Genomic DNA, 60948 nt, shown 5'->3' with positions numbered 1-60948 from the left:
TGTCAGTCTTTCTCTATTTCTAGTAAACCTTTGGACAACGTGTCAAACTGTCAACAGCAGCAGTACCAAAGGTGCTTGGAGTCCAAGTCCCTTCCTCAAAGTTATGTAAGACATGTTACCAACTGACTCTTGATCAACCGACCGGCAAAATCCATGGTAAAGCTGAAAGGAGTGGCTTCATAGAAGCAGCATTCAGCTTATGTGCATCACAAATCTGGAACAAACTCCCAGAAAACTGCAAAACAGCTGAAACACTGAGTTCCTTTGAAATTTAGACTAAAACCCCCACCTGTTTAGAGTTGCGTTTGAACCGCAATAAATGAAATGTTCACCAACATATTTGATGTGTATTGGTGATTTTGATTATGTCATTCATCAAAATGTAATATTTATCAGTTGTTGACTGCCTGGTGTTTTTGATGACTTTGTATTTTTTTGTTTTTATGATGAACAGCCTTGTTACTAAAATGTGATATCCAAGTAAACTTTGATGGATTGATAGCTTTCTAGCTTATAATCACTTTAAGGACTTATAATTTCTTTTTGACAAGCTCACAGTGATATATCTATAACAGCAATTGGAACTATTGTCAATGATAATTTCACAGAACTTCACTACAAACGTCTTTGACACAAAGCTGGTGTACAAAGATCACTTTTGCTTCCAAACTACTTAAATGGTTGAGAGCTTTACTTAAGGCGATCCATGGACGATTGATCTTAAAGAAAGTTTTTTCCAAATTGTGTTCATGTTAAAAATAAAAAGAGAAACGGTCGCTCCGGATTGCAGCTTTCAAATAACTTTTCAATCCTCAAGATTTCTTTTGTTTTCATTTGGACCACATTCACATTTCTCATTCCATTGCATTCTGAAGACGTTTGATAAAGTCTGACATTGAAGTTGAGGCAAGCGTAGGCGATGATTCAGTGACTCGATGTTCTCCGTTAAGTGTCGCCTCCAGATGGCCTGAAAGTGACACCGCACACACATGTAAGGTGCGCACATACATACAAATTGCTAACTCGCCCCTGAGGCTCGTTTTAACCGTGTGTCACGCAGGGATCAAAAGCATTGAGAAAACAGTAACCGTGAAATGCCAAAAAAAAAAAAAAAGGAGGGAGAGACGTAATTAATAAGGACGATCACTGAGTACACCCTGAAAGGACTGGAAGTTCAGACATCCAGACACTTAAACAGACCAAATGTTAAGCTGCGTCCTGTTTTCATTTCGCTGTCACAGCTTTACACGATGAGTTTGTTTACCGTCCAGAGGAAATCCCTCCGGCTTCACTGGAACGTCGGATGTTTCTCGTTTATTTCCAGAAAGTGGACGGATTCTCGAAACCGAGCTGGGGTTCCAACTAACACGAGACAAGATTGAACTCAAAATTCAGGGTTACTTGAGCTAATTAGAGGTGAGTGGATGCAGCGCGGGGAGGGAGAAGGTACAGACATTATTATTCTGTATCACAGTACATACTGATCTCAATTTGAGCTGGTTATGATGAAGAAAAACTGGACTTTTAACTACTTCCATTCACTGCTGCTTAGTTCCATATTATTGGTGGCCAAAGCGGGTAGAAATTAAAATGCTTGCAAGCCACAAAACCTTGACTTTTTTCAATGAAAATGAAAAAATTATTTAACTGTGGATTTGTTTTTCCTTTGACCGATCATTGCATCATCTTAAAATGTAAAGATGATGCAATGATCTCAACTTCCTGTGACGGCGTTGCCGAGTCTCTTGAATTTGAAATCTCTCCCCTCTGGCCACACTTTGGACACATCTGATTTGTATACATCACTGCCGCACGCGCTAATGTTTCGATGGCATAGTTCTTCACAGCAAATGGATTTCCAAACGTCTCGGTCAGACGCTGGTCAGAACTGGAGCAAAAACTGTATTTATCAGACCACGGCAGGAAGTTTAGCTTTCATTCGTCATCTCAGGTTTTGTCTGAGAGACAGATGACTTCTGTTTGTGTTTGGGATTGAAACTTTGTCTTACTGTGAATTAGTTTTAATATTCTAACGAATCAATCACCAGCAGGAGCTCCCTCTGTTCCTGTGCGTTCGGTAAGAACAAACTGAAGAAATGGGCCTTTCTTCACTGTGTGGGAGAACCGTTTCTCATTCGTAGGAGCGCTCTGACCTTTCTGAGCTGGAAAAGCCATATAAATACTAAATGACAGAGCTAATTGTTTCACCCCAGAGTCCATTCTGTCTCTCCCGTTCCTCTTTCTGCCGACCGGTCCCTTCCATCATTTCTTCTAATTTCTCTCAATTATCGTCTCCTTCTGCTCGCTCGCTCTCTCTCTCTCGTCGGGATGCGTTTGTGTGCGCGAGCGCACGCGTGTGTGTGTGGCTGACCTTCCTGAACTGTATGGCCATTTATGGAGATTAGATAAAGTTGCCTGACTCATTGGCATGCATTAAGCAGAGCACAACACTCATTTAGGCGCGCGCACACACAAACAGAGCGGCACAAGGAGACCATCTTAAATCAAGGATATAGGAGCAAATTAGAGGTAAAAGCTCACTTGGTTTTTCTTCTTTTGTGAGACATCATCTGTTTTTCAAAAAGCCATATTCCGCGTCCTTTTCCCTCCCTCTAATGGATTTTTGATTTTTCCCTAGCATGCAACACAATTAGCTCGTCTTTCTTTTTATTAATGACACATTTACTCTTTTCTTTTGCCTCGCGCTTGTTTATTCTTAGTCTAAATTGAGGACAGAAGAGGTCTTAACGTGCATTTTGTGCGACCATGTTTTGCATAGGCCATTTTGCTATTTTTGTTTTAGAAGTGTTTATGTAGAAAATCATAATAAAAAAATAAATAATAGAGAATCAAGGGGAAAATGGTTTTTAACCAACACATTTCTGATTTCTAACAACTTTGCCGGGCTGCGGCGTCGTTCTTATTCTCATGCTTTAACCATAAAAGCATTTAAAGTTACAGTCGCGTCAATAAATGAAGGTAATATAGGAAATGTTTGGTTCCTCATGCCATCCTTGATAAAAAATTTAAAAAAAATGCCTCTAAATAAATTCGTTATCTGTCTCATCAACACAATCCTACACAGGGAGTTTTAGACTTTAGATTTATTCCTTGGTGAAATGTTTCCAAATCAAAGCAATATTATTATTTGTTTTACAATCAAAAGAGCCATAATGAAAAATCAACATACATGAAATATTTCATGTTTTATGCTTCACTTCTCTTAAGCGGAGGAACATTTAATTATGATTCTAATGGAGTATAAATCCGTCCTATAGGGGCATTTTAAGATGGGAAAGACAACAGAACATGCGGTTCAACTACAGTAGATCTGTGTTGCCCAGGCAACCTGTCCAGGATGTTACCTCACCAAGCTTCTTCTCCGTTTGTGTATCACTTCATAAATTCTTTGAAATGCTTAAAACAACTTTTTTAGAGCAGAAAATACTCGTTGCTGTGACCCTCTACAGCCAAATCGGAGCAGAAATGATCCATCGGACAGAAAATTCACCTTTTTCCTCGTCAGTCTGAATCTGAAGCGTATTAAGTCTTCGTCTCTCACGTTAAAAGTTTTCATCGAGTTAATTGGAGGATTTTTAGTTAATTAAATTTTTATGGAAACCCACATATAGACAAAATAAATGATGTGTTGTTTATGGAAAAAAAAAATAATCTAATATCAACTAATTTGCTGAGCTTTGTACCAAGATTGGTTTTGCTTTCCATTTTATTTAGCTTCAGGTTTTAGTTCACTTTAGTTCAGCCCTTCATATTATTTGAGGTATTTAGTGTAATCAGAACTGTCTTATTGCTGTCCTTATTTTCAGTCCTTTATAGTGTTTCTAGGTTTATTCGTTAGGTTCTGTCCTTGTTTGTCTGAGTCCATGTCAAGCCTTCTTTAATAGAAGTTTAATTCTATTTTATCCTTCTAAGTTATTTCTTATTTCAGCCTCCCTGCAGTGTTTCTAGTAATGTTTATTTCTTAATTTCATCACCCAAGGTTCAGTTATTCTTCCATGTCCGAGTCTAAGTATGTATTCTAGCTAGGTTATTTCTTTAGTCCTTCTAGCTCCCCTCATGGTGTCACTAGTTCTTATTTTGTCTCTTTAGGTTCAGTTAGTCTTTCTGTAGTAATTCTAGTTAGGTTATTTCTTTGTTTAGATCTTCTAGTTTCTCTAGCTCTATGTTCTTTAGTTTCTATTGTTGTTAGATCAGCCTTGTTCCTATTTAGGTTCGGTTATGGTTTCCCTCATCTCTTTCTCTCCTAGTTCATCAGGTTTTCTTTACTCTTAGTGTCTTTTGTATTAGTATTTTTCAGTTCCCCGTTTCCTCCCTTTTGCGTTCCCAGCAGATCTCCTTAGTTTCCCAGTGCCACCTTCTCCTCAGCTCCTGTGTCAAATACTCACACCTGCAATCACTCCTCTTATCTAGCGAGGCCATTGTTCCATTTACTACCTCCCAGTATTTAAGCTCCTCTATCCCAGTCACAACTCGCCAGTTCGTCTCGGCACCCATGGTTTCCTCCCTGGATTACCTGAACAGCTGCTGTTATGTCATTGTTAAAATTATTCCGAATCTCCACTGTTTAAAGCTGATTTGGGGCGGCATCGCGCTGGTTTTGAGGCGTGACTGGAGTTACTGAGTTAAAAAGGGGCGTGTGCGTCGGCGCGCGGCGACGCAACCGGAGAGGGAGACGCGCACCGTCAGATCTGTGCAGCGGGAGATTTGACTTGATTGAATGTTTAAAACAAGTTTTTAAAAAAAAAACCAAAGAAAAGAGATAAAACAGCAATCAAAGTTCGGTCCCAGCGCCGCAGATCGTGCACCCAGGAAACGCCTCCCGGTGCGAGAGGAGGAAAGTCTCTCCCGGTGAGATCTGGACTTTACTTTTCTTTTGGGGATTTTTGGTGGTACCACTCTTTTTTTCTTAACTTTTTTTTGGGGGGGGTGGGTTACGTTTTGGATTTTTCATTTTGGTTTGGGACTTTGGATTAAAACGGAGAAATACGTCCAGGACTTTGTTTTGTTTTTTGAGCATATGGAACTCCTTTGCGGCCATTATTCTCTTTAAAAAAGAACGGGAAATTTTGGACATTTAATTATTTAGGGTGTTTGCTGATATAAACTGAGTGATTTAAAATCTAACCTATAATTATTTTTTGAGGGATTTTTGGTTTCTGATCTATTTATCAAAATAACTACTATTGTGGTTTTTTTTTTAAATAAATCATTGTTGCTAAAAATCAACAAATTTCATATTGAGTGGTTGGATATTTGTTTTCTTATCAAATGAAATGGTGTAACATATTTTTTTCACCTGATTCCTGTGACATCTACACAACCTTGTTCTTATTTGTCAAGTCAGATCGAATGTGAATGTATTACCGACATTTTTAAAAAGCACACACATCAATAGGCAATTTGGAGCGACAAAAATGATTAAGGAGTTAAAATTTAAAAAAAAAAAGTGGAAAAACTCTGAAGTGCTAAATTTAATGTTTCTTTTAAATCCAAGTAAAAACTGAATACAACAGGATAGGACAAACTTTATCCTCATAGCTGGTGTGCAAAGAGCAAAAACTTCCCACCTGCACTTCTGTGCATCATCTTTTGGATTTAATTAATATTTACTTTCACATGAACAAGTGTCTGCTGTCGTTTATCACATTAGAGAACCACGACTATTCAAAGAGCTTTACATGATAAAAACATAAGAGTGCATTGCAATGACTTAATGAAAAGTTTTTTAGAAAGTTGAAATAAATGTTCCAGTTAATGAAAAATAAAAGCAGCTCTTAACAAGTGGGCTTTAGTTTTGATTTAAAGGAACTCATTGTTTCGGCTGTTTTGCGGTTTTCCGGGAGTTTGTTCCAGATTTGTGCCGCATAGAAGCTGAATGTTCCACCTCCGTGTTTTCAGAACCAGAAGCTGCGGCTGACTGTATAACATTCCTCTTTAGATCTGTGTATCATCTGCATAATTATTGTTTGTTGTAATTTAATCTGACCTAATAATGACGGGGCCCCAACTTGGAACTTTGGAGAATGCTACATGTGATTTTAGTCAACTCCAATTAAAACTATGGACACAAAGAGGTTCCTGTCCTTTAAATAAGACTCAAATCAGTCAAGAACCCAACCAGAAGTTCTCCGGTCACTCCAGTGGTATACTACGGTCAATAATCCTGAGATCCAATAATACCAGTACCAAACCAAACTGAAAGACAATAAGGCAGGTGGTCATTGTTAAGAAGTTATTTCACTACTGAGACACAGCTATGTCGTGTGATGGCACTTTTTGGATTTTGAAGACTTTCTTTAGCATCTTGAGATCTGCTTTTAGGTTGACTTTGCTTAGACCAACATGTTTGTTGTAGTTTAACACTTGGAGATTCATTTCCGACAGGGGAATGGAAGATTTCTTTTAAGACTTCAAGTCCTCTTTAAGGGTTCATTCACACCAGCCCTGTTCAGTCCGCTTTAATCCAACACCAGTCTGTTTGCCTAGAAAGTTTGGTTTGTTTGAGGAGGTGTGAATGCTAATCGAACTCTGATGTGGACCGAAAAGCGAACTCTGGTCCAGCTACAAACCTCGGTCTTGGTACGGTTGAAGTGAACTCTGGTGTGGTTCGAATATGTGAAAGCCAAGCGGACCAGAGACCGCTCCAAAAGCAGGAAGTGGACCGCAGCGCAGGGCATTAGGGGTAAATACAACCAAAACAAACATGGTTCCTATTGAGAATTTCCTGCATAGCGCTTGCGGGAGCCATGGCTCTTCTGTGACCTCCTGGATGAGTCAGTGAGATTCTCTTGAAGTGATTTTGGTGGACCAGCTACTTTCTAGGAAGGTCCCATATTTTTGCATTCGTAGAGTTCTGTATGTGGTTTGGTGAAATTCTCAAAGCCTTACAACTATCCTCTTGTCAAATCTGTATTTACTTAGAAGTAATTAAACACACACCACTGTACACACTTACCTGCGCATACACATACTTCCTCCAAGGTGAAATCTTTTCATTAAAGAAGACAAACAAGATGAAAAACACACCGAGTTCAATGCATTCTGTATGTCTTTTATTAATAGAATTTAATTAACAACTATTGATAAGCTTTGGTTGTCTTAAGGACGTGTTTGTTTGCTATGGATATATGTGGGTGGGTGGTTGTCTGTGTATCTTAAGGACCTGCTCATTATGCAGTGATCTTCTTGATTTGTGAACCATGAAGAGGAAACACACACACACACTTGCAGAGTGTGAGCTACAAACAGAGCATGTTGACAGATTAGATGAGAGTTTTTAATCATTTTAATTAAGCCTAATTGTTATTTGTTGAATATGTGGCATTTATGAAGTTCACAAGGATATCCAAGCAGATGACTGAATACTAATTAAAGTAGCAGAAAGTGTGTTTAAGGCAAGAAACTGATAAGAAGCAGAGGAGAGTCGCATTTTAAGGCATTCATGAGAAAACGATGCACAATGACTGGCTTTGTGGGGACATTAAAATAATACACGCCCGTTCTGAAGATGCATCTTTACATTGTGAGTTTTGAAGAGGTTCAAGTAAGTTTGGTTGCAGGAAATGAAGCTGAGAGTCAAAGTGCAAAAAAAAAAATAAACCTAGTTCTGATTAGGAAAGCTTCACTGCCTCTTCACATGCAGCTTTCATGTTTTTGAGGGGTTTTTTTATGTTTAGCCTGGTTCAAGTCAGCAGACAGCAGCTGATTGAGATCCAGATCTGGGCTCTTACTAGGCCCAAAACTACTCGGTTGGATTTGGGCTAAAATATTAGTTCATAAGTCCATGACTTATGGAAAAAGCTTGTCCTGATATCAATACATTTATTTTATTGCAGTACTGCAGGCCTGCATGTTCATATATCTGTTGCAGTATTACCCAACACAGAAATATGAAAGAGAAGAAACAACTTCACGCTGACTAACTTCAAACTTTTATTCCAACTGCCATGTTTTCCAGCTTTATTCAGCATAAGTAGCGGTTACCTGGCTACAGTAATTAGCTGCTCTGCGCTAATACTCGCTAATTTTGCAGTACTGAATAACAAGACATTTGCATCTTCATCGCCATCATGCAAATCCAACTAGAAGCTGACAGTAAGGAGTTCTGCTGCCCAGTAACTTACCTGTAATTGTAGCTCTTAAAGAGACAGCGTCATGTTTTCTCGGATTCCAGCTATTGGGCTGCAACTCAAAACGCAAACTCCTCCAGTTCATCCCTGAACTGAAAAGTAGAACACCATGTAGTGTGCTAGCATTGCTACTTGCTCTTAATATGCTTAATTTGACACACTGACTGGGGTTTTATTAGGTGAAGATGTTAAGCAGAAGCAGCCATTGGCTTGATTTGTAGATCACATTTAATTGGTCGTTAATAAAAAGTTTACTTGAATACCTGACTTTTTGAAAGAGAAAGCAGCTGCAGACAACATACAATGTTAAATGTTGGACAAAAAAAAGAATATTAATAAATATATATATAATTGTAGTTTGATCTCTAAAATGTTCCACTGACATTTTTCTTGAAAACAGAAACCGACTACTGATAAATTTCAGCACTGCTTTAATTATCGGTAACATAATACATATTTAAAAGCACTTGGTCAGGAAGGCATGTTGGTCCATGTGGTATTTATAGATGAATTGAGGATTGAATACATTAGGAAGTACTGCGAAGAGTTGTGTGGTGAATCAGCAGGACTGGCTTGGAATTCAGAAGTTGAAATTAGCAAAAGCAAATGCTGTGAAGCATTTTGGTTGGAAAGACTATTTTAGGAACATTACGTCTCTACACACGCCTACTAGCTCCTGACAAAAGAAAACACCCAGGGCTGCCTTCCTTGATTCACTTGAGGATAAAATAACTCTCTCCACACACACACACACACACACTCGCTTCCTTGCACCTGAGTACACTCAAGCAAAAGGCCACAGCACCGTCTGTTCCTGCCACACACACACACACACACACCCACAGACTCGAGACACACTCTCACAGCAAACTGCCCTCTTACCTCATAATTACTGTCGTTTTCTGATTGTGTGCTGCATACACGCAGATTTTTTGAAAAATGGACAGAGACCTAAAAACATCCTGTGTGATGTTGTGAGTCAAAAGCTTAAACTGGTCCAGATCTGAAATATGATGATGTTTCATGTGACTTTCATGTCATTTTTCACATGGCTGTTTATTGTGTGTTTGTTGGTTAGTTTTTGCTCCTTGTGATTTTATTTTTTATTGTATGATACATCTCTGTCAACAAACAGCCCAAAATCCTAAATTACACAACCACACCTCATCACTATGTTTAACTCTCACAGATTGGTACTGACTCCTTTGGGCAGTTAGAATATATTTAAGTTAGTTTAGGACCAACATTTGTAATTCATTTTTAGATTTGGAATTGTTTAGATTACGTTGGTAATTGTTAGACCCTCCCATTAATTTGAGTAATTAAGAACACACTCGTCGCTTGGTGGCAAATGTCTGGTGTGTTCACGGGAGATTTTGTAAATGTTTTTTTTTTGTTTTTTTTTACCACTTTTTAGAGCTTGAAACATTAAATTAAGATTATTTTCGTTTTCAATTAAGTTGTAAGACCTTCTTTTGTCTCTATTTTTTGCAAGAAATGAAGCATATATATATTTTTTCAAAACAAAAAAGTCGGAAATCAAACCGCCTGTTGCCACCCACGGCCTTGGTTGGAATTTTTGGTTTTGGAAGATAGAAGGCCGCGACAGGTATGCCAACCATGTTTTTTTGATAAAGTTTCCTTTAAATAAGAAAGTCACAGGTGACCAACCTAGGCATGCTAGCCAATCCTAATGCTAGCCTATCGGTGCTAACAGCCAGCAGAAGAAGAAGGCAATCCAGTGAGTGACCAGCCTAGCCTCTAGAAAGCTAACACAAGTGAGCCTGTCGTTAATCAGATTGCGGATTAGCCTCCTGCGACAAGGAAGTGGCCACCTCTGGGTGTGCAGTAGTTGTAATTTTGCCGCTCAAACGGCACCATAAACACCATGAATTAGGATGAGAGACGAAGACTTCAGGAAGCTCAAAGCACCCAAGAAGCATTGCTGCAACAACGAAAAAACACACTTTTTCTACCAAGTACAGTATATTTAGCTACTATAGATTTGCTTGGATTTTTCAACTTCAACATTGAAGCTTTATTTTACAGCACATCTGCTTGACACGGTAATGGCTAATTCACCTTCGAGGGTCTGATTAAAAGGTTCTTGCTAGTATGCTAAATGTAAGAAAACAGGTGATATAATATCTATAAATGTTTATGATCTCTACCCCTACTTGTTGTTTTTTTCCATTTTTAGGAGGGTCAAAGCATTAATTCGGGGTACCAGACCGTTAATTCTGTGTTATTAATAGAAGAGCCGGAATCGATCATGGAGCAAGAAGAACATCATCTCGTAAATGGAGATAATTATCTTTGCGTCATAAAATCACACACACTTGAATCTGTGTCCAATCAAACACAGTTATGGCCATTTTTACTGCTGCTGCTGTTCATGTTGGACAGATGTGTGTGGTGATGGCATGGTGCGGGTGTTAGAAACAAACATTATAGATGATGCATATTCGAGTTAATCATCAGAAGAAGTCTTCAAGCTCAGTTTGCAGGCAAGCGGGTGAGGAGGTCCGCTCACCCGCTTGCACACATTTATCATATTTAGCGCCTTGTAAGGAGGCCTGGTGACCCGAAACAAACCGCAGACAGCTTGAAGATGGCGGGAGAGGATGATGAGGAGGAGACGGGACGAAGACACACCTGTTATTAGCTTTCCACCAGACGGCGGATGAGATGGCAGCTGAGACAGTTGGACTGGAGAAGGAGCGGCTGGACGGGAAAAGGGGGAAGACGGGAGATCCTTGGAGGGAAAGGAGGAGATTGTGGAGCATTAATAATGAACGGCGGGTCCTTGGAGACCGTGTTCACACATTAATAATGAATCGCATTCAGCTGGACGGCCAAACTAGCATCTCGGCACAACTGAAGGGGAGAAACGGCAGAAAATTCAACGTGATGCTTTAGGGTGAATTTGGTAAACTTTTTACTTTGTAAAAATATTCATATCACATTAAAACCTTAAACTTTAATGCATTTTGTTTGATAAAGGAAACCTTGGATGTGATTTTTTTTTTTTTTTTTTTTTTTTATCACCAGACTACAGATTTGTTTCACTGTGAAGCCACTTCACAAAATCCTGATAAATTATTCAAAACCTTTGGGTTGGGACGAAATGTGGAAAAGTTCAAGGGATTAGAAATACTTTTGAAAACTATAATATAGTAAAATATGCATTTAAACTAAAAATAAAATCAAAAAAACGGCAACTAAACAAAATGTTGTTCAACTTAAATAATGATGATTATGAATGACTTGCAGAGTGGGATTTAAAACGGGCTGTTTTCGTAGATTACCCTGCGGCGAAAGCAGATACGGCGAAATGATTCCTAAAACAGGCCAGGGGTGGATTTAGAAAAATTCCCCACCCCAAAAAAAACATGTTTCTGCTCACAGTAATTGAAACAAACGAACATGGAGAGTCTGGGTGGACTGCCAGCTCCATGTTTTACCCAGAGAAGGACGCCGAGACACAAGCACACATTAACTTCTCAATTACCTCATTTTCCCTCTTCGTCTCTAACATCTTCCCATCGCTATTTCACGCACACTCACTCCCTCATTCGACGTGTACACACACTCGCGCGCACGCCAATGAGCTGCTTGCCTAAAGCAAATGGGGCGGCCCTGATGTTGATTTGCTGCCATTTGCCAACAAAGACCTCAGCTTGTTGCCCCTTCATCCCTCTTTATCAGCCTCTTCTTCTTCCCCTCACTCTAGCTAGAATGGGTGTGCAGCGCCGAGACACACACAAATCGACAAAACGTGTGTATTGGGCATCGAGAATACACACACACACACTGTTCTGGGTGTATAATTACAGTGAGTGAAGCAGCACGGAGGAATAATTACATAGCCTGGTTCCTGTTGTTGTTTCCAACAGATAAACCAGTAAACAAACAAGATGGAGGGTGAGCGAGAGGTCAAGGGATCTCGTGTCTGTGCGCATTCCGTTTTACAAACGTTTGTTCGCCGCATCACCTGCGGCATCGCTGGCAGCATCGCTGGCGTAAAGGGTGCCCAAAGGTTTGTCATGCGAAAATTTCAGAGTTTTCCTGAGTCAACTTTCAACTCCAATTATTAAATATTTCATGTATGACGGGCATTTCCACAGTGGGCAGGTTTTAATTGTGGAGCCTGGACAAAACAGAACCAGGAAGGAAGGAATAAAAGGACAGAAGAGAATAAAGGACACATGGAGGAGGAAAAATAAGTATCGCACAAAGAAAGGAATTAGGGGAGAAGGATGGAAAGAAAGAAGGAAAGAACAAATGAAGGAAGGATAGAAGTAAACGGGAACAAACGACGTCAAGAAGAAGGGCGGCAACAGAAGGAAGAGAAGTATGAAGGAAGAAATGAAAGAGCCACAAAATAAAGGTTTGACACCGTGATTACAGCTCAATCAAGATTGATTGATTGATCAATTGGTTGATTGATTAGACATAAGAGAATAAAAGAAGCAAGACCACAGGAAAAGAAGAGACGTAACATGCAACGAAAAAGGGAGAAAGGAGACAAGGCAGCTGAAAACATCAAATCTTGATGCTAGCTTTGCAACACTGATGCTAGCTATCAAACGCTGATGTTAGCCATCAGTTGCTAATGCTAATGCTATCAAACCCTGCATGGCTGAATCCCCAAGAGTGGAGATAAGGAAGATGTTGAATGTGGCCTTGTCTGCGCCAACATGGCTTCCACTGTGAGTATTAAAGGATTCTAGATTTGCTCAATACAAATAGGCAGTTGTTAGGGTTTTTTTTTTTTTACCAGATTCCAGCAATTCGTTGGCATTTATCATAGGAAGTTAGAAGCATCAACAGACAAGTAGAAGTGAACATTTTATAGTTGTGGCTTCACTGGAAATTTATTGAGTTTCATTCAACAACATGCCGGGTTTCCACTTTATTTTGGGGATTTAGACATACTTTTTAATTACGATGCCATTTCCTCCTCTCTGCCAGCAGTTCCCACTTCCTCTGCTGTCTCCAAACTTCTTTAATGCGCTCGCAAACACAGAGTTTCCTAAAGCAGCCGGTGCCCAGGCAGTCACCTGCACTGAAGGGAAATGGAGTGTGAGGTTTTTACTGGTGCTGTGATTACGGGGTACGGCTCGGGAGGAAATGTGTGTTTAGTTTGTTTATGTGCCATCAGACAGCAGGTGGCGGAGTCAGCACAGCACCTCTCGACCCGCACCGGTTCGAGGGGTGTATCAAGGTGCAGGCGAGGGGTGGCGCCTGTAAAAATTTCCATCCAGACATCTCTAACAAGCACACGACAGATACGTGTGTATTTAGGTTCGACTCCGTCAATCCTGTTTTTCTGGTCGAATCGGATTCATCTGTGTGCGTGTGTGTGTATGTAGGATGGGGAGGCTTATCCCACTGTGTTAGATGGAGGAAAAAAAGCAAAGGGGAGGGACGTTCTCTGACATGTAGACAAAAAAAAACAAAAAACGGCCGACATGAAAAATGGAGGATAAGTGAGCGCGATGTGAGGAGGCTTTGTTCTAGTGGAGGGCCGGGTTCAGCGGCAGATGAAGAACCATCTCTTCCTGCAAAATCACAGCTTGGCGCAGGTCTCTGCCTTTCATTTGTTTGCTTTTTATCCTTGGTTCTAACTCCCAGTCTGATTATGGATGGTATTCTCTCTCTCTCTCTCTCTCCTGCTCTTTATCTTCTTTGGGTTTAATTCAAACTCACCTTCACTGTTTTTCAAATTATTTCCTTTTTTACTGAAGGAATTTGGGCCCACTTTCCTCCCCAGCATTGCAATGAGATTGCTCTTTAAGCGTCTCAACCAGGCTGAGGTTTTGCCTTTGACTACGTCATTGCAACACCTTGGTTCTTTTCTCACATAGCCATTGTCTGCTGTGCTTGGGGTCATCATCCTATTTAGAGTCCAGATCAGGTTGAGTTATGGTCATCTCAGTGACTGCAGTCCGTATCACTAGCCCTCCCCCACCGTACCTAACAGTTGGTATGAAGCATTGTGATGCTAAGCTGTTTTTCTCCAAACTTTGCTCTGTACTTACAGTCTAGCATCTCTGCTTTGGTCTCATCTGTTCACTGGACAATGTTCTCTGAGATTAAACTTTGCTTCCATTTCCTCTGTAAAAAAAGAAAAGTAGATGTAGTTTGGTCCAAACACACTTCCAATTGTCCTGTCATAAAACTTGCTTGTCCTCTAGAAATCCTCAGGTAAGAAAGACAGTAGATGTTAGCTTTAGTGCTAAGATAGTTAGCTATTAAAATATGCAGTTTATATGACTTTTCAGAGGGGGTCTCCAGTATTTTGGGATTCCAGTGGGCGGAGAACAAAAATACTCAGTACGTGAACCACACACTATATTGTAATGTTAGATTTGTAGAACACTTTAACAAATCAGATCAAAACAGTGAGTTAGACACTAGGGCAGCAGTGTTTCATCGATCTTATAGCAGATCCTTCTGTCATATTTACAGTCTGAAAATTCCAATGTGTATTTCAAAGCACAGTGGCTATAACACAAAAGATTACTATTATTTTTTTTTTTACAATAGCCATTCGAAGTGTGGAAAATAAGCCATCACTATTTGCAAAGTGTTATATAAAGTCTGAAAAATGTTGCTGGAGTTTTAATACTGCTTATAATAAATGAAGTAAATATGTTGCAATATAAAGTACAACATTTAAAACGTTGCAAACAGGAAAAGAATCTTTTGGTAAAACCAGGCGTAAGCAAACGGAGGTGTTACTTCGGTGTTACCACGACTGCTTGGCATCTGACACATATCACACATTTTGAAACTTCACATTATTATATATATTTATAGAAATTCAAACAATTTATGAATTCACCTTGAAGTTCTGAAACCATCTGAAACTAAAATATAAGTTTTGTCGGATCGACGGGCCACATTCATTTCTCCCTTGCATGTCATACTGCCGATGTTGCAGGTCATACAACAAATTTAATATCAGACAATCATAACCTAAAAATATACAAACAGTTTTCAAATGGTTTCATTCGTTGAGGGAAAAAGTGATCCAAATGTTCATTATGTGAAAAGCAGCCAATCTAGAGGCACCATTTCTTTTCCTTGGCACTGATTGGCACTGATTAAAGCAAGCTAAACAAGACTTAGGCACCTGGATCCTTCCTTAGGGAATGACAGGCTGCCCTCACATTCTTAAAACTCAAAATTCTGAACTTCTCCAGAAATATGAGAGATTAAAGATCATTTTGGAATTATCTGTTGATTGCAAATTCAGGTATATTTGGTGCTTGTGTAATTAACATGGGCAATTAAAAGTGGTTTTAGTTCAGTTCTTTCTCAGTGAAGCTAGTTCATTATGTTTACTTTTGTTTCTTATGTCTAGTTGTTATTTAACGTTGTATTCATTTCCAAGTTCCCATTGTGCACTCCTTCACTGTTTGTCTTTCTCTCTCTCTTCCTTCCTCACAAATTATTAATCTGATAAATGGTCCAATTAACTGTTGGCTTACTAGTTAACCACTAAATAAAATAAGTTTACTCAGTATTAAAGTGATGGGTTGAACCGGGACACAGAGCAATCTGTGGTCAGGGTGAAACAAACTCCCAGTTCTTTTATTCATGAATGTATTAATCGTGTGTGTGACTTATTTACGGAAAAGAAAAGTTAATAAAGCGGACGTTTAACCGCCCAGAGCTTATTCTAACGAACCAAAGGCTATAGCCGTAATGCCTCATGTAAACACGGCAACATCATTACTCTACAGTTTGATCCCTAAAGCGATGGCTACTTAAAACCTTGCTGAACTCCTGAACATGATTGTGTACAAAACGGTACGGGTCAATGAGCGGTTATTCAAAAATCAGCTTTCACTATGTTTGTTTTTGCTTTTTTTTTGCTCTTTGTTATTTGTGTTTGTGTTTTTTATTCGGCCTCTCGTCATCCCTCGTGCTTTTGTTGGCTCCGATTTGGGGTGCTGATGAAAGTATTTTGAGCAAACATGCTGATTTTTTTTGGGGGGGTGGGGGGGTTTCCATGGGGACCCAGGAAGCCTGACAATGTCAAAGAGGCTTCGGCCAACATCGTGCCGCCGCTCCCCTTCTTTCTGTTCATCCCGCTGAATCTCAGCTCATCTTTTTAACACTTTTCTCATTTCTTTACATTACACGTTGGCAGCTCGTTTGTTTTTCCTCATTCATACATTTGAGCAGCTCCATTTCTCCCCCCCCTCTGCTGTCCTCTTCCCTCTCACTTGCTCTTATTCAGCCGTCGCCCTTTGTCGTCGTCTGTGTGTGAAGAGCGGCGATAAATAAAGACAAACAGGGCGGATTTTGTTTGTGCGTTCTTTCGAGAGGAGGACGCCGGCTCTCTGATAGCATTGTTAGCCTCTCCACCTCTCCTCACTCCACTGCACAGGCTTTCTTCTCCCCCACCATCCCTCCATCCGCCCTGACCCGGAGCCAGTAAGGCAGCTTCGAGGCCAAGTTTGGGCCAGGACAGGGGCTCTGCCAGGGGGGTGTACAGGGGGGCATCGTTGCTGGAGGCTGAGGACGGGATCCAAGCCAAGCTCTGGACCCCAGACCCTGATCTGGCTGGCCAGCCTGCCCACAACAGGGCCTCGATGGCTGGACGCGGCGTCGGGGAGGCGGAGGGCTGGAGGTCTCAGCAGTGGCAATGGCAGCAGCTAGATTAAGACCTTTTCTCCTAGAGTCACCACAATGGACAAAAGTCTACATACACACACCCATACACACCGCCTCTATTCAGCTTCATCCATCAGAGACAGAGAAGAGTGAACGGGTCGACGCTTTACAAGACTGATTAAAAAACAGAACACACACCGAAGGAAAGAATAGCAAAAAAAAAAAGAAAAGTGGAGATGAATTATTTTTGTAGTGGAAAGAAAGGAAAAAAAGAAAACGATCATCAGGAGGAGGATTTACGACAATCCGCTTTTGCCCTTAAGTCGGTTGGGAAAAGCTGGGAAAGAGCCAAGTCTGAACAATAAGTCAACAAAGAAGTTAATGCAAACTACAGAAAACAGTAAATGTAGCATAATGTAGACTGCCAGCCATTGAATATATTGTTGGTTCTATGTTTCCGGGTAGAAGAGGCTGAACTGTTCGAGGCAGAATTTCTTTAGTGGACTGTTTCTGCCAGAAGTCTTACTTCTGACACTGATGTTGGACAAAGTGTTATGAAGTTGCTTTTTACACTTTAATGTAATATTTAGCTGGTGGGAGTTCCCTGGCAGCAGGTCTTCACATCCGAGACGATTGACATCATCCGAAAGGTTAAAGGTCAGACTGATGGACGTAGGTTAGAAAGAAAGAAAGAAAGCAGGCATATATCACAACTGATATCGTCAGTACAATATTTACCAATATTAATATCTAATATTGTGCAGCCCTATAACAGACTGACTTTTTTTTAAACCTCGGCAAATTGCTTTATGTATTAAACCAACATTATACCTCTCCACACACTTATTTCAGACCTTTATGGTTCCTTTTTGCTCTATTTCACAAGAATGCACTCCGTTGTTTCGTTCCATCACATAAAATCCCAATAAACCACATTCGTGTTTGTGGTTGTGAGATGAAAAAGTGTGAAAAGTTTCCATGGAACTGTAGAAAAGCTAGCAGTCAAGCTACATAGTAACACTCCTCTCCACAGCCCTGTGTAACATCACAATGAATGTTTGAAACTGTACAATATTTATTATATTCCGGTTCTTGTTGGTGCATGTCACAGTGATTAGGTAGGATGCTGCAAACCAGGACCGGTGCATAAAGAAGCGAAACCATTTTTGCTAATACGCACCACTATAAATCTTTAAATTCTTTCAAAAGTTTTTTTAAAAAGTTTATGTTTTTTTTGTAGCCTTTCAGTTCACTTTTGACCAATCCCGGTGAGAAACTTGTAGTCCAGCATTAAACCAAATGATTTTTAGGCTTTTAAACCTTATTTAGGTAACTTACAGTTTGTTTGTTTTTTTCCTCCCCACGATAATTTGCTGGAGTTTTCTCTATTTTTCAGCACATTGTGAGACTTTTTGGGACAAAAGAAGGCAAAGAAGAAAAGGAGTAGATGATGTGTCTGAAAGTTCACCAGTATAAATAAACCCATATTCATTTCTCTTTGTGTCTGCTAATGTCCGTGTCTCTGGTCACAGTGGAGCGCAGATACCTGGTAATGCCTGCAATAAGACCTTTTTACCACCTCTTACCTCTTCACCTGCACCCCGCTCTGCTTTTGTAGGCGACGCGTGCGTGCGTGCGCGAGTGTGCGCTTGCGTCAGAGCTCTCAGAGAGGACCCTGGGACCCTCCTCAACAGAGAGAGCTTTTAGCTCTTCCTCGCTAATGTCCTGAATAATGGCATCTTGATGGAGACGGAGTGCAGGGGAAAGAGGTAGAAGGGGGGACAGAGACGGAGAGAAAGACAGAACGAGAAAACCTGCGACCGCGTGTCTTTACCTGCCGAGCGGGACCGCCATTATTCCCTCTCTCAGCCCTTCTGGTTTCATTATTCCCTGTTTGTGTTTTGGTGTTTTTTTTTTTCCAGGATGATCATCCAGACATTTTGTAAGGAGTCCCTCCCTCCATCCATCCTTTTAGCAGCTGCAACTTTTCATAACAATGTGGCATTATGTGGAAGAAAAGCTTTCATGTGTTAGCAGCAAAAAGTTTCATCTAGGCGTAAATAAAAAAAAGTTCTAGTAACTCTTGATGTGAATGCCGGACAAAAAAACAGACAAAACAGGAAGTAGATGTGATACAACACGTGCGTGTCCCTCTTGAGTGTGCGGCTGAAACAGAAAAAGTGGAACTGGAATGAAACTACTCAAGACTTACGAGATAGACGCCGCTTCCCGTTTTTTTTTTTCCCCAACACACACACACACACACACACACACACACACACACACACACACACACACACACACACACGCACACACACACACACACAACGATGTCACACGAGCAGCTGCCGCTTTCCGTGTTCCAGGTTCGCGCTCATTTGCTTCAAATCTGCCGTTAGCAGCAGCAGCTAACTTTTTTTTTTTTGTTAAAACCTGAAAATAAGTGAATTAGAATTTTGGAGAAAAAAAAACAAACAAAAAAATCATACATTATCATAATTATACATTCAATTCTCACGGAAGGATCTATTTCAACGGTTTATGATTAATTATAACCCAATATGGAGTTTCAAAAGACTAAAATAAATAATTCAAAACGGAATTTTAATCCAGACTAGCACCTATCAACTGTGGGTGATCCACAAAACAATCTTTTGTAAAGCTCTGCATTTTAATGGAAAGTTTAGTGGAAGGAAGCAGTTTGAGAAACGAACTGCAGTATTGGGCTGGATGAACTGTCCCACACATTACGATACGACCTAAATTATTTTCTGGATTGTTCCAGAAACTGCTGCATCAACACAGCAACCAACCTATTTAGCTTATCCGTAATGTCAAGAGGAAGATGAGACACCAAGCAGACCTTCTAATTCACAATCCTCTTACGAAAGTGCAACTTTTTCTCCCGGCGTTTTTCCTTCCACCATACTTTCCGCCAATCTGCTTGGAAAACAAACAGCATCCTTGGCGATGACCTTTTCTGCCTCCTTTTCTCGCTTCCCTGAAATTTCTGTTTTAAAAAATTCAAATTTACTGTAAGCAAAAGCATCAGAATTAACAGCTTAGGGGGGAAAAAATGCAGTTTGAACTGAATTATGATAATAATAATAATATACTGTGTTGAGTGTTTGCCAGCTGAGACTGGAAGGTCGGTGCGTGTGGACAGTTTGGACAGTTTAGAAATTGTTTTCTCCGCGTTTTACAAATTGAAGCACACACACTCTCTCTCTCTCTCTTTCCTTATTTCTGTGTGTGTGTGTGTGTGTGTGTGTGTGTGTGTGTGTGTGTGTGTGTGTGTGTGTGTGTGTGTGTGTGTGTGTGTGTGTGTGTGTGTGTGTGTGTGTGTGTGACTGCCTCACACAACATTTTCCAGAACTGCTCATTAAAGTATTGGGTAATTACATATATTTTCAGCAGCAGATTTCTTAAAGATTTAAAGTTTGACAGAAGTCTGGGATTTATTTCTCCTTCGCTGTTCTCTAAATAAAACCCTGAAATCGAACTGCAGCTCTGATTTCTTTACTTTCTTTGAATTAAAAAAAAAAAAAAGAAGAAGCATATTTTTGCTTTCATTTTCACGAAACTGACTGTTTCCCCTCCTCTTTCCTAAAATAATTCCTTCCCTTTCGGCCTTACATGAAACCATTTCCGCCCTAAAAGGATGAATATCTATGATCTGCTCCCTCGGTTGCAGCCTAAATATCCGCGCATGTTTGAAGCTGCAGCATCCATGACGCCTCACTTATTATATACGAGTTATGACTGCAGAGTATTTAAGATAAAACAATCGCGGCCTCGACTGCAGCACGAGGTCCGTTTTTATGCTCGTTTAAAGGCTCCAAACGGCGCCGCAAATGTTCTGAACGGCGCAGAGACTCGCGGCGCTCAGGTCGCGCACGGAGCCGCTCCCGCGTTTAATGCTGCAAAAAATAAATGAATGAATAAAAATGTAAAATAATAATAATAAATAAAAAAAAAAAAAGTATTTTACATTTTCATTTAAATTCTTTTTGTGGTGGAAGCAGACGTTTGACGCGCAGGATGGGGGAGAACGCGATTTGTTTGAGTTGTTGTGGGGAAAATAACAACTAATTAATACTTTAAAAACTTTATAGAAATTCTTTAGTTTTGTTCCATTTTTGAATGAAGTCGGTTGAGAGTAAAAAAAAAAAAAAAAAAAAGAAAGAAAGAAAGAAAAGAAGTGACATGAAACCACAGAGATGGGCTCGCGCTGTCTTTCTAAGCTCTTGATGTTTACGTTTTTTTGCTGGAACGTCGCGCGCCTTTTCACGTTCAAAACCGTCCCCGACGGATCCGCGAGCTCCGACAGTGATGGCACGCGGAGGACCGAACGCGCTTTATTCCGGAGGGTTTATTTTTATTAAAGTAAAAATAAAAATAGTTGATTTTTTTGTTTGTTTGTTTGTTTGTTAGTAAAAAATTCAGGAAATTCCTGGCGATGATTTAAAAAAAAAAAAAAAAAAATCTTATTCATAAATTGACTTTTGTATTTTTTTTCCCCCCCAAAGTTGTTCCCTTTTGAAAAGAAAAAAAAAAAGAGAGAAGCTTTTTCTCATTTATCTTCGTTCATTTGAACTCCCAGAGTTCGTAAAATAAAATATCAAAATAAGAAAACAATAAATAGTTCAGTAAATTGAAACAAATGTAGAAAGTGCGAGTTGATATTTTAAAAATGGAGAATGGGGGGAAAAAAAAGCTGAAAAGAGCAGATTTATTCTTATTACTGTTATTATTTCTGGTGTTATAAAATAGCTTTTCATTAAAGCTGATTTATCTCTATAATTCACCATCAGTTTAAATAGCTAATAAGTGAATGAAACGAGAACGTCCCAGTTTACCCCTCATCCTCTCTCCACTCTGACTGCGCGCCTTCTTATAAATAAAATCCAGCGTCTCCCCCCCGCCGGTTCCTCGTCCTTATTGGTCAGACGGAGCCGTTACCTCACTCCGGGGCCGGTGACGCAGCGTCTTCGCGTATCCTTCTCTTTTTTTTTTCCACCCCCCTTCCTCCCCTTCCTTCTTGTTCCTTTGCGCGGAGAGTCTTCCAGTCCGCTCAGATAAAGAGACGCGGAGCCGGCGCAGGGGTGCGCTCGATAACTAAACACTTCCCATCCCGGGAGGAGAGCGGCGCGCAGGAACACACGCTCTCTCCATCTCCGAGCGTCTCCTTTACTCTCTCTCTTTTTATCTCTCTCTCTCTCTCTCTCTTCCCTTCTACCCCCCACCCCTCTGCGTCTCGCGCGTTCACACGCGCACTCCGCGCGCACACGCGTACGTCTCCACTTGGCCGAAGTAAATTACGGCATTGATCTGAAGGGCGAGTGTGGATCTGTCTCTTCTGTTCGCTCCTTTTGCTCGACGGAGGGATTCGGGGAGGCGCAGAGGAGAAGAAGTAAGTAGAAAAAGCTTTCGACCGGTCTGCTTCATCCACCGCAGCTCAACTTTACGCCTCAGATGTTTTAGTTTGCTCCGTTTTCAAACGTGAGCACAAAAAAAAACAACAAAAAAAACAGATCAAAGTTCACAGGCTGGCTCTGATCCGCTGTTTTCTCATATACACATTTTACCTTTTCCGTCTGTTTAGTCTTTTAGTTTGGATCACCAACAGAGCGGAGAGTTTCCCTCTCAGCTGGCTTCTAGATGAAGACAAAATGCAAAGAAATGTGTTTCTAGATGGAAATGTGCGTAGTGTGTCATTATGGTGAACTAATTGTTGTTTGGACCACGAGAAACGTTCCCCGGGTCTCCCGGTCTGCCGTGCGTAAAACTCCGGGTTCGGAGCGCGCATGGACCTGTACTTTAGATTTCAGGCTCTCATTCCATTTTAGGTAAAAATAAAAAAAATGTGTGGAGTTATAAAAAGTAAAGTTGCGGATTTCATTTTATTCTATTGTCAGATTTAAGTGTTGATAAAACCTTCAGATGCAGCTTCATTCTGCTCCTGCTCCTTACATGTCAAAATAGTCATTTCTTGCGTTCTTCCAGTTTCACTTCTCATTGTGTTTTTTTTTTCCTGCTCTTTACAATCAGAGTAAAACTCAAGTTTTGGTTTTGACACCAAAACCTCACTTGCGCTCCCCTCTCACATCTCCTTTTCAGTCAGTCTCACCTTTAAAGCTTCAAACTTGCATCTGTGTGGAGGAGAAAATGTGTCCAATGTTTCAAGTTTGAAGGAGATGCCTGCTGTTTTTTTTTTTTTTTTGTTTTGTTTTTTTTTTGTGTGTGTGATCTGCACTTTCCAATCAAGTGCAAAATGTCACTTTTAGATGAATCTCGGTTCAAATAATGCGATATGCGTTCGAATGCATTCGTTTTGTTCAAAAATAACACTTTATAGAAAATCTTTGAAGCATCCCAGTCCTGCAGAAGTGCATGCTTTGTTTTGTGAGTCATTTTCCTACAATGACTGACCGTGAAATCCTTTGCAAAACAGATGCAAACTGTGACAACGCTGCTTGTGTGCGTGTGTGTGTGTGTGTGTGTGTGTGTGTGTGTGTGTGTGTGTGTGTGTGTGTGTGGGTGTGTGAGATGGTAATAACCTGCTTCCACAACAGCTTCAAACTTTTCTCCCTGTTTTGAGAAAAAGGGGGAAAGAAACACTTTGTCATTTGATGAAGCTGAATATTGACAGATGAAACAGTGAGGGTTTCAAATGTAGATAAAAAGATGACTGCGGCTTATAAATGCTGCAATTGGAGAACTGAATCAGTTAAAAATGTATTACTTAGGCTTTAAGAAGTGGTGGAAGTTTCTGCCATGTCAGAGTCGAACAACATACGGTAGCCCTAACTGCCCAAAAAGGCAATAAAAAAATAAATAGCATGACTCAAGTTATCCAAATAGTTCCAGTCTTTTATCCCTCCTCTTGCACTTTTACTTCACATCTCAACACGAAATTTCAGTCTCAAATCGGTTAAATATATATGGAATAATATTTGGTATTTAATTTAATATCTCGGCTCATTTACAAGAAAGCTGATTGTCGTAAATGTTACTTTTTGCCTTGTTGTTTGGATCGTCTTCTTTTTCCTTTCTCTCCTCCCTCTTCATGTTGTCGCTTGCAGAAATTCAAAGTCAAATTCACCGTCAGCTAATCATTTTTTTCTAATTTCATAGTGGAAAAGGATTAACGGGCTGCGTTGTGAAATTCTGCTGGCTCACGTCACTTTGACCTTTCTCCTTTACTTTAAAAAAAGGTCCAACGTCCATCTATTGGGAGACAAACAGAAAGCTGGATTCACCTCTTTACCTCCAGAGTAAATTCTATCATAATAAAAGTTTTACTTAACTGATAAAGATGGACCTGTTGGACCTGATATAATGTGATTCTTTCACTTGCATTTGGAAATGAGTTACTTTGCAGAGGAGCAGTAAGAAAAAGCGTCTGTTTTTATTTTCGTGACTGGAGCAAAGCCTTAAAGCCTTATGTGTATAGAGCCAAGCTGATCAATATTTGGACATGTTCTCCTGTGGGACAAAAAACCTGGCCCCAATCCTGACTCCTCTTTAACAAACAGAATACAAAACCAGTGAGTCTCAAAGAAAGGAATCTTCAAGTAAATCAGAACACAATTGGGATGAAAACATTTCATTTCGTCTTCAGAGTGGGGAGAAATGGAACCTGTCGACTCCTCCCAGCTTCTTCCAAAATGCAGAAATCAAGGTTACCCCTTTACAGGAGGCAGCAGGAATGGGAAATTGTTTTTGTTTCTCCAAACAGGAGTTTGAGATATTTTAAAGAGTTTCTATCGGTGGTTCTGTTGGGTTATTTTCAATAAGAGCAACAAGTTCTTTCTTCACTGATAAAAGTGACTCACTTTTGTTCTTGTGAGTTTTTTCTGCTCTTTTATCTCTTTGATGCTAACTACAAATTCCAATTTGTCTTGATTCTGTTTCTTAATGACCAGGCCAACCCTCTCACTGTCCGTTCGACTGTGAGGCCCCGTGGACATGCCTGTTTAGCTGCCCTGCGTGATGCCTGATCATGACAGCACCACCCTCTTAACCAGACAAACCAAACGCAGACGTGTCGACATCGGGGTGAAAAGGACTGTGAGTAGCGCGATATTTCCCCGTGCCCGGGAGACCCTGCTCGAAGCCATGAACCAGTCGCACGGCCCTGATCAGGACGGAGATCTCTCCCTGGTGAGACACGGCCACGGGGCCGCCAACGGTGACGGAGAGAAGACGAACGTCCTCAGAAAGCTGCTGAAAAGGGCCAACTCTTATGAAGACGTCATGATGCCTTTTCCTGGGGCTACAATCATCTCCCACTTATTGAAGAACAACCTGGGGAAGAATGGAGGGAGTGACTCAGGCTTTCAGGTACGAGTTGATCTGCAGATCCTAGTGAGATAAAAAAAAAAAAGTCCTTAACTATGAAGTCTGAATTAAGCTGCTGTTCTTTATTGCAGGGTAGTGGAGCTCTGTCCAGTGGAGGTTCAGAGATTCAGGCCGAAGACGCCTGTAGTAACTCTTCGCGGGACAGTCCATCCGACTGTCTTTCCCCCGGTCCTCCTCTACCTCCTCCATCGTCCTCTAACTTTGGACGACCGTTGCCGCCCTCAAATCACATTTCTCACACCTCTTCTCAACCTTTATCCTCCTTTGACTTGGAACGACTGTCGGACGAGCATCTCCGTGCCAAGAGAGCCCGCGTGGAAAACATCATCCGCGGAATGAGTCACTCCCCATCGGTCCGTCCCAATGGCAGTGACCACAACCAGGAGGGCAATCGTGAGAATGAAAACGGCAGCAGCAACAGCAACGACCACAGAGGAGAGGACTGCAGTCATAACAGCAGCCGCCGCGGCGATTGTCCTTCCCTCCTCAGCTCTCCTGGTTCGCGAGGCGGTGTGGTTGGCATGGGCGAGGTTTACAGAGAGAATAAGAGGAAACAGCGTCTCCCACAGCAGCAACACAGTTTCACCCAGCTAGTTTGTTCCAGACAGGAGCAAAGACAGGAAGAGAGAAGGCAGCTCAAACTACAACTTGAAGACATGCAGGTAGCTATATCTTTTAGTATAGATCTCCACAATTGTCTACCAAATTGTTCTCTAGTAGAATTGTTATTCTTATAGCAGAATTTGAGGTAATAGACAGATCAGCCTATGTGTTCTTTGTTTTTTCTTTGTTCAGAAACAATTGCGCCAACTTCAAGAGAAGTTCTACCAAATCTATGACTCTGAGACAGAGGAAGAGGAAGAAAACATAGTGAATGGAGAGGTCAACCGAGCAGGGGACAGAGAGGAGGATGGCAACCTTTCAGAGGACAGTATCCGCTCTGACGGCCTGGAGGAGAGGCACAGAGACACAGGGCGGCATAACCATGATGATCTTTCTGAGTTGGACCCGGGACTTTTCCTGGACAGAGCCCGAGCCCTCCTCCGAGAGCAAGCCTTGATAGACGGAGAAATGGAGGAAGATGCTGACAGCCGAGAAGAGGAGGAAAGAAATGGTGAAAGGTTGATGAAGAGGAGAGTGGTAGCAGGAGGCGGCGGAGGAGGTGGCCGGCAGCTGGCCGAGACTCTAAAGCAGGAGCTGAACTGTGCCGTGTCACAGGTGGTTGACACCGTCGTCAAAGGCTTCTCTTCACCCAAACAGAACGCCGGTCACCATCATGGCTGCCACAGCAGTACGCCAGCTGCACCTTCTTCTTCCTCCAACTCATCCTCATCCTGTCCACCTCCTTTCGGGCCACTGCCCCCTCTTACCCCAGAGTCTCGCTTTGGGGTTGGTAATTTGGCACTCAGCTTGAATGGTGAAGGCAGTCCAACCCCTAACTATCATTCCTCCAACCAGAGGCTGCATTGCTTTGGGGATGTAATTGTCCCTAGCCCTCTAGATTCGTTTGGTGGTCTGAGTAGCAGGCTTAGTGGTGTGCCAACACCCAACGATCAAACAGAGGCTCTGCCGCTGGTAGTGCGCAAGAGTGGGAGTGCAGTAGAGACCCCCAATCCTTCTCTTCCTCCTCCTCCACCTCCTCATCATCCTTCCCTCCACCCATCTCCACTCACAGCTTCCCTCGGCTTTAGCCCTCCATCATTTCGCCACCCCTTTCCTCTCCCCCTCATGGGTTACCCTTTTGGGAATCCCCTAGGGTCACATGGGGCTGGAGGTGGCTACCCCTCAGGACCAAAAGACCACAGTCGGGTATCCCCCGACTCTATGGACATAACCCGGGAAACGGTCAGCCTCAGAACCAAAATGGCATCTCTCAGCGGGGCCCACCTGGGGCACCATCACCACAGGCAGAGCTCTCCAAGCCACCATGGACCAGAGGGCCTGTCACTGTCCCTCATCAAGTCAGAGTGTGGAGATCTGCAGGACATGGCTGACATATCTCCCTACTCAGGCAGCACTGTATCCTTACCACGTGTTACCTGAATATTGAAGGTAATGTCTAAAAACTGATATTTTAATCGAGGAATTTGGTTTGGATTAATCTAGAAATATTGTAACAATCTTTGAAACTAAATACTGGGAAGATTGGTCCAACTTCTCTTAGGTATGCTAAAACTAAGAGTTTCCCGGTAAATCACAATTGGGAGAAAATTTTAAACTAAATTTCGGCGAATAAAACATTTCATTTGAGCTTTTGAAACATGACATAAAAGACACGGCCAATACTAATTTGGAAGATAATCCACAAAATTGCTGCTATAATCCTAGATATTATTATTTTAGCTCTCTTGTCCACAAGAGTCACATTTTTTCATAATAGAGCGGCAGCAGGAGGCAAAGTGACAAAAAGTCTTTAATATCAATTAACCTGCATTAATTGATTCCTGCTCTGAGCCTCTTGTTTCCTCAGTGAGTGGGGAAGATGAAAAGGGCGCACCGGGTCTTGCAAGAAGGGGAAGATTAAACAGGTCGCACGCTGCTCTCTCAAGCCCTTTTAAGTCTGTGCAGCAGGTTGTGTTGCTTAAAGGTGGACGGAGAGGCTAGTTAGCTCCCTCTTGAACACCCCGACACACACACACACACACACACACTGTTTGCACTGTCTGAGACACTTGGGTGCTGTTAGGTTCTCTTTCATCACAAAGACTTTGTACATAAACGCTCAAAGCAAATCATATTTCACTTTGTCTGAGTGCATGTGTGTGAGGTAAGACTTTGTTCACAGGCGCTCAAAGCTAATCATATTTCAAAGAGCATGTCAGAGGAGCAGGCAAACATTTGGCTTCATTGACGGCGGCTTTCTAAATTTGTTGCATATCAGTGTTGTGGGCAACAATAAGGAGAAGTGTAATATCTAAAAGCTGCACAGTTTCCTCTTTATCGCTTTTAGCTCCCATCTCCTCCCTGCTACCGTTTTTGGAACCCAACCCACTCACTTTCATGCGTCGGCCCTTCATTTTTAGTTGCCTGGCAGTTGTGTGTGTTTAGCGCGCACGTAGGAACACACACCTCGCCTTTCATGGCGCGCGCACGTCGACAGGTGTTTGCAGGTAGCTGTTTATCTTTTCGTTCCTAACCTTTCATATGGAGAGGGCTTCTCCCGGCCATCTCACTTTGGCTCACACAGGAGAGCAAACAGGCGCGTGTGCACAGACGCGCACGTTTGAACAACAAAGTAAAGAGAAAAATAAGACTTTGAACTCGGCAAATGGGTACTCCTTGCAGCTGTGATGGGGATTCGATCACAGTGTCGCCTTCAAAGCTAATTTAGATGTTGCTTTCATTGAAAAACAAGAAATATTTGACACGGCTCTTGATCCTCTTGAGCCGTTTCATACCAGAATGCCCCCCTATTCATTGTTAAAGAAAAACAAATCTTTGAAATGGATTATTGCTTCAAAGACACTGACTGGGCTTTAAAACGATTTTCTTTCTGATAAAATTGCTCATCTTATCAAAAAACAAATTTACTTACAACATAAAGAATAGAACAGATTTTAAATAATGTATTTATAATAATTAGGAAAGCTCTGATTTTTAAATTAGCTACATTTGCAAATACTTTATGTTTTGTGCACGTAGCTTCAAGAAGACATAGCTATTAACTAGATATTGAATGTTTTTCCAATTTGAAACAAAGGGAAATCCTGAAATGATTTCATCATTCCTGTATGCCCAACGATACCGTGCTAATAGTGCCGTTTTTTTCCTGCGTTCTTTTTTTAAAACATTTCCTCAAATTCAAGACCACTAAATAAAACCAAGTGCTAAACAACTAGTGGCTGACCGAACATGTCAAATGAAGAGTAAGCTACAACTCTTTTGAATCAACCACTAGCTGGTATGCTAGTCCTAGCTAAAAATTCACTAGCTAGTGTGGAAATTTGAGGACATTTTTCTTTTTGAATCATTAACATGGAACTTATCGCAAACGTTTCGGCACATTGTGAGATTTTCCTGTTCTTGTCTTGTTAGACAAGTTTTTAAAAAGAAAAAAAAAAGAAATGTAAGTAGACAAATTCATACCCACACAATGTGGTGACATCTATCTAGCTATCTAGCTATCTAGCTAGCTAGCTAGCTAGCTAGATAGATAGATAGATAGATAGATAGATAGATAGATAGATAGATAGATAGATAGATAGATAGATAGATAGATAGATAGATTTATTTTGCTATCTATCTATCTAGATAGACATTTGGTGTAGTTTTTGAGATAAATCTTGTTTCCAAAGCGATGGCTATGTATGTGTCCATTAAATTTCCATCCTAGGTGAACACAATAAAAATCATCTCTTTTTGTACCTGAGAAAGTCACACATGAAACATCCAAAACTGCAAAATTTGAAATTGCATAAATTATCAGCCTTATAACTAATTAAGTTAAGTCATTACTGGTCTTTGCGGTTTCTTCGCTGCATTTTGCAGTGATCATCCTTCACCTGAAAGGCTGTCTCTTGCGGTGAACACACTCAGGTCTGTGTATCTTTAATCCTTTGTATTGAGCTGAGCAGATGTCCTCCATTCATTTATGAATTTATCCCTCCACCCTCCCTCTTTGCCTCTCAATCCAGCTCTTCCATTTACACACACAGCCCCTCCACACACACACACACACCTGGTAACAAGGTCAAGTTACCGCTGGTATGGTGAGCTCTGCACAACACGCACAGGCTCTTTGACAGATATGCATTAGGCTAAACACAAACCAATAGGAAGACAAGAGCAAATTGGGAGGAAGAGGAATGGAAGGAAAAAGAACATGTGCGTTGTTTATTCACCAACTCGCTTTAGCTACTATTACACAAAAAAAAAAAAAAAAACAATGCCTCATTTACTCTTTATTCATTACATTATCTCACACTTGTTTACGCCGAGTCTCATTTTGTTTGTTTGTGTCCCAAAAGAAAAAGAACACAGACATCAAAATCCTGGACAAAATGTACCGAATGAGCACATGGTGGCAGGTTGGTATGAATGTTAACAATGAGATTGGTGGGGGGTTTTTTGTCCCGTGCTCCATGCCTGATGAATCCAACGCTAAATGAATGATGGATCACGTTGAGACTCACTTCTGGTTTAACATGGCTGCTGCATCACGGCACTTTCCAGATGTTGCTTATTTATGGTTTGGAACATTGGCTGGGATATTTTTTTCGGGAATGGCAAATCTCTTAAAGATAAAAAGTACCAAATGATTATGTTTTCATATTTTATTCTGTCGTCAGATTTTTCCTTTCCCTGTTTTTTGGGGGTTTTTTCCACTAAATAGTTGATGCCACTCTTTTCCAGCTGTACATGTCCCTTGAGGATTTCTTTGTGTGTGTGTGTGTGTGTGTGTGTGTGTTTCTGTGTGCTAATTGACCTTGCAGGGGGCTCCATTGATTGCCTCATCTTCTCTGATAGATTATAGGCCTTTTAATGTGGTGGGGAAATGGCAGCATGGTGGGGCACAGCTGTTGCCACCACACACGCGCGCACACACACACGCACTAACACTGAACACACAAGCGCTCGCCGCCCCTCAATCCAAGGCCCTCACAATTATTATTTTGGTCGCCGAGTCTGTGGGATTTGATCAGAAGCCAGCAGGTGCTTGTGTTTGCTTTGGGTGTAAACTACTATATTCATCGCCACTTTGTTTATATGTTGCATTTAGCCCTAAGTGGGACCTAAAGTTAAAAAAGTTACATCTCCAGTACGTGGAAGTGTATATATTCTGGCGTCTGCATTCGCAAATTTATTCAAAGATTCAAAAACCTTTGATTCAAGTGTTCTTTTAGGAAACCCACATTCATCCAAAACTGACAAATCTCTTTACTTTGGCTACTTTGGCAATTTGTACCAACCACTCACCACCATGTTTTTATGTCATTCTTGATCATTAAGTAAACACACTGTTTGCTAAAAATGTATTTTCTTGTACATGCCAGACAGATTCTGTAGCAATAACTGCAAATAAAAGTTAGCATTTTTCAAGTGGGATAAAAATGTCACCTGCTAGCCGTAAACTAGCTTGATGTTTCCTGGATGGGGATTGAGGACGTGCATTTTGCATTTTGCAGCCACAGCACTGAGCTGCGTAATTTTTAACGCTGTTTCTTTCTGTCTTTCTTGCTTTGCTTTTGTCTGTCTGTCACCGTCTCGCTCCATCGCCGCTTAAGCTGCTCCATCAGTAACTATGCATTGCATCGAACTTTGATGTAATAATGATAGGCTATTTCCAAAAAGGAACTTTTATTTTCACCTCAATTTACTTCTTGATGGAAGTTGAAATTTGTCATTTTCCCTTTTTGACAGCAGAAGAAACACGCAGTTACTTTTCCTGACATTTTGACTTAAAAAAATGAAAAAGAAAACACAAAACACAAACAGAGTCTGTAAGTGATCAAAATATTTTGTGTATTTATAGCCTGAATTATTAAGTGTGTTCAACAACCATGAAAGAAATGACTTAAACTGAAGACAGGAGCTAATAGTTTGAGTATAGCTGGTTATGTGCTAACTTGTCTAAACTCAGTTTTCCTTGTTGAGGTGAGGAGCAAATTTCTGCTCAACTTCAACAGACATAAATAAATATTATCATTACCAATGCAGGAAATAATGTGCTTTTTTGTTTCTTTTTCCTTAAGATTCTGTAACTTCAGCACATTTTGGCACCTTAACATGTCGTGATTCAGATTCAGGAGGGCTTGTCTCCAAACCATCTGAAGAAAGCCAAGCTGATGTTCTTCTACACTCGCTACCCTTCCTCCAACATGCTCAAAATGTTCTTCTCTGACGTCAAGGTAAGACCCGTTTCTTTATTTTCAATCCTTCTTCCCCTTTGAAAAAGTCACTCTCGTTCTTTGGTGTCATTTTTTTTTTTTTTTTTTTAAATGTCTTGTTTGTCCTTTTATAGTGTCTTCATTTAGAGTCCCATTAAATAACATCTAATTAAAAGCGCTTTGGTAGAAATATTCATACCTTACAGACGTTTCTCATTTTGTCTTTACGACAAAATCACATCTTAATGGCAACTTAGTCTACTTTATAGAGCCTGCTGCATTTCCAGCTGAAAAATGTCATCTCTGTTTGAGATCTTATCTTTCAGATAAGATGGAGAGTGTCTGGAAATGCCTAGCCAAGGCATTCAAAACTATATGTGAATACTAGGGAATAAATAGTTAATTTGTTCAAAATTCTTTACATTTCAATTTAAAATCTTTTCTACATAGATTTTACAAATGTAAATGCAATTAATTGTATCTTTTGTTCCAGGTGGAACCTTTATATTTGCTTATTTCTGGTACAACAGTAAATCTGATGCACCAGCGGCATCCGCTCACAACAAAGCCGCTTCTCTTTGGCCCACTTTGCATCAACAAAGGGTTTTTGAATTGAAAATGTTACAAATAACTAATTACAGATCCTTCAAGAATTTGCTAAAAAAATTAATTGATCTAAAAGATTCTATTAAAGCTGCAGTTGTACTTTTAGGGAAGTGTTGGCTCTGTTTTTAGCTTCATCCAGTTTCGTTTAAACTTTAACGTGGGACGATGATTCTCCTGTAATAAAGCGCATCATTATACTGCCGCCATGTTTCGCCAAAACCTTTCGATTATACAGACACTAAATGAAACAGAAGAAGTTTAGCTCATGAAATCCAAATAAAATACGTTGAAGTTTGTGCTTGTAAAACTGAGAAATGTGCAAAAGTTGTAGTTCAGTTTCCAGGGTACTGTTATGCCGTTATAATTATTTCTAACTTTTTTGGGTAAAGTTCCATCATATGCAGCTGATTATTTCTTCACTCTGTATCTGAGTGTGTGGGGGGGTGTGTGTGCAGGCGTGGGGGTTCCTGTGTGAGTGTGAAAACTTGGAGCCCAGATGGGTGTTCCAATCTGGCATGTTTTTGTCACATAATTAGAGTTTCTGGCCTTAATCGGCCTGGGGTTAGTCAGCAGGGTGGGGGGGGGGATAACGCCCACTTTCCCTCTCACACACTCCCACACATACTGTAGAAAAGCTTCCCCTGACTCACACACACACCGTGACCTGAACCCTTTTGCCATTTTCGCTCAAACAACACGCAGACTACGTCAGCGCGTTTGCTCTCGTCAGCACAATTAAAGGCGAACGTGGAGGAGCTGTGGCCGGGCAGGAAACATGCTCCAGAGATTAGCCTGAGAAAAGGTAAAGGACCCCCAGGAAGTTTGTCACGGGAGGGAAAGAAGAAGAAGAAAGAAAAAAAACGACCAAAGCGTGTGCAAATGATTGCTTGTTTGGAGAAAATGACAGAGGGATTGTGGGGGAGGAGGGATGTGAGGTGTGTGTGGGGGGAATGAAAGGGATGACAACAAGCTATAAAACAAAAGCGCTGATTGTTTGGTGTTTACAGGCTGCTGCGGGTTTTGCAAAGGAGCATACGGCTCCTCGACAGATTCAGGACGCTCTATTCAAATGAGCAACCACTCTCTCTCTCTCTTTCACACACACTCACACACACACACACACACACACCAGCTGCTCTTTGGTGACCACTTCCTCGTGGGAGTGCCACATCCTCATTGGCTGCCATGGGACACCAGGTTGCCAAGCAAACTCAAGGTTGCTAAGCTGACCGACCGCAGGAGAGCGAGAACCTGACTGGTCATCAACCAGGAGTCCATTAAGTGATTAAAAAGCCGCTGAAAGGGGGAAATTAACAAATTGCAACTAAAGTGAAAAACATCAAAAAAAAATCCAGGCAGCATAGCTGGTCTGGTAAGAGTTCAATTAAAACAGTCAAAATTTACACAGTTATAAAATTTGTGAAAATAGGTTTCCTTCACACATGAAATTAAAGCCATGTTTGATGATTAAACTGCCAACAAATAAATGAAAAATGCACTAAAACGCTAAAAAAAAGTCTGTAAAAGTCAAAGACTTTTGCAGAGATATGAATCCATAATTTTAGATATGATTTTCACAAATTCACCTGAATTTTGTCACTGAGACTAACTCGCCTCTTTTTTTTTAGTCCGTTTTAGTTTGTTTTAAAACTCGGGTGCACACTAAATGACAACAAAATGGTTTTGAAATGCAGCAGGCTGAAACATAAATGGGAAATATGATTTTATTTTTAAATAAATCTAATCAGAACATCGAAAACAACTGCACACTCATACCAACACTTATATCATTCTTTAATCAGATTTTTTGATTATATTCTTAAATTTCCAAGTTAAGTTGAGTTTTGTTTTTAGTTCTGCCTTATCAAATGACGTCATTAGAACTATGAAGTTCATGCAGGTTTTGGGTTGTAGATTGTAGATGTTCACACGTCTACAACATTTCTTCATTGGTGTGTAAGGAACAATTTAACGTTTTTTTAAGAACTAAAACCAAAAATACATGCTTAAAAATGTCCCTAAATTTGAAGAAAAGGAAAAAAAATAAAAGTATACACAGCTATTTTTTCTGAATGTACAAAGAAAATACTAAATAAAAATGCAGGTTCTGGACATCTGCTTCTTTTGTGTCACAGTAAAGAAACGGACCACCAAGAAACTGTCTCTGTGGCAACTGGCTTCAGCGAATATATAGCGCCACCTGCAGGCACAAGTCTAAACAGTTTGTGTCCAGTATGTGTGGGGTCTGTAGAGCTGTTAGCTGCCCTTCTCCTGACCTTTGACCCGTGCCAGTCAAGGGTGGAGGGACAGTCGCTGCTGATGTTTGTTGCAATCTGGACCTGGTCCTGTTCTGTCGATGTGATGATAATTAAGAAAAGAAGACACACATTGTCATTGTTCAGGAAATAAAGTCTCTTTTCACTCATGCAAATCAGTGTTTATACTAAACTTCAGTTTTAATTGAGTCATAATCCCAGTTAATCCATTTTATTTATGAGACACCTTGCATCTATTACTCTGCTTAATGAAAAAAAACCCAAAAAAACGTAAATGGTGGATAATCCTATTTGTGACAAGTGGGGCTTTTCTTTTTGAGGCTTTATTGAAGACAGGAGATAGCAGTCTGTGTCCCGTTTAATTGTCCCACTGCATTCATTATCAGAACTCTGAAATCCGGGTCAGTGTCTCTTTCCCGTTCCCTTTCTCACCCTCACTCCGATTCTGACCGGCACCCCCTCCTTCCCAGGGAACAATAAGTAGCATGTGTTAGAAAGGTTCACTGTAAGGGAATTAGGCCCTGAATGGCTCCACTAATTGGACTTGAATGGACTTCGTCTATGGGAAACTGGTTCTTAAAGATGAGCCTCTTATGTACAATGACCTCCTCGCTGAGTGTGGGAAGTGGGTTGATCTGACGACTGTTTCGGGCGCAGATACGTAAGCGTACGGACACACACACACACACACACGCGTACAAAAGGAATCCCAGACCTCTTGCCTTCTGACCAGTCACAGTGTTAGTGCGAGACGCCGCGGTTTGCTGATGTCTCGCCTTGAGAGAGTCAGTGAGAGTAATTAAGACCTCGTTAACACTGGAGGAGGATTAATTAGACGCTTTCTGGCTCAGGGAGCTCCTTCGAAGTCCCACGCAGCTGAGTGTTTACACTCGCACTAAGTTACAGGCATGCGGCGAGCGTGAAGCTGTGACGCGTTTATCACTCCTGCCTCAAGAGGCTGAAGTGACATCTCAACATATTCGCCTCAGTGGGAATCAATTAGGAGTCCATGCCGCCGTTTAGCCGTCCTGTCAATTAGTTGCACAATAAGTTACACAGCCAATTTGGCAGTGCCAGGAGGAGAACATGAAGCAGCTCGTCCATACAGATTCAACTGTACCCAATAATGCCTCCCTGTAATAGTTTTCTTAAAAGACGCATACCCTTATCATTTGTGTGGTTGTCAAATTTACCTTTTTGGCCACAATGGCTATGAGTATCTTTGGAGGACTCAAGCAAACACACATTCATGAGAACTGGAAACATGGGGGGTGTCCGCACCTCTGATACATTTCCTTCTCCGATGTCTTCAGACTGCCTGATCAGTCCAAATGTTCAGTGCCACTCAAACCCCTCTGCCAGGCGGGTTTTTTGCAAAGACTAAAGTTCTCAGTTGGAAAAAGTTTGGGAGTCAGTCTTGCCTCAAACAGAGGGTTTAGGCTATCATGAGTAACAGCTGAACGAGTTGGATACAAGTGAGGTTAGTTTTGTCTGTTGGGTGTCTGGGCAGAGACAGAGATCAGTGTACCGGTTGAGGCATCTAATCAGAATCCCTGCTGGCACCTGCTTTGAGACCCTCAGGACCTGAACTTGATTCCACGAGGTCTGGAATCGTTCTTGGGAGTTCCCAGAATGACTTAGAACCTGTTGCTGGGGGTGAGAGATGTCTGGGTTCACCTGTTACCCACACAGCCAAATCTCACAGAAGGGAAACGGTGGATACCACAGCCTCAAGCAGTGGTCCACATAGGACTGGTTTTTCTGAGATTTTTGTTGACTGAGCAAATTCACTGTCTGTTAGAAAACAAACAAACAAAAATAACTTGCTGACCTATGGTGTTTTTAGTTGAAGTGGGCATATTCTTAAAGGATGCAAGTGTCTGCCCTTCTGTTGTGGCCCCGGGGCAAATGACAACACCCACTGTCAACAGGAGAAAACGGGGAGTCAGGCCTCCCTGACACCATCTCTGACACGCTCCCTTTACTGCCACTTCATCGTAAACATAAAATGGCATTCCTCAAACTCAGCAATTTGCCTGCTCACCACTTCCATTATCTTTCTTTCTTTTGTCTGTTTTTTTTTTTTGTTTTGTTTTGTTTTGTTGCTGATTGGGGCTGGGTGTGTTAGTGGGAGAGCAGTGGGTCAGTTCGTGGTGCATGTTTGAGCAGAAACTCAAACATGCACCACGAGTTACTCATTGCAGGAGGTCAAAACATTTGACTTCTGAATGGCTTTTAGTTTTGTATCTCAGGACAACGAACGTTTTCAGCTTTTCATGCTTTTATTTATGGAGAATCTTATTAGAGTCACAACAACATCTGATTTAATCTCGGAATTAATGAGATGTTTTGGAACCGGATTGTGCAAAAGACTTTTGATGTCGTCTTTTGTCTACAAAAATCCGACTATATTGTTTCTATCCATAAAATGTTGCAGAAATTTAGTTTATCATTGAGCAGATGAAATAGAAGAAGCGACAAAACGTTTATTTTAATTTGTGTAGTTTGTGCGCTCTAGTTTATGATGTTGCTGGAACTTTAACAGTGGACTTAAACCGTTCCCTTTTCTCCTCCAGCCTCCTCAGATCCTTCACCTCAAATATTTTATTTGGAGTGAACATCACTGCGCTTTTATTTATTTATTTTTGCTTAATTAATGTGAGGTTGTTGGGGTTTTTTTCACTCGCAAAATCAATGTACTCTAATTAAAGTCTTCTTTATTTTTTATTCCAGCGTGAGAAGATGCTGTAGAAGTAAAATAGATATATTTTAAGGGTTTTTTTAAATCCATCTTTACCAAGTCAGGTGTTGTTTCTAAACAACTTGTAGGCCAGAAAAAGTGCCCAACCTCACAAACACTTTCCCCTCCAGTTGCCCCCCCTGCAGTTATGCTCCATTATGTCACCCCCATGTGACCACCAGCGACAAAATATCTCTTTCCCTCATCTCATGCCCTTTTTTCCTACCATTCATCCCTCTGTCTGTTATTCGTCCCGGCCCCCCGCAGTCCCCCCCATCCCTCATCCCTGTGAGACAATGTCTTGTAACAATACAGAGCTTAATCTCCGTGTCAAAGCAGTTTTTCCCCCTCAGCGAACACACACACACACACACACACACACACACGCACCCGCCCACAAGCAAGCACACACATGTACTTTCACTGTTTGTTTTTCTACACATTTTGCTTCCCCTTAAGGAGAGCTGACAAGCTAAAATGTTGTCAAACTCCTGCCCAGGAGTTAACAGTTGGTGTGAGCTCATTTAAATGATCAGAACCAAATCTTGACAAAATCTTTATTTTTTTTTCTTCTAAAAAATTTTTTCCTGTTTTTATCTGAGCAGTGGAGACAGTGGCAGTCTGTGGCATTAAAGTCGTCGGTCGTCGCAGTATAGTCTGTGTTCCTCCGTGTCTCTTCGTGGTAACGCTTTGTTTGACGGGTTGTGAATAAGACGGTCATGACACCGTCATAAACATGACATAACACATGTCATGAACATGAGTAAAGTCTTCATGAATATTTATGACTGCTGTCATAAAGTGCCATTCGGTAAATCATGACACTTTTAATACAAAGTTGACATTATTCAAAATGTCTTCGTTATGACAACTTGACATTAACCAAGAAATCGTGATCTGACACAAATTTGTTCTAAAAGTATTACGGATTAAACTTTAGCTTTAATAACATAAAGCTACATCATTTTTAAAGCTTAATCCGCAATATAATACGTTTTATAACAAAGCATAATGTGAAAGCAAACCGCAGCAAACAGAAAATAAAGTCTGCTTTAGGTCCAGGCAAAACGAGCGGACCAAAAGACTTTCCTGGTGTGAACACACCTTTGCTCATCTTTGATATAATGGACCTTATTTCTGCACTTAGTGATTAGTCATGTGGGAACATGAAGAAACCAACATGGGTTGGTCTGCTGCAGCCTTTAGAGTACCGTTCGTTTGAACTAAAGGGCCAAACACAACTCCTGAAAGTCTGTCACAGGACCATGCAGGGTTAGGTTTTAGGACAAACTGACTGAGCTTACAGTCGAGTTTTTGGACTGTGGGAGGAAGTACCAGAGAGAAGCTACACATCCCAGGGGAGAACATGGACCTGCATTTGGATAGACTTCAGATCGGGATTTGATGTTGGTATAGAAGAAAAATGTTGTGGCCCATGAATCTGAGGAGACTTATATGAACATTTCAAAAAACAATAAACTCTGTTACTCTTCAGTAAGACACATGGAAGCCATTTGAGACAATTGCTAGTCCTCCCAGAAGAGGAGAGAACATCCTAGAAAATTCACCGAACCAGACAATAGACAATCGAGATATTGCAAAAAAAAAAAAAAAAAAAACATAGCTCCATCTTAAACTCTACAGGTCTCATTTAGTATGTTAAATGTTAAACTTAATGTTTCATGCTTACTGTTAGGCATGGTGGTGGCCATCATGCTTCAGGTTGGCTCACAGTTGCTGTGGTGGAGGTATGGTGCCGGTGTTTGGCTCTTGTTACATCTTTCCCATATTTAGACTCAGAAAAATATGTAAGTAAAATATTTAGTTACAGGTATGAGCTGGGGTTTTTTTTTTTGTTCATACTGCAAAGCAAGAAAGTTATTTGCATAGAAAATCCACGTTGCCAGACAAAAAGCAAATTCCCAAGTTCATGCATTGCCATAATCAATGCAAGCGGCTCGTTTGCATGACAGCAAACGAGGACAAAAGCAAACATCGGGTTATGACATGATACATGATACAGCAGAATACACTGGATAGTTTTAGTTAAATTTGGTCCATAGGCATAAGACAGCCTACGGCTGGTGAGTGAGGTCCTAATTTCCTTGATGTATTTGATTTAAACCGTACACATTTTTCTTTTATTTTTCATCTCCCAGTTCAATCGGTGCATCACCTCCCAGCTGATCAAGTGGTTTAGCAACTTTAGAGAGTTCTACTACATCCAGATGGAGAAGTTTGCCCGTCAGGCCATCAATGAGGGCGTAACTGCAGTCGAAGACCTGACCGTGAGCCGGGATGCAGAACTCTTCAGGGCCCTCAACATGCACTACAACAAGGCCAACGACTTTGAGGTAAGACTGGATGTCATGCGCTTTGGTTTGGTCAGGAGAACTGATGGAAAGAAACGGCCTAACAGTCTTTTCCTCTATGGATAGTTCTAGTTAGCAGGAGTTTAGTAAGTTGCACCTCAACCATGTGGTAAATAGTAAATGGCCTTTACTTGTATCTCATTTTATCTAGACTAGAGGATTCCAAAGTGCTTCATTCACATGGTCTGTCAGAAGGCTGCCATGCTCAGGCACCACCAGGCCTCCTGTCCTGGCCTGGTGGTGCCGGGACAGGACCTGGCCCCTGGTCCTGTCCCGGCCAGGGCACAAGGGCAAGGCAGCCGAGTTTCTTCCCCAAGGACACAATGACCGACACCATTACAGGACAAACTCCCACCATCATCATTCCTGTTACCATGACTTCCAGCATAATTCTGGCTGGATTTTTGAACGCTCTTCTTGGAGGATGTTTGAGTTCCAATAAACTGGTTGGTTTCCTAAGACAGACCCAGCTTTTAGGGAAGGTCCAAAGGCTTTGGTCTAATATTACCTCAACACCTTAACATTCTTAGATCTGAAATCCTCACCTTTACCCCTTTCACATAAGGGCGACAGATTTCTACTTCAACTCAAATGGGTTCTCTAGCACAACTATGATCGTAAACTACTGTTGGAATACATCTGGATTAGCCTCCGCTTGTCCTGACCCCTCCACAAATTGTAGGGCTGTGCTTAAAAGCCACATCCTTGACAAGAAGCTAACCAATTAAATGGACTCAACTAAGAAAGATGAAATATGCAATGAAGTTTGTGGTACAATTGACCCATCCTGGAGAAGTGTGGTCCAGTGAACCATAAAAGACCTGTAATTAATGACATCCATGTCCATTTATAGTTGAGGAATGTATAGACATGTTGGAAATGTATTTTCCAACATGTCTCCCAGTATCTCAAGTAGTTTCTTTAAATGAATTTGAACACATCTTGCTCAAAACGGCCCTCCACCAAGTCAACTGTTCCCCTCGCAATTCTGCTGAGGTGTGGATGTTGTAATAAAGTGTGTGGGTGTGTGTGTGTGTGTGTGTTCAATGAGGCAAAAGAGAACGGCGCTCTCGGCGCGGGTGTCCTTGTCAAAGCGATTTGCAGAAGTCACATCCCCCCCTCACTTCTTCCCAGCCAATATTGGTGTAAAGGGACCTGAGGGCCCTTAAACTACGCAACGTAACATCAGCAGCATTTAGACGTCCATTAGCGCACGCCTTCCCGCTGACACATACACTTGTCTTTTTTGCTCAGCAAGATGGGTGTTGAAGCTTAAATGCGACAAAGAGGAAGATATGCAGACAAATTAGACACACACACACACACACATCGGAGCATCCTGTGTATGGGAAGACAAATAGGAAACGCTTTGCATGCTAAGAGTCAGGTAGCATTTCACAGGTGTGTATCGAAAGGCATGACCAGGAAACAGACACACACATGCAAATTGCTACCTTTGTTTGTTTTGACTGGTCAGCACGAAGGTTATTTTTAGGGCTTAAAGGGAATAAGTTCAAACAGAGGTCATACTTTATGGTTAAAAAGTCCTGCTTGGAGATTCCTTTAAGAAAGCTTCAAAAACTCGTCTGTGTGGTGAATCCTCTGCAGACAGGGCCTCAGGTTTGACTCATAATAAATGCTAACTAAAGACTGACTGAAAGGTGGAAAAATCAATACAAATACTTGCAGCTAACAGCCTCATTTTCAGAGCTGCAACATATAATTGTAATCAGTGGATGCTGAGAAGGACATCAGGAAAAGGTTGTGCGCGTCCCATAAACTGAAGGTACATTTACTTTGCCTTCCTCGACTTTGTCGCCTTCACCTCCCGTCTTCCTCCCATCCGTTCACCTTTAGGGAACATTACTGGCTAGGGACCGTCTTCCCCTCTCCTTGCCTCTCTCCATTTCTCTCTCTCTCTCTCTCTCTCTCTCTCTCCCTCTCTGTCAAACTCAGAGGCGTGAAACTGGAACCACAGCCGATTCAGCAAGTCTCCCGATGTACACACACACACATAAGTCTTCTCCTTTTGCCAAATTTAGCATCATCTAACTTCCACCTTGGTTTGTCCCCCATCATGACTCCCTCTCCCCCTTCTTTTCTCCATCTTCCAGCTGAACATGCCCTCTAAGCACAATTCCCTCCTTTGGTTCAATTTTGTTTTGTTTTGTTTTTCCTTCTCTCATCAAGAATCTTAAATTGAGTTTTCTTCAAGTCACATTTTTGGGTCACCACTGATGTTCATTCTAATAGCTAATAAAGTGAAAGCATCCTTTCTTCTGCTTTTTCGGATGTACGGTTCGGTTTTTCTCGATTCATCTAATTGCAAACTCCAAGTCACTGAAAGCTTGTCTATTCACAGATGTTTTTCTTAGAGCATTGGCAAGAAAATGTAGTTTGGGAAGCTGAAATACCTAGAAGCAACACTACTTGAAAACCAGCCTGGAGCACCATTAATTTCTTTTAGCACTGCATTGATGTACCATCAAAAGTGAAGCTAAGATGTTAGCCCTTAGAATGCTAACATTAAATAGGCCGTTTAGGATATTTTTAGAGGCTTTACTTCAGCAACTTTAAACTCTAACTTTAATCCAGATTCCTCATCCGATCCCATCGGTTGAGTCCGGTCGCCCTGTGAAGGAAGCTCATTTTCAGCTGCACAGTCTTATTCTCTGCATCTTATGATCATAACTGGTCTGAATGTCGACTGTCGGTGAAACTCCATCGCCTGCTCCACTGAGAGCCAGACACCAACATCAGTGAATTCTAAGAAGCTTTTTCATATATATAAAAAAGATCTGGGATGTGTTAAAATGGCCCAGTCAAAGTCTGACTGAGAATCTAAGGTAAGACCTGAAAGAGGATGTTCACATCGTTTGTCACCAAGACAAAATTTTGAATTTCTTAATTTTGAACTTAAAGCATAGTTTGGAATAGATTTCTTTGGCATTTGCAGATTCCCGGTGCTCTTAGTTTTGGTATTTGATGTTTAAACCCTTAACTGGCCGCGAAAAAGGCAGAGTATTCTGCATTCGTCCCATGGACGGGATGCCGCCAGTTGAGGGGTTAACACTGATCAGAAATGCACTTTGGAACATTTCCGTCTTCAATTCAGATGATTTCTTAGCAGTTGTCCATGTTAGTCAGATAAAACTCTTCCCTTTGGAATTGATAGTTTGCGAAAACTGATTTGAAAACCAAGTCTGTCATGAACCCTTCTGGTTTCAGAGGAAGAACACTTCAGCGGACTCACTTGGACGGCGTTTTGAATTCTTAATTCAGAGAGAGTCTGTGTGCTTTCCAAAGTTGGCGTAAACAGACCCGAGTAATTATAGCAGCATCATTAATTACCACCTCTTCAGCCGCATTCTTTCTACTCTTCTTTTTTATTTACCTCTGTCTTTCCATCTCTCTTTCCTTGCTGCTCCTCCTCTTCGCCATTCTCTGCTAATTGCCGCTCTTCCCACTAAATTAATGAGGAAAAGTGGGAATTGTCTCATCTTGCCAGGACAATCAGGGAAAGGAGTTGGTATCTCGTTGTGCCAAGAGGAAAAGAAATGTTTCCTCTTTTGATTCTCTGTTTGGTGTTTCCTAGCAGATTGCCTAGCGGTGCACCGTCAACCCGGAGGGGTTAGGAACGCCAGATTCCCATATGCCGTAAACACGGGGCGCCCCAATCCAGGCCACGGTATTCCGCTATGTGTGCCGGGTCAGCAGGGACAATGAGGCGTTTTTATGAAGCCTTCTAGAGGACGTTCTCATCTTTCCAGTTCAAGGATCCTCGCTGGCTCTGTCAGCACCAAATGACGGCACAGCTGCGCCTCGCACACACACAAACACACCCCCGCATACGTCGGATACACAACGCCAGTTGTGTTCAATCTGAAAGTGCAGATATCCTCTCCCTCGAAGGCCGGGTGTGGTTGCAACCAAAATCTGCCCTTTGACTTTGAGTTGCACACACACACACACACACACACACACCTGGAGGCCACAGAGTGGTCACACACTCACATTTCAGAGCTATCTGCTTTCATAAGCTTTGCTCTTCATGAAAGGCTGAACTTCTCATGTCTTTCTCCACCGATTTAGAGTCTTTGTAATCCTTTTGTTGCTTCTTATTCGTCCAGTCACTTATCTTCTTCCCACTTCCTGTTCATGGACGCTCCCTGAAAAGCAGGCTAAAACTCCACCCAGAGGAATCGAGTCTGAAAGTGGGAGTTTTTGTGTCAAACGAACGGATACGCTCAACGATGAAACAGTGGGACCACACTGTTTAGTCTGTTCCATGCTCTTAAGTTTGTCCTTTTTCTCCCTCTGCGTCTGCTGTCCTTTCAGTCATAACCTACCCAGAAGGCATGGCTGCAAAAGTGTGTGCACACTTGAAGCAACGGATCAGCCCTTTAAAAGAAGGTGAACCTCGAAGCCCATAAAGATTTGTCCTGCTTCGTTTCAGTCTGCACCCTTCGTCTTCATTTTCTGATCCCAGTTTATGCCTTCGTTGATCCATTTTGAACGTCACGTTTCCACTCTTCGAAATGAATTGTGTGAAAGGAAGCGGCTCCAGTTTTAAAAATCAAAGCAACACGTTTAGGATTTAAACTTTGTTGCCAGGAAAAAACAACTGTGGGTCAAAATAGGTGACGCACAGTGGGACAATCAGTAACAAGTAACAAGTCGACAAAGCAGAAACTGAGGGAAAAAAAGATATAAACCACAAATTTCTGAGAAAAAATAAATACATTTTAAAAAATTATATATGTATATATATATAAATATGTTATACCTGAGCTTTTTCAGAGGAGGGGGAAACTCGCTGCTGATTAATTTATTGGCCATGTCTTCTTCGTGCAGAATATTTAAGATTGAAATGTCAAACCATGAAAAGGATTTTATAAAATCTCTAAATATGTCATTTTAGCTGAAAAATACTGCCAGGTTTACCAAAAGCTAATTATTTGTTATTAAGTCACATTAACAAATGACAACGAACTATTTGTTAGTTGTTAGGTTGAAGTAGTTGTCATTTGGTTAGCAGTTGTTTTTTTATGTAGTTGGGCAATTAAAGAATTGTTAGTAGTTAATTAAATATTCTGATATGTTGCTATTTACCAAGGTGTGTAGTTAGAGCTTTGTAATTTGTCTATTTGTTAGAAACAATAACATAGAAACTTAACATGTCTACGTACCTTTCAGCTTCATATCTGAATTGCATAAAAAAGTAATTAAAATGGTGTCATTTGCTACGTTTTGGAGCTGATTGTGAGTTTGGATGCACAAACATTTACTTCTAAGTACAGAAAAAACAACACTTGATTAGTAAAAGTTAAAGTCGGAGGACCTTTTAAACATTTAGTTACTAAAACAGCCTGATATTAGTAAGTGGACACTTTGAAGACGTTTGAAGAAATGTCCATATATTCCGACCTGTTTTCCAATAAACACCGGCCTATAATTCCCATCAATACCCCCTTGACTCTGCCGTCAGTCAATAAAGTGAAGAATGCTAAATGAGTGCTGTGTTTCCTCTCAGCTTGGGCATGCTGCGGACAATGCCACCTGTCAGTTTCTGTCACTATAACCATAGCTATCTGCTTGCAGCGTGTGTGTATTCCAGCTGAGAAGGCGACGGCATCATCTTTGTCACCGAGCCTGATTGGAGTCACGCGGGGGGAGTGCGCTGGTGTTGCGCTCGCAGTGATTCCCTTTTCCCTGCCCCAGCTGTCTCCTTAGCTTCAACAATAGGGCTGCTAACAAAGAGCCGGCCTTCAGCCTCCATCATGTGATGCTAGCGCTTCTGCAGCATCTCGGTCAGATGACCCGGCCCATTGTCCTCCACGGGTGACACACAGGAGCGCTCACAGAAGGAAGCAAAGAGGGCAAACCCAAGGAAGCGCGGCACGCGTCAATGGAGTCCCGCGGAGAGACACGGAGACGCACCAAGGTCGCCGAGGGGGGACAGACAGACAGAGACACAATCTGAGGACGCAGACCCTTCCTTCTGTCACATGCAGTCGGAACAAAGACAGTGTAGAGGGCCAGCCCTGGTGACAGTGAGATCAGTGACCGGCTGACGACACGTCAGCTGAGAAAGGAAACATATTGCTCGTGTCCTGGAGGAGCCGCTCGTTCTCTTCCTACAGATAAAATGTTTTCAAATCCATTTAAACAGCTGATCACTGTCACTCAGGTTTCCTCTCCTTTACTGTGGGACGGCTGCTGGCCGCCTGCTGCACGTGTGAAATAACAGATAGCTGTGGCCTCTCTTCTGGCCCGTACAGCATGTGGAGCTGATGATGTACGGGCCTTTATTCACTTTACAAGCATTCAGAATGGAATGTGTTGAAGGTTTCAGACTTTAAATGTCCTCTAGACTTCCTGAAAGAACAGGAAGGAAGGAAGAATGGAGAAGAAAAAAGGATGCAAGAAGAAGGATTTAAAGGAAAGAACCAGTCAGTGAAGGAAAGAAGGAAAGAAAAAAGGAAGGAACGAAGGAATTAAGGAGGAAAGGGAATGAAGGAAGTGTCAGCGAATAAAAAAAAAGTAAAAAAGGTAGACTGGATTTGGGAAAAGCATTAAGGAAGGAAAGAAAGAAACAAGAAAGGAAGGATTAAAAATTCAACAGTTTGAACAGATATTTGGGTTTTTCCAATTTCCTCCAAACCTGAATAATATTTCAGTCATATTCCATATGTTCTATCATTTTCCTGTATGTTGTGGTTTGTATAAACTAGTTCTATGGCCACAAAGAAATTAATTCAGAACACACTGATGAAAGAGATTCTTTGGGGTTTAGTGGGAAGCATATCGGAGTGGACGTCTCCAACCACATGCAGGCAAAAGTAAATGACAAAACTAAATGCTGGTTTGGATTTACTTGGTGTGACACTAGAAATTCCAGCTCGGAACGCGCTTCCTGGTTTCCTCCGCTTGTTTTTGTGTATTTTCCTGCCAGGTTGAGTGTGACTAAAGCCAGGTCTGATAGCAGCGAGAGCAGAAGAGAGATAGGGAGAGGAAAAAGGAAACAGATGCCTGAGTGTTGGCGCAAAATTGACACGTTCACTTTAGTCCCAAACACACACACCCACACACACACATCCAGCGTTTGACAGTCCACAAAGGGGCAGCACATGAAAGAGTTCCAGTATTGTCTCCGCGATGGAGAAATACTCAGCTGACCAACAGCAGAGCAGACCTCAAGGCCACAGAGCCAATGAATGAGGGAAGAGAAGGAAAGAACAGGCTGACGGCGCATCATCAAAAATGAAAACATGTGAGAAGATGCTAGAAACTGACAGGAAGTTATAGCTGATCCAAACATACAGAGCTTCCTGTTTAATGTCATGAAGAAGGAGAGAGAGGATGAGCGGAACGAGATCATGAATCAAGATGGAGGATTATCTCATGCAGTTTTGCTATGAATGTTTAATGTCGGAATTCCACACTTTTCAGAATCAATATCCAAAGCTGTTGATTCCTCTGACGCAAATTCGGCAGAATAAATACCAAAATTCAGCTAACGTGCTAATAGCAGAATAGCTCATTTTTTGGTTTGGTGTACTTGCTGTAGCGCTTTAGCTAATGCTAATGTTGGTGTTGCACTTTGACTTTACATCACTGTGCTGGTGTAGCGCTTTCATGTTAGCGTAATGTTTATGATTAATTGATTAACCCTAACCTGGTTAGTTAGCAGTCCACTAACGTTTTAGCTAGCAGTCCAAATACCAAACCTCACTAAGACAATTCAGGTAGATGTTTGCGTAAATGTGAGCACAATAAGAATACTAGGATGGAGAACAAAAAAAAAAAAAAAAAAGTGACAGGAACGTCTTCTCCAAACTATAGTGCCATTTTTTTTTTTTATCTCCGTTCTCGATTCTTTTGTTCACATCTCCTGAAATGAAACGCACTGAGTTTGTCTCAAGCAGACGGAACACCTCGGCTGTGAAAACGCACCAAGTCTCCGATTGTTGGTTTCTCTGTGACAAACAATTTCCACGACTCTGTGAACGTGAGCTTTGATAATGAAGTAACCTACTTATGAAGGACTATTCTTTATCCTAAAATATTTTTAGTCCAACCGTGGCCCTTTGTGCTTGTGACCTGCTTTGTCTGAAATAAATAAATAAATATATAAATCTCTCCTAAATCAGCGAAGCAGACGTCACTGTTGCCAAGTGCAACATTGTTCAGTTTCTGTTTTTTTTTTTCCCCCCCGTTTGCTTTGTGACTCTTCAGGTGGCGCTTTTTCACCCCACTGCCATTGTTACCATTCAGATGGACAACAGTTATTTCTGAAATTGCTTTTATAAATAAAATAAAATAAAATAAAAAACTGATTGGATGATAAAATTTCCAACATAAGGCTCATAAAGCACAAAACAGACGTCTCAGTGGGCTTCTTTGATGGGCAGCGATTTAAAGGCTCTTGTGTGTGTGCGTGTGTGTGTGTGTGTGTTTGTGTGAAGACAGAGTAATTGAGCCTCCCCTCATCCAATATTTACCCAGCAAACCAGAGCAATCATGCGAATTATGTTTACTGGAAACAAAGTGTCTTTCTTCCTCTTTACCTTCCTTTTTCCTCCCTACTTTCCCAATTCCTCCCTTCTTCTGTCTCTCTCCTGGCAACTGGACATTATATCAAGATCCTGGCCAGGAGTTAATCACACACACACCAACACACACACACCCACACCCACACATAGAGGGAAAACAGGCCCATCTGTATTGATGATGGCCTAATTTAGATCTCTTTATTGGACTGATTTACAACGGTTGGACAAATCTGGGCATCTGGAATCCAAATGAGGGTGTGTGTGCTTTTGTGTGGATATGTGCGTGTGTGTGTGTGTGTGTGTGTGTGTGTGTGTGCGTGTGTGTGTGTGTGTGTGCTGACACCCAACCTGGACACTCAATATCCTGCTTGCTTAACCTCATCCCTCCAGCTTGTGTTTCCCTCCGTCTCCGTGCGAGTCAGCGTTGTCCTTTCGGTCTTCTTGCTTCAGCACTTTGAAACGCATCGTCCTGTTGGGTCGGGAAAATGTCGACCAGACCGAGCTGCGGTCCAAACGCACCGACGGCGGCGGCGCAAGGTCGCCGCTGTTCGTCTACTGAACATCCACTTGGGTCGAAATAAAATGAAGGAGATCTAGAAAAATGCCCGTGAGGGAATGAAAGTGAACAAAAGACGCGGTTTGCCTGAAGCGCTGGAGGATGCTGAATGGTGTGGCAGGAGAGAAAGGTTGTCTCAAAGGCATCTTCAAGATCAAGCTCAGGTTTTGACTTTTATTTGTCCCAGTGGGCAGTTTCACGGCAACCATTAACAGCATCTCCCCTTTGGGGCTTTTTCCGTAAGCTGCCGCCTTTTACCGATTACAGGAGTATTTTTGTGGTACTTAATGGTCAAACTTTGTTTTCGTTTTTACCATTTTCTGGACATTTCTTGCATGGATGTTTTCAGCTCCAAATGATGGTTTTTGATTGGCTACAAAGGGAAGAGCTGCCACAGCTCCAAACTGTGTACGCTTATGGGTCCCATAAGATTGATCCCTTGGTTGGTTGACTACTTAGTGGACCTGGACTCTCAGTAGGCTTCTCCTATCAAAGCTGAATACAGCCAAACCAAGGGCTTGGCTAAGGATCCCATTTCTTCTCTGAGATGACCCGCATCCGGAATATGGGTTACTGGCATGGTGCCATTTTGTAGCCCATTAACAGCCTCCTATGGGGCCCCATGTTTTACCCACATAAAAATGGTTTTCTATGGCTTTCCTTTCATAGAAAACTAAAAAATTTTAACTGAAATCATTTGATAACTAGGATGAATTGGATGTTTTTGCCTCAACATAACATTTGTTGAAAATTGAATTGAGCTTTAATTTTAAAGAAATAAATAAAGCTTCAAAATCAATAATTTCTTTTAATATTAATTGAAATAGACCTTCCGTCATGCAGAGACAGTGAAAAGTTAAAAGCCTCAAGAATTGGACATTAGTGCACATAAAAGCAATTTAGATGTTCACTTTGAATTGAGAAACCAATTTGAAGTAGGTGATGTAAATCAGACCATCATCAGCAAAGAGGATTATTGGGATGAGCACTTTCAGCCAACGATTTGCAAAAGGAGGTGTTTGGTTTGGTTACACCATCATCATCGTCATTTGGATACAGTTTTATACCTCCCGTTCTTAATCAGGGACTTTAAATTCCTGTCTTGAGTATTTTGAAATATATTTCAAGAATTCTTTAGAAATGGACAATGCAGGAATATTATGGGTGCACTGATTCCAGTTTTCTGGCTTCAGTGCAGTTTTCTGCACTGAAGCCAGAAAATTCTCGATTGTTGAAAATTCTGACTTTGACTGGTACCATTTTTTGTTTGTTTTGTCTCAATAGTCACTAAATATAGTGACAAAGTTGCTAAATTGACAACTATTGTTAGCTATTGTTAGCCGCGTACATTCAGACGTGACCTGGTGGGTGGGTCTGCCAATCAGCCTTGTCTGACGGCAGAGCAGAAGAGGACAGTGACTGATTGTTAGACAAGATCAGTAGCAAAGATCCATACCAGCCAAAATTAAGGGGCTGATTTATCATTGAATCGAATACAATGCATTCAGTAGGGGTGACTGAATGCATTGTATCTTTTCAATTATTCTTGGATTACTTGGATGACTTTATAAAAGTTTAGCATAATAATCCAAAACCTCCAGCAGCTGAAAACTGAGTGTTTTCAGTGACAACCTTATAAAGATTATGAGGTTATCACTGCAAACACTTCCAGAGAACTCAAATCTAAAAAAAAAAAAAAACACTTCAAGGAGACAGCAAACCTCAAGCCAGCACTGTAGATATCATCTAAAAGTTGTGTCCAGAGCGTGTGTGTTGTGTGTTTGTACGGGAGCGTCTGCAGTGAGACAATGACAGAGAGCCTCATTGAAATAACAGTGGTCTCGGGGGGGGCAGCTAAAAAGAGAGGAAGGGTAGGTTGGGGTAGAGGGAGTATATGAGAGTCCAGGGAATCATTTAACTGGTGTGTGTGCGCGCGGAGTGATTCATCCGTTCTGGTGGCGACTAACCTTGGCATGTCCTGCCACGCGTGACGGGGTTACACTCCACTGTCCTCTACATGTGTGTGTAGGAGTTTGTCGGGTGTATAGGTCATTGTATTTAGTCTGGTAAAGTCAGCAGTGTGTGTGTGTGTGTGTGTGTGTGTGTGTGTGTGTGTGTGTGTGTGTGTGTGTGTGTGCATTAGTATGCAAAAAAAAATTTAAAAAGAGCAGCAGAAGAAAAAGGAAATCATGGTCAGGTTGTTTGGTGCCTTTGGATGATCTTGCCCTTGGGAGAGAACGACGTGTGTGTGCTATTGTCCTCCTGTAAAACACACTGTTAAAACACGCCAACACACCCCAGACAGATGTTCACCTGCCCGTGGCCGCTAGCTGCGCCTCATGGTGGTGGCTCCTTCTGCCTGTGTGTGCAGAAGAAGCTCTGGCAACGGCCACGACGACAGGCCCAGAAGGAAGTGTGTCTTAGGGAAGTTCTGAAGAAGAATAGTAGTGAACACACACACCTCTTCTGCCGGGCCGTTTTCAGTCACGGCCCAGCAGTCCGACTAAAAGCAAACAATCACAACGTTTTTAACTCTTAATTCTTTTGCTATGAATTTGCTTGTTTATTTATTCACATGTTGCCTTTCAGTGGACCCATCTGAGCAGCGATGGGAGGAGAGACGATTTTCACCGACGGACAGATTTTCTTCAGCCTGTCAGTCGCTCATCTCTTGAGGGCTGCTGCCATAACCTTCATACACTTTGTATGAAACCATCTATTCACAAAATACCAAGAAATGAAAGAAGACATTCGCACCACAACATTTCCTTTTATGCTCAAGTGTTTTGCAGGAAAACAGATCTCTACTTTGGGTCCCTGTGGGTTCTGGTTATTCCTGCGTATCCAAAGATTTGGACAGGTCCTCCCGGCTGGTTATGATTGATTTATAATAACACAAAAGTCTGTCAAGAAAAGCTTTCCTTTTTTTGTTTTGGAAACAACCAAACTTGATGTTGGACAGTCCTCACCTCATGCCTCGCAGGTTTACTTTAATGACATTGTAGCGGAGCAGAATAGAATAGAATTCAACTTTATTGTCATTGCACTGTCACAAGTACAAGCAACGAGATGTAGTTTGCATCTATCCAGAAGTGCTCTACGAGATATAAATATTTATTTACGGATGTACAAGACTATGTATGTATGGACCATAAGGGGTTATAGCAAAGAGATATAGATATTGTGTATAAATATAGATATGGGAGCTGAATGCACAGATTATACAGATTATACAAGAATGTTAGGGAACGGATTATATATGTATATAATATAATACAAGATAAATAATGGCAGATAAAATTTACAGGTTGTATAAAATTTACAGGTTGTAAAGCAGTTGGTCCTTCTGTCAAAAAAAAAATTTCACATATGAAAATCTGTTTTCTTGATTACAGTCACAGAGGCAAGTGATGTTACTTACAAGAAAACACATTTCCCATCTAATTAAACATCATCTTTAGCTTTGGCGTAGACTTTTTGGAAGCGGTTAGTATTCGAGATAAACGTTCGATTCAATTTCTTCTTCAATGCAAAAGTAAATGTTGCAGCTCGTTGTCAAAGTTTCTGCAGTGGAAACCACAAAACTGTGGATCGGTTTTGTGGAGCAAAGCTCCAAATAACTCATGAAAAACTTGCCTGTTGGTTTTTTTTTTTTTTTTTTTTAAACATGTCTAAAATATGCAAATATGGGCTCAGTGACACCAGAACTGGCATTTACTATTTTGTCATTGTCGAAATCTAAAATGTAACTTTCTCAAATTTTTTCAAGAATTGTCATCTGTGTCCACATGACACTGATAAAATGTGGAGGTGTGATTTTAAGATGTAAACCACAAACGGCTTCAGCGGTGTACATACTGTACTTCTTGCACCTTTTTCATTCTGCGTCTAACAGGTGTGACATTGCCTGCGTATTCACACACACACTCCTACGCTTTCTGCCAGGTTCCCGATCGATTCCTGGAGGTGGCCCAGGTGACGCTCCGGGAGTTCTTCAACGCCATTGTAGCCGGGAAGGACGCCGACCCATCGTGGAAGAAGGCCATCTACAAAGTGATCTGCAAACTGGACAGTGACGTTCCCGAGGTCTTCAAGTCCCCCAATTGTCTCCAGGAACTCCTCCATGACTGACTAGGACGAGCGAGGAAGCCGGGCTCGAGGAACAAACCGGCCAGGACCATCAGGAGACTGCAGAACTAAACGTAGAGCGCGGTTCTATTCGCAGGAGGTTCTGAAGACAACACTTAATCTCTATAAGATTTTATATGAAGAGTTGCTCCTCTTGAATGACAGGAAAAGGGCTCGAGCTCAACTTTAGATATTTATGTCTGGACTTTTAGAGATTAAAAGCAAAAACGTGAGCAACTGAGGATCCTCCTTGCACTTAAAGAAAAGGGTTCGTTTGAACTTCCTCCTCATCCTTAAAGAAAAGAAAAAGATAAAAAAGGATGATGGACAGGAGCGAACTAATAACAAAGATGATAATATATAAATATATATATAAAAATCTTCTTATTGTGGATGTTTTTGAGTTACAAGGATGATTTTGAAGAAAAAAAAAAAAGTGTCGTTTGTGTATTTTCTCCTCCTTTGTATATGTCCCCATCCGTGGTGCACACATAGGAAAGCACAGTAGCATCCTGACCACAGAACGCTGCTCATCTGTGTATGTTAGAGCATCAGAGTTCACCTGCAGACACGTAAATCTCAATAGTAATACTCCTGCCCAAAACTTTGTGTCAGTCCATCACATAAAATCGCATTAAAATAAAAGTTTTTTTCATGACCGAGCGTGACAAAACGTGGACTTCCAGGGGTGTGAATACTTTCTCATTACATTAGAGCACAGGTGTCGAACTCCAGTCCTTAATGGCCGCTGTCCTGCAGTTTTAAATGTGCCACAGGTACAAAACACTGGAATGAAGTGGCTTAATGACCTCCTCCTTGTGTAGATCAGTTCTCCAGAGTCTTAATGACCTAATTATTCTATTCAGGTGGTGCAGCAGAGGCACATCTAAAAGTTGCAGGACAGCGGCCTTTGAGGACTGGAGTCTGACACCCCTGCATTAGAGCGTCTGTTTTTAGAGATCACTAAAATAATTTATTTCTTGAACTTCAGTTGTGGGTTTGATTACTTTCTGATTTGTGAACCATTGCTAAATGTGGATGACCTTTATAAACGAGACAAGAGAAAGCCCAGCTGACTGTTTTGTCTAATATGATCAAAAACACATAATGCCGATGAGCACGAATGAGAAATCTTTGCATATCGATGCTACATGTATTTTTCCATTCGCATCCATTGACGTTTTTATTGCAATCAATTCAGCTTATTTTAAAAATCAGATTTGAAATATTTATGCGGCACAGCAGCAGACATTTGAAATAGAATACAACATTATGATAGACTTTTTAATATTACAGATATTTGTGTCTTCTATTTGAACTTGGAAGTCGACTTTAAGAGTTCTCCGTTTGAACAGAACCAGAACATCTTCGCAATTCACACGTTCCAATAAAAAAAAAAAAAGAAAAGCTGAGGCTGCAGGTATAAACTAAGTTTTTATTGATGCAAACCTATTCAAATAAAGTACAGAAAAACTTAAATCTTCATAATATGTAAAGTCTTCAGTATTTGTTTTCTATTTTTTTTTGCGTTTGCGGTGACATCCAGTGTCTGATTGAAAAGCCCTCATTTAATAAATTTGACTTAATAAAGTAAGAATTTCCAAGGATTTTCCCATATTCTCTTCTTGTTGCTAACAATTCTAAAAAATAGATATAAAAGGCAAAAAAAAATATGTATGTGTAATTTTAATATGTATTTATATTAAAAATATAAATAACAAATATCAAATATATATGCCTTTCTTTTAATAGTAACCCTTTAAATGTTTTGGATATTGAATGGTTTACGCATCTGTTTTACACACACACACACACAAAACATTATACTTTCATTATAGTTGAGCTGGTGCAAAATTTAAAAAAACTAATAAAACTGTTTTTGTGTTTTTAATTAAAAAATTACAAGAAGCTGCTGCCTAGGCAGCCCGACCTGAAGATTTTCGTCCTTGTGACAAAAGGTCAATGAGCAAGATGCTTGTTTAGCATTTTAGCGTTTTTGTTGGCTTGTAAAACGTTTAGCGCACTTAGCTCCCCCTAAATTCATTTTTCTGAATAAACTTGTTCAGCTGAATAAATTGCAGCTGAAATCAAAAACATGGAGTTGTTTTGAGAGCTTCGCCACATTCTCCCCGTGACGCATCAACGTGGCTGACGTTAGCACTTTAGCGTTAGCGCCCGCTAACTGCCATGTTGGCATAGCTCTTCGGCATTAGCTGAACAAACGTTTACTTTAGGGTAAGTGCAGCTAACTTTTGAGTTGCTGGTGTCCACAACTTCCAGTCTCTTACAAAAATCACCAACTCTAGACCAAAATCACAATCATCTTCTTGTGACAGATTACTGCCAATATGAAGTTTTGTTCAGTTGAATTCATCCATCAAACTAAGCCTGGTCACCATCAACAAGAACCTCATATCTATATCTATGTTTTTGAAAAATTATTTCACCATTTTTTTTATTCCAGCGTCTTCTGAACACACTGAAAGCTCTGATGGCCGTCCACTGGGATTTAACATCACGCTGCTAATGCAGTTAAACTAAAATCCTTGAATTGGTTTCAGTGTGTGGCATAAAACAAAACGAGAGAGCTGCTTTTGAATCCGTAACAGTTCTTTTAGTAGAAAGAACCGATAAAGAGATAACGCCACAAAAAGTCATCGAATTTGGTGTTTGGTTTCCGTTACCAATTGAAAACATTTATTCCCGCTTAAATTTCACCACATTTGTGAAGAAAATGTATTTGTGGACGTGGCCCAGGAACAACTACACAAAACTTCTCAATTATTTTAGTGACGTCCTGACCTCAACCCATCTGAACTCTCTTTTCAATATTCATCTATTAAAAAGCGCCATTTTTAAGAGACCAGCATAAAAACACCTGCTGAGGGGGATTTTCACTAAACTTTAGTAATAATTCAACACGCAGTGTTTTTTTTTTATTGGTTACGTTGCCTTTTTTAATGTGTGTACAAGCACCAAATAAGAAAATATCATTTATCTGTCAGAGTTGGTCCTTCAACAAGTTTTCTGTTGCTTTGATAGACTTCAAGTCAATGTGATAGTAGGCGCCCCCTTGTGTTGAGAATAGGAAGCATAGATAATTAAATGATTTGTTGGAAATGGATTTAACTCTGTGCTCTGATTGGTTGACAAAGTTGACAATATTTCCAACGTGTATTAATATTTCTGATCACTCTGATTTTGTCTATAACAAATAATTATCCCTCTTAATGTTCTTCTGATGGTGATGATTATTACCAGTGCAGATTTGGCCAGTGGTTTTAGTCATTGTTTCTCCATCACACTGCGACATGAAATAAATTATTCTTTGGAGAAAAAACCCCATCAGACTGGGCTGTTTGGAGTTCAACATGTGGACCGTTCATGCGCTCAGAAAGCGGCTTCGCCATCCGCCCAAGCCGTATCCCGGCAACGGAGTAACCACTCCCCCTCCGCCGGTGCCCTCTCTGGATTCTGCATGCGGACATGTGATCCCTTGTTGTTGTTGCTGATGAATTCAAAAGAGGAGCGCTGTGTGATTATTGTCAGCACAAAAGCCTGAAAAGCTGCTGACGCCTAGATTAGGCGGCACAAAGAGCGCAGTAGAGGCTAACACTCAGACACACACGGATGAGGCCTGGCTGCCCTCACCCCACTGCTCTCCTTCCTCCTTCTCGCTCCTCTTCAGGTCTGAATACTTTGTCTTCCTTTTTCTCCCAAAAGCAGCTAAAATACAGGAAGTCGTAAACTGATAGCATACGAAGGAGATTTTCTGAAACCATGAATGATAAAACGATATCAAAGGAAGAAAAGGCAAAAATCGACTTTTTTGAGCTTTACATCATGTTACAAAAACAGACCTGAACTGTTGCCTTGATTCTTGGTTAAGAAATCATTTGATATCCACGGCAACAATTCAGCTGTCCAAGACGCCTGGGTGGACCTATGAGAAACAACTCCTCCTCTGACCCTGAAGGTTCCGAGCTTCAGAGCTTATAACTCTCCATCTCAGCTCCTACAGACTAGCCAGCAGCAATTAGCAAATACCTGGTGGAACTGAGAATCTGAGGAGCTCATTATAGTAGTTATTTTTACAGAGCAATACTGGTAAAAAGCATTGTTAAAGGGTTAACAGAGAAGCCATGTTGCAATGACTTCCTGAAGACTTCCGGAGTTTAAAGAAGAGCAGGAGGTTTTAAAGAGACCCAATTTCAATGCATTAAATTACAACGTCAAATCTCTTTTAAGTCATATTTGATACATGTAGCATTTTTACAACAACTGAAGCTAACATAGCTACTTTATTGTGCTAAAATGACATTATGTGCCTGGAAAAGACATGATACTTCTCCTATAAAAACAGAAAGACAGAAAAGAACCCAAATGCTTTTAGTCTGGTTGATCGGTTTGATTAATTTTGACTAGTTTAAGGTTACAGAATATGTCAGGGTTAGTGACATGATGGACGGAGGACGGACGGACGGACGGACGGACGGATGGACGGACGGATGGATGGATCAACCCAGATGTCTGATCTTCGGAATAACAACAAAAAAATAACTCATCTGCTCTTAGTAAAACCAGAAAGGTTCACTACAAGGATGTGCTGTACTTTATCCATCACTGGCAATGTTTTTGATTAGAACAAGAGAGACTGAGCAGAAGGTGGGGGTTGCTCTATATGATCACACACACACACACACACACGCACGCACACACACACACACACACCGTCTGGCTGCGAAAACACATCTGAGCAATGCAACAATAAAACAGCTGTGTTTGTGTTGGCATGATGATTGTTTCAATCTCAATCAGCATGTCATCAACACAAACACACAGAGACGCAGCCTGGCTAATAACTGCCTTTATTATAGAATATCTCCCTCAGTCTAACAAATGATAACTGTCTTTTCTGCTATAGTAATTAATATAATTATAGATTCCTTTTTTTTTTTGGTTAATATTCGTTGCCTTAATGTCTTTAGTGGTTTCAGCTGCACTTTTCTTTGGACTGCACTGTACAAACTGTCCTCTGTTGACCAGAGCTGGACTCTTCTACACATTAGAGATGAAGTCTGGGTTTGTGACGGGAATAAGACCAAGCTAGCTAGAAAACAGTCTGACCAAATCAGAGGAATTGCCCACAAAACCCAGAATGACACTTTACTTCTACAATCTGCAGTGACCCCATCGCAGTCGCAAAATAATCCCCCATTCTACTTTCATCATACGTTTGTCTCTATCATCCTTATCAAAAGCTTAGATTATTTTTTCTGAAACAATGTCTTTAGTCTGCCTCTTGTTTTGGTAACTTTGTCTCTTCATCACATATGGACTGAAAGACACAGACAGGGAACGGCAGAGGAGAGCGGCATGCAGGGTAAGAGGATTGGATTGTACTTTTCATCAAAAGACAGCCAGCATTGTTTTGTTCAGCATAAATAGATCTAATAGATGACGAGAGGAACAACTTTTAAAAAGGCTGGAAATAAAATTATAACACCCTTATGGAAAATGATCTCTTATATGGGAGAAATTCAGCAGGATAAAGAACCAAAGATCGGTGAGTGGTGTTTGTTGGGAAATGAACATTTAAAAAGTATCTTATGAATCAAAATAAAATGTCTGTGATATATTGTACGAATCATCAGTGTCCGTAATAAACCAATTGAAATATGGGAGTTTAAGGGAGAGGTAATTCTCAGAGAACATTTCTGAAGGTCTTAAATTTAAAGAGATGCTTGCCCAAACCATTTTGAGACAGGAAAGATGAGCAAAAATAAACTAAAAAGCAAAAAGCTGTTTCTAGTAACAAGATTACCTCTCTTGTGATCCATTGTGGTTTCTTGCTTGTCCTTGCAGGGTCACCAGGAAGTTGGTGCCTTTGTCCAACAGCCAGAGTAGGCATGATACAACCTGGACACACACAGGACAAACACCATGGAAACACACACACACGGATAATTCAATGAACATAAAAGTCAAGTTGAGATTGTGGATGGAAGCTGGAGTACCAGAACAAGTGTCTACACAAACTGTTAGTCCGAGGACATTCCAAGACCCGCTACATGTTACAATGACTGGTGTAAAAAATCTTTAAACTTCTCCCAGAAATTGACCTCAGAACAACCAACACAATGCCAACATAATCTACAGCAACAATCTCTAGACTCTATTGTCTATCAATACTGTTTTAAAATCCTAGAAAATGTTACATCTCGTTTTATCTTTAACTGCCAGAGAAAAATTACACACGGGCATCTTTGTGTGTGCGTGTGTGTATTTTGGTTTTATTTTTCATGTTCAGTTAACCCAGTTCCCAGCTGACCAATCAGCCAGAGAGTGTTCAAAGAAAACGCTTAGCTTGTTAGTCCTCAGCTGCTATGTGGAGACACAAGCTGATTCTTACACCGTTACTCCTCTTTAGCACAAGCTATGAGAAATTGTCTTTGCATCATGCTTAGCTTACCTACAGTTAAAACCTGTAGCAAGGCAACTACCAGAAGGGGGTAGTAGAAGTAGCTTGGGTTCCAAAGCCGAAGTTGTGTTTGGACGGGAATACGACTATATAGCTCAACCACACAGCACAGCTAAAGATTTGTTCTCTTCAGAGGACTATCGTGATTCTGGTTTTCAGCATTGTGTCCATTTGCCCAAGGACACGATGACCGATACAGACAGAGCAGGGGTCTGACCCACTGGTTGCAAGACAAACTCCTACCACCATCGCCCCCTAGAACATTTCCTGCCTCCAAGCTCACACAGCTCCCAACCTTGACATACTGGCAAGGTTGGGCCATTTGGGAACGTTGGGTGACAAGGACTCATGTTGCTGTTTCAGGGTAACTATAGCGACCAGAAAATGGTCTAGTCTCCAAAATCAGGACAGGTTTCAGCATTTACTGCAGTCATCCTTCATCAGGAGCCTCAAATAATAATCTTATGCTCTCTTTTGATTTCAACCAATCATATTATGTAGCCAGAATGGAAATGTTGGTGCCTTCAAATGACTCAAAATGGAATCACTTACATTCATATTTTTTAAATTTAAAGCTCTATTTTTAGATAAGGGAATAAACCAAAATGCTAATCAGTGACTTAAATTTTGTTCCTCAATATAAAACAGAAGGAGAAACAGGGACAGGTTGATAGATCCTGTAGCTGGTTAATAAAATGTTAAGTGGAAAGGAGTTTATGCGTGCATATAGAGATGAGTGTTTTATAAATCTGTCGGCTGATGGAACCCCTGGCTTTCCTGAAAGGTCCTCATTGACGGACTTGATGCCTTTATTGGATACGCAGCGCGTGGCTCTCTCCACAGTTGGTATGTCCAGAAAAAAGCTGCAAGTGAGTCCGTCTATAATCATGTATTAATGTGCATGCACGGCCTCGTGTGTGGTCTGCGTGAGGCTGTATTGATCACCTCACCAGATGTGTCCTCTTGCTCTCTGCTTGGTAGAGTTTTACCATCGCAGGGCGTCCAGAAGCTGCTGTCAGGATGTCGAAGCTGAAGGGGGAAACATCTTTCAATTAGCAAAAAGTTTAAAAGCTTTGATTTCAGCTTTTCTCTCTTACACTGTGGCTATCAAACTTTGTGAAAACCTCTAAGATCAACATTTTGTCTTTGACTGTGTCTCTTTGGGCAAAAATCTAAAAAATGATTGTCCTCTAACAACCTGACAATCTTTGAAATAAATTGTACTGGTAGGCTATAAATGTATCTAGTTCTCGTTAAGTCTT

At 41.1% G+C, this 60948-nt stretch overlaps 1 protein-coding gene across 1 annotated transcript; it reads left to right on the top strand.

Annotated features, from left to right (window-relative positions):
- Positions 1-21809: 21809 nt before the first annotated feature.
- On the top strand, positions 21810-54024 carry LOC102217541 (prospero homeobox protein 1-like). The gene is made up of 7 exons (XM_023329596.1): positions 21810-22194; positions 24710-25127; positions 25217-25807; positions 25941-27164; positions 31886-31993; positions 39754-39948; positions 53023-54024. Exons 2-7 carry the CDS (start codon positions 24777-24779, stop codon positions 53206-53208), a joined length of 2655 nt encoding a protein of 884 aa, XP_023185364.1. The 5' UTR covers positions 21810-22194; positions 24710-24776; the 3' UTR covers positions 53209-54024.
- Positions 54025-60948: the final 6924 nt, after the last annotated feature.

This window comes from Xiphophorus maculatus, chromosome 24 (genome assembly GCF_002775205.1).
Source record: "Xiphophorus maculatus strain JP 163 A chromosome 24, X_maculatus-5.0-male, whole genome shotgun sequence".
NCBI lineage: Eukaryota > Metazoa > Chordata > Actinopteri > Cyprinodontiformes > Poeciliidae > Xiphophorus > Xiphophorus maculatus.
The sequence above is the reverse complement of the archived record's forward strand: the minus strand, read 5'-3'. Positions and strand labels throughout refer to the sequence as shown.

Bases quoted from the DNA above. Each gene is read 5' to 3' on its own strand.
- LOC102217541 (XM_023329596.1), top strand. From the start codon at position 24,777: ATGCCTGATCATGACAGCACCACCCTCTTAACCAGACAAACCAAACGC. The intron at 27,165-31,885 runs GTATCCTTACCA...GTCGTGATTCAG, and splicing joins CTCCCTACTCAGGCAGCACT to ATTCAGGAGGGCTTGTCTCC. The intron at 31,994-39,753 runs GTAAGACCCGTT...TTCATCTCCCAG, and splicing joins TGTTCTTCTCTGACGTCAAG to TTCAATCGGTGCATCACCTC.